Source organism: Triticum urartu, chromosome 1A (assembly GCF_056163025.1).
Source record: "Triticum urartu cultivar PI428250 chromosome 1A, HENAU_Tu73, whole genome shotgun sequence".
NCBI lineage: Eukaryota > Viridiplantae > Streptophyta > Magnoliopsida > Poales > Poaceae > Triticum > Triticum urartu.
In genome coordinates, this window is record NC_141873.1 from 477,771,747 (window position 1) to 477,841,837 (window position 70,091).

At 46.4% G+C, this 70,091-nt stretch overlaps 3 protein-coding genes, 1 long non-coding RNA gene and 11 other non-coding genes across 47 annotated transcripts; all 15 read left to right on the forward strand.

Annotated features, from left to right (window-relative positions):
• The first annotated feature begins 2,466 nt into the window (after positions 1–2,466).
• LOC147991779 (O-fucosyltransferase 19-like) lies at positions 2,467–7,335 on the forward strand. Of its 2 annotated transcripts, XM_087526132.1 has the most exons (8): positions 2,467–3,286; positions 4,819–4,891; positions 4,976–5,046; positions 5,118–5,206; positions 5,291–5,423; positions 5,515–5,744; positions 5,855–6,331; positions 6,413–7,335. In XM_087526132.1, exons 1-8 carry the CDS (start codon positions 2,738–2,740, stop codon positions 6,615–6,617), a joined length of 1,827 nt encoding a protein of 608 aa, XP_087382258.1. In that variant the 5' UTR covers positions 2,467–2,737; the 3' UTR covers positions 6,618–7,335. The 2 variants fall into 2 exon arrangements, with proteins under 2 accessions (XP_087382258.1, XP_087382254.1); XM_087526128.1 differs by having other exon boundaries at positions 4,819–5,046.
• Positions 7,336–10,033: 2,698 nt separating this feature from the next.
• Positions 10,034–11,565, forward strand: LOC147991780 (protein transport protein yos1-like). 2 transcript variants are annotated; one of them, XR_015613982.1, is made up of 2 exons: positions 10,034–10,278; positions 11,011–11,565. XR_015613982.1 is itself a non-coding variant. In XM_087539215.1 (2 exons), the coding sequence occupies exons 1-2, from the start codon at positions 10,745–10,747 to the stop codon at positions 11,247–11,249; spliced, it is 258 nt and encodes an 85-aa protein (XP_087395341.1). In that variant the 5' UTR covers positions 10,305–10,744; the 3' UTR covers positions 11,250–11,565. The 2 variants fall into 2 exon arrangements, 1 of the variants encoding a protein (XP_087395341.1); XM_087539215.1 differs by lacking the exon at positions 10,034–10,278 and adding an exon at positions 10,305–10,763.
• Positions 11,566–20,102: 8,537 nt separating this feature from the next.
• Positions 20,103–24,222, forward strand: LOC125532331 (uncharacterized). Of its 26 annotated transcripts, none has more exons than XR_015604719.1 (6): positions 20,106–20,327; positions 20,433–21,237; positions 21,549–21,645; positions 21,800–21,885; positions 22,337–23,089; positions 23,872–24,222. XR_015604719.1 is itself a non-coding variant. In XM_087526139.1 (6 exons), exons 1-4 carry the CDS (start codon positions 20,416–20,418, stop codon positions 22,421–22,423), a joined length of 537 nt encoding a protein of 178 aa, XP_087382265.1. In that variant the 3' UTR covers positions 22,424–22,884; positions 22,992–23,089; positions 23,872–24,222. The 26 variants fall into 26 exon arrangements, 3 of the variants coding, with proteins under 3 accessions (XP_087382265.1, XP_087382262.1, XP_087382266.1); XR_015604721.1 differs by having other exon boundaries at positions 20,433–20,687; positions 21,814–21,885; XR_015604707.1 differs by having other exon boundaries at positions 20,107–20,327; positions 21,814–21,885.
• An 11,246-nt stretch (positions 24,223–35,468) lies between these two features.
• LOC125532318 (uncharacterized) lies at positions 35,469–44,792 on the forward strand. Of its 6 annotated transcripts, none has more exons than XR_015604746.1 (4): positions 35,469–40,752; positions 40,837–41,032; positions 42,006–43,995; positions 44,266–44,792. It is a non-coding gene; the product is annotated as an uncharacterized LOC125532318 (long non-coding RNA). The 6 variants fall into 6 exon arrangements; XR_015604747.1 differs by having other exon boundaries at positions 35,470–40,752; positions 42,006–42,836; XR_015604745.1 differs by having other exon boundaries at positions 35,471–40,752; positions 42,006–42,131; positions 42,699–44,792.
• LOC125532325 (small nucleolar RNA snoR26) lies at positions 35,702–35,797 on the forward strand. The gene has a single exon (XR_007293994.1). It is a non-coding gene; the product is annotated as a small nucleolar RNA snoR26 (small nucleolar RNA).
• Positions 35,864–35,948, forward strand: LOC125532326 (small nucleolar RNA snoR27). Its single transcript, XR_007293995.1, has one exon. It is a non-coding gene; the product is annotated as a small nucleolar RNA snoR27 (small nucleolar RNA).
• Positions 36,385–36,483, forward strand: LOC125532328 (small nucleolar RNA Z103). Its single transcript, XR_007293997.1, has one exon. It is a non-coding gene; the product is annotated as a small nucleolar RNA Z103 (small nucleolar RNA).
• LOC125532329 (small nucleolar RNA Z161/Z228) lies at positions 36,600–36,689 on the forward strand. Its single transcript, XR_007293998.1, has one exon. It is a non-coding gene; the product is annotated as a small nucleolar RNA Z161/Z228 (small nucleolar RNA).
• Positions 36,899–36,985, forward strand: LOC125532324 (small nucleolar RNA U31b). The gene has a single exon (XR_007293993.1). It is a non-coding gene; the product is annotated as a small nucleolar RNA U31b (small nucleolar RNA).
• Positions 37,038–37,141, forward strand: LOC125532322 (small nucleolar RNA Z107/R87). The gene has a single exon (XR_007293991.1). It is a non-coding gene; the product is annotated as a small nucleolar RNA Z107/R87 (small nucleolar RNA).
• LOC125532327 (small nucleolar RNA R30/Z108) lies at positions 37,190–37,285 on the forward strand. Its single transcript, XR_007293996.1, has one exon. It is a non-coding gene; the product is annotated as a small nucleolar RNA R30/Z108 (small nucleolar RNA).
• Positions 37,477–37,572, forward strand: LOC125532321 (small nucleolar RNA snoR31/Z110/Z27). Its single transcript, XR_007293990.2, has one exon. It is a non-coding gene; the product is annotated as a small nucleolar RNA snoR31/Z110/Z27 (small nucleolar RNA).
• LOC125532323 (small nucleolar RNA snoR77Y) lies at positions 37,659–37,739 on the forward strand. Its single transcript, XR_007293992.1, has one exon. It is a non-coding gene; the product is annotated as a small nucleolar RNA snoR77Y (small nucleolar RNA).
• Positions 37,798–37,978, forward strand: LOC125532330 (small nucleolar RNA Z112). Its single transcript, XR_007293999.2, has one exon. It is a non-coding gene; the product is annotated as a small nucleolar RNA Z112 (small nucleolar RNA).
• Positions 38,192–38,312, forward strand: LOC125532320 (small nucleolar RNA SNORD14). Its single transcript, XR_007293989.2, has one exon. It is a non-coding gene; the product is annotated as a small nucleolar RNA SNORD14 (small nucleolar RNA).
• Positions 44,793–70,091: the final 25,299 nt, after the last annotated feature.

Genomic DNA, 70,091 nt, shown 5'->3' on the forward strand with positions numbered 1-70,091 from the left:
ATTGGACTAGGGAGGGAGGGCGCCCCTTTCCTTCCTTCTCCTTTTCCCTTCCCTTTCCTTCCCTCCTACTCCTACTACTTGGAAGGGCTCCTAGTTCTACTAGGAAAGGGGGGATCCTACTCCCGGTGGTAATAGGACTCCCCTAGGGCGCGCCATAGAGAGGGCCGGCCCCTCCCCTCCTCCACTCCTGTATATACGTGGCCGGGGGCACCCCATAGACACAACAATTGATCCCTTGGATCTCTTAGTCGTGTGCGGTGCCCCCCTCCATCATAATCCACATCGATCATATCGTAGCGGTGCTTAGGCGAAGCCCTGCGTCGGTAGAACATCATCATCGTCACCGCGCCGTCGTGCTGACGAAACTCTCCCTCAACACTCGGCTAGATCGGAGTTCGAGGAATGTCATCGAGTTGAACGTGTGCAGAACTCGGAGGTGTCGTGCGTTCGGTACTTGATCGATAGTATCGTGAAGACGTATGACTACATCAACCGCGTTGTGCCAACGCTTCCGCTTTCGGTCTACGAGGGTACGTGGACAACACTCTCTCCTCTCGTTGTTATGCATCACCATGATCTTGCATGTGCGTAGGAAATTTTTGAAATTACTACGTTCCCCAACACCTCCCTGCGCGCAAACAGCTGTACACATCGCGGTCGCCACTGATACACCTCAGCACCATGCTGCCACGTACCATCAGCCGACACAGCTTGAAGCCCTTGGAGGATCTGTCGTGCGTAGCACCTGCCGACCAGGCATGACCAAGCGTAGCACTTGTCAGTCAGGCATGACTTGGCATCTCCACCGAAGCTCCGTGCAAGACGAAGCCGCTCCACCTCCTGCCTCTGACTTCCAGCGCTGCTTCATAAAACGACGCTCCCAAGAGAGAAACGACACCGCAGTGTGCCGCCATCGTCCGGTCTGGAACACCAGATCCTAGGGTTTCCCCCGGAGCAATACGAGTGGGTCGACGGAAGTCACATGACGATGCCTTCATCAAGGTAACGACGTGGAACGCCGCCATCGCCCGCCGTCGGCTCGGTTTTCACCGGCAACTACGTCTCCTCGACTCGCAGCTGGTGCCAGATGACGGATCCCGAGATCCGAACACCCAGCCTCAAGCCGACCACCTCTGGCGGAAGAGATGACCACCACCGGCGGCTGCACCGGTCAGAACAGATCTGATCGGAGGTGTCGCCGACGAGACCACCAGGCCCTCCACGCCGCCGTCGCCGATCTGAAGACAGCATGCACGCCACCGAAGCCAAGCCGGCAGCCGCCAACCGCAGCCGCCGCCGCCGCCCGAAGGGCCATCCGCAGCACCAGCAGCCCTGGCCCGCCGCGCCAAACCGTCGCCGTCTGAGAACGGGCCGGCCTCCCAACGCCTGCCGCCATCCGCCGTGCCGCAGATCCCAGATCGGTCGCGCCATCACACGCCTTGGGGTCTGCCCCACCCTGAAGACGCGCGAGAAAGGAGATCCCCCGCCACCGCCGTCGCCCCTCGGGCTTAGCCCGGCGGCGTCTTCTGGCGGCGGCGGAGGGAGGGGAGGAGGGAGTTTGCGGCGGCGGCGGCGGCTAGGTTTTTGGCCGCCCGAGTCGCCCTAGGGGGAGGGCGACGCGAGGCACAGTTTTGCATGCAGGCGGGTTTTTGGACGCGGGAACCATCTTGTACTACGAGGCAGAGTGGGGGGACACCGGCGAGATGATTTACAGAATGATGCAAGGAGTCGCAGTACAGCAGTAGCAGTAGCATTACTCCAGCACGTGCCCGTGTACTTACCGTGTCATTCCTCCAACCAGAAGCCAGTCGATCGATCAAGGAATGCGGCCGCGGTTGATCAAACGGAGCATTCATACACGTGCGTCCAGTACGCAGCTGGATTCCCAATTGATTGCCGCATCAAATCGAAATACAGTTGCAAATGTTTCAGGCAGGCCCATGTTCAGCATTTATATTCTCCTGGCTCGTTCGGACAAAACTCACAAAACGATTTCCGTTTCGATCATCCTTGCCGTAACCTGAACGGCAATATATACGCCCGTTGATTGACACGTCACAAACCCCTGCCCTACCTCCCAAATATTTTTGCACACAAAACACGAACATAATCGGATACAGATATCATATGCATAACCGGATACAAACGTTCCAGGCCCGGTCGAGGAGTCGTCCGATCAGAATACCAAATAATTCACCGTGTCGGACACATCTTGTCAGTTACTACTCTGATACGTTTGATCAGAACCGTTCATCCGCTATGCCTCGGCCCTGATCGATCGGACGACACCACGGCACCACCACTTGGGCCGTCACATCATGGAATCCGATCGGAGCTGGGTGCGAGTTGCCACGCACGCACGCCGAGGCCGACCCGTATATGGAACGCTCCCCACCGCCACTACGTATCGGTCTACACCTTCCACACCTCGGCATACAAAAAGCGCGCCACCCCACCCCACCCCACCCCGCCCCGCCCCGCCCTTACCAACGACCCACGCTTCCCGCGGAGACGACGAGACCCATCGATCGATCGACCGATCCAGACGACGACGAGTCTTCTCACACACACACAGAGCGCGCGGCGGTTGCCACCATCAGGCAAGCAAGAAGGAGGCCACCGCCAGGCTCGATCGACTCCGTCTTCTTTCCCGGGCTTTTCTCCCGCGGGGGGCCGACCTATTCTTAGGCGCCCCGCCGAAGAAAACCGCGGCGCCCCGGGTTTCGCTCGCAGGGCTATGGCCGCGGCCGCGACGTCGTCCACCACACCCGCGGCAACCACTTCCACCGCCAACAACACAACCACCGCCTGCTGCTCATCGTCGTCCTCCTCGTCGTCGTCGTCCTCCGCCACCAGCCCCGGCCCGCACCGCAGGCGCCTCAACGACATCGAGCGCGGAGACGACTGCTGCTGCGGGGGCGGCGACCCCTTCCTCGCCCTCGAGGACGGCGAGGGCGCCCACGGCCACGGCGTCCCCTTGCTGGCCGCCGGCGCGGCCTGCGGCGGGAGGGCGTCGCTGTTGGCGCGGAGGAGGCGCGCCGCGGGGCACGCCTGGATGAGGGCCGCCGTGCTCTGCCTGCTCGGCCTCGTCGCGGTCGTCGGCTTCCTGGGCTCCCAGTCGCAAGGCGGCCGGGGAGGAGCCGGCGGCGGCGGCGGCGCCGCGGCCGGCGCCGACGGCGAGGAGGGCGGCAGGCTCGTGCAGAGGGTGGAGGTGGCCGACGCCGACGTGATGGGGTGGACGGAGGAGAACCTGACGGCACTCACCCGCCGCCCGCCCGATCCTCCGGTACGTACTACGTGCATCTCTCCGTTAATCTCTCGGTCAAGCCCTTGCTTAATCTATTACAACCGTCTTTTAGTTAACGGTTTTTCATGCATGCGCTTGCAAGAATAACCACCACGCGCGCGCACGCACTTCACTTGCTTAACCTCCATTAGCGCCAATTTCACTCTTTTCTTGCGAATAATTCCATTATTATTACTACGTACTCCTCCATTATGAACTTGGTTTTATATTTTGAACCATTATGAACTTGGTTTTATATTTTGGAAGTTGGGCGAGTAGAATTGAAGTCGATGATCTCCATGCTGGGGATGCATGAGGCCGACCGAATATTCCACACTAGAATGGGCAATAACTAACTCTAGACAGTTTACCTGAAAATGGATGAGTTAGGACGTCATGCAAGCGATAGTTGGGCGAGAAAGCCTTAAGCACGCAGCACCTTGTCTCATTATCCGACCAAGCTAAACACGTAAACAGACAGCACGGTCCAATTTGCTTCCTGGTCGATCGTAGAGTTCCCGGTGTAAACCCTCGAACTTGATAAGAAGAAAACGCAGGAGACGTGTTGCCGACTGGGTAGGGTACACGGGCGAAAAGACTGGTGATAACGACCAGTATTTTTTTTTAGATTGCACTTGTAGCTAGCGTGAGCCACCTGAACCGAAGAACTTGACGTGAGTTCCAGAGAGAGTCCAAGGCGACGCTTCTCTAAATCGTTTGATGATGCGTGGCAAGTGGGTTCCTTTTAAATGCGCGCATGTTTTCCTTGTTCTTGGCGGCATTTTTTTGTCCATAGTCTCGACATGTGAGATACATCGCTTTTGTTTCCTCTGGTGGCTGCTTGGCCGATGAGGGGCAGTGATGATTACCCACGATGCTGCCGAGGTTGCTTTCCCTTGTAATCTTCGAGTAAATCATTTTAATACTCCGTCTGTAAACTAATATAAGACGTTTTAGATCACTAGAGGGAGTGGTATATAGGAAAATTTCACTTCTCCGTGCAACAACTAAATTTTCCTGACGCAATGCCAAGATTTGGTACGAGACCCCTCCGTGGCCGCATTTCTAGATGCCTCACTGGTATAGATTTAGTTTGAAATTGACTAATTCAGGGAGTCAGTTTTCCATGCAATGACTTTTATTTTCAGAAAATAAATTCAAAGAAATTGCTGAGGTGCCCTCCATTCGACTCCGTTGTCTACAAGTAATGTCCTGGTTTTGAAATTTTCATCTTGACACAACTGAAAGTTCAATGATAGCGAACTACCAGGATCCTACCAACCCTCGTATAAAATTACTGAAGTATCCAGAAGTGTAAAAAAATATGCTGCACGGGTAGAAAGAAACCAAGGAGTAGGGCCAACGGGCTTCATGATGCATAGGTTTAGGGCAGGGCCGGCAGACACTTTCCAGGCAACAATCTTGTGCCTATGTGCGGCCAAGAAAGTCCTTTCAGGAAAGCCAAGCATTCACTCAGATCATGTGCTGTGCTCGCTTTGACCATGCTGAAGTTTCCTCTTAAACCTGGGCAGACACCGGAGATATGGATGAAGCCAGACAGCGGGGGTTACAGCCAGTGCATCGCACGCCCAAAGAATCAGCGCAGTAAGTTTCTTGTTTTACCATTCGTTCACTCCATTTTTCTTCCAGCTCCAGCTAACATTCTCGTGTTTGGCGCGCGCGTTGCAGGGACTGACAATGCGACTGTCGGCTATCTGATTGTCGACGCAAACGGCGGGCTAAACCAGATGAGGATGGGGGTATGTATATGCTTGCCCTAACCCTCGCTATTTGTCGGTGCCTTTCAGCTAACCTGGAACAATTCTTACAGATCAGTGATATGGTTGCAGTGGCAAAGATCATGAATGCGTCACTGGTAATCCCCACTCTGGATCATCAGTCGTTCTGGACTGATCCAAGGTCTGTTGTGTCGTCTTTGCTGCTCGTGTCCTGCAGGAAAACAGACACACCAAGTTAACTGACAGCTTGTCGTTTTGAATACAGTGACTTCAAAGATATATTCGACGTGGATCACTTCAAGGAAACATTGAAGGAGGACATTGTGGTTGTAGATTCCCTACCACCAGCTTATAGGAGGGTGAAGCCCTACGCGAGAGCGCCCACATCCTGGTCCAGGGTAAGAGTCAATATGTCCTTACTGATCATATATAGACTGCAGGAACATCAAAAGTTCATTGTGTGTTTAAGCGCTCGCTCTGTTTTTGCAGGCTTCCTTTTACAGAGATTTCTCAAAGATACTGAAGAAGTACAAAGTAGTGAGATTTACCCATACGGATTCACGGATTGTCAACAACGGCCTCGCTCCTTCTCTCCAAAGGCTTCGATGCCGTGCAAACTACAAAGCGCTTCAGTACAGGAAAGAGATTGAAGAACTTGGTACTACCCTAGTTGAGAGACTGAAAAGGGGATCAGACCATTACATCGCACTTCACTTAAGGTGATTATAATTAATACTCCTACATCAAAACACTTCTTTCCTGCCGGGTTTTTTTTTCTGCAGATCACTGATCCTTGATTTTTAATTTGCTTCTTCTATTAATTGCACAGATACGAGAAGGACATGCTGGCTTTCACTGGCTGCAACCACAACCTGACACTTCATGAGGCAGACGAGCTGACTGATATGCGACTCAAAGTGAGACACTGGAAGGAGAAGGAGATCAACAGCGGGGAGAAGCGGCTCCAGGGCGGGTGTCCCATGACGCCTCGCGAAGCTGCTGTGTTCCTCAAAGCCATGGGATATCCTTCCAGCACTAAAATTTACATTGTGGCTGGTGAAATTTACGGGGCACACAGCATGGATGCGCTGAAAGCAGAATACCCAAACATTTACACGCACTACAGTCTAGCCACAGTAGATGAACTAGAGCCGCTCGAGTTGTACCAGAACAGGCTAGCTGCTGTGGACTATATCGTGGCCCTGCAGAGCGATGTCTTTGTGTATACCTACGACGGAAATATGGCCAGGGCAGTTCAGGGTCACCGAAGATTCGAAGGTTTCAGAAAAACTATAAACCCCGACAGGTAAGTTCTTGGAAATTGCAGGTAGAATTTACTTATTTTGATCTTAAAAATTCTTGGTCATAACTTATTTCTTGTTTGTAGGCTGAAGTTTGTAGAGCTCATTGACAAACTCGACGACGGTTCCATGCCCTGGGATGAATTCCAAAGTGAAGTGAGGAAGCATCATGAGGATAGACTTGGAGGTCCGTATGACAGATTACCTGGTGAGAGTCCAAGGCAGGAGGAATACTTCTACTCAAACCCTATCCCTGGATGCCTGTGCAAAAAGGTGCAGAGAGTAAAGTGAAGCAGGCTTGTCTCAAAGGGAAATGGTTCGGTCTTCAGAGATGCTGCTGCCGGCTTGGCAGCAGGTGTAACACGGATGGAGATGACACTTCCTCCACATGACAGGGGTGGCCGAATAGAGAGGATCCTAGTTAACTGACAGAGACCAGCCATTTTGATTTTGATTATTTCCTAGGCTGACTACACATGTAGTTGAGGGCATGGGGCCAAGAATTGCATTGTTGAGAGGAAACTTTTTCTACTGGAAAGATGGAACGAGCACAGAGATGTCGAAGTACTTGAAGGATCATACCAGCAATTATACAGGAGCAGCTAAAGTGAAAACACGTTAGGTCGAGGTCATACACTCTCCTCATGCTCGTGATGCTTCCAATTCGTTGTAGCAGTGACATTAAACACTGGGTGGGTTAGTAAGAATAATGATGTATCATGCTATGTTTTTCGGCTGTAGAAATCTGCTACCAGTCTAGACTGACAATTGTCAAAATACTTCTTAGTGTAGTTCAGAGCAATAAATTTTTTGTAAATTTTATATAGGATGTCACCTGACTGTAGCTGCTAGTAAACTCCATCAAAATTTAAAAAAAGGTTCGCAAATGTGTGCTCCTTTATATAGATGATATGGGCAGATATTATCTCCTTGAGGGTCTTAGAAATTACAGAGAAAGGCATACAAAATGTAGGAGGCAGACTAGTTGAACCATAAGCTTTCGACGGGATCAGCCGATCTGAATACCTGGTTCTATCCCCAAATCCCCAAATCGATGTGGTAATCTGGATTGCGGAGGGGATCTGGTCGCGATCGTCAACGAGGCGAACATAACGCAAGGACGGGGAAGAGATGGATCTGGAGCTGTCGCCGTGCTCGCCAACATCCTCTGCCGGCGGCCGCCTTCCGCCGCGCGTTGACCGAGCTGGCTGCAGCCGCGCCGGCGTGACGCTCGCGCTCGGAGAGCATTTTATTTTGAGTGAAGTGCATTATAGGTCCTCCAACTATTTTAGAGATGTCATGTAGGTCCTCAAATCATGAAAATCGTCATCCAGGTCCTTAAAATGCAATATGAGTGTCATCCTGGTCCTCAAACTATTTCAAAGATGTCATGTAGGTCCTTGAACTATTTCTGAGGTGTCACATATATACCCACTTATTACACTTCAAGAATTTTGGAGGACGTAAATGACACTTTTCATAGTTTAAGGACCTACATGATACCTTCGAAATAGTTCGAGGACTTAGGATGCACTTCACTCTTTTATTTTTCTAGATAACTCTGTATTACCCCCTTAACTTGCCCTGTAATTCGAATTGCACCCCAATTTCAGTTTGGTCTAAAGCAACACACATGAGCCACGATTATAAGCTACAGAAGAAGCCGACAAGAAGCGAACTCGCACCGCCTCGATGGAAGCACCGGGCTTCATCACCAAGCCCCCATTAGACTGTCGCCAGAGAGTTCTCTCGCTCCAGCCCGTGGAGCGCTGACCATGACGGTGCACTTTGGACCAGTTAAGTTTGACAGTGAGGACCTGCGTAAAGGTTATGGTGCACTTTGGACCGATGTCGACGAAGCTTCGTGTCACAATTCAAGCCCGCCTGAAAAAAACACTAACACGATGTAGCAAGACTTGAGTGGACAACAACCCCCTCGAGAGGGTAATGACACACTATGCACTGCCTTGAGTCTGAAGGACACATGCTTTCAACGAAACGACAAGGTCAAGGGGGAAAGGACCGCCCATGTCAACTTCCAGCATTGCCACAACTCTACTTTGTGCATGGGGTGATGTGCATGGTGGCCGCATGTGGCAAATTCAAGTCTTGTTATATTATAAGGCGGCAGCACCGGTGCACTTCACATGGCTTTTGGTGTCCCCATGGGCATCCTGTGCTCCGCTTGTGTCGTCCGATGAGATATTGCTCCACTTTCAACATGTGGTTCAAGAGCAACTATCGCAACAACCACACATACATGGGATTGGCCAGCCCTAACACTAGCAAGCTTCAATCAAGCAAGAGACATGGCCACATGGCTCTATTGATGTCGATCATCTCCTACGAGTTTGTCGCTAGCACTATGGCCTCCATGGCCCGACCTATGCGCGGCTAGAAGGTAGGGCAGCAAGGGCTTCAAAGGCCAGAGCAATGTCCGCCAAAAAAAATTCTTGGGTACAAATGCCATGTTCAAAGAGCTAAAGTTGGGGGAGGAACCATGACAAGACGGTGAGCTATGGTGGAGGGAAAAGTTGTGTGTTGTAGTTTTTCTCTAAAACAAGTTGCACATTGTGCTATCAAAAGGGGAAGCTTCACATCTACAAATGAATAAGAACATGTCAACATAACACATGATGGAGAGAGAGAAACTTATGATCTCGTTGACATAGGGACACGTAAGTGAAAACCCTTAAACCGGTTAATTTGGATGAGACTATGCTTTAAATGGGTTTTCAATTTTTGAGATGTACTTTAGACCAGATTGAAGTCTGGAATCTAAGCATGACGACAAATTTAGGGGGCAATACATAAGGCTCAATTGGTTCTTGCATGTGGAGGCCTTTTCAAGCATTGGCGAGCCAAAAAGCTTGTGCATGATTCAGCCGCCAACGCCTCACCAATACTTTGGCTTCTAATTGAATGGGAACAACTCATCGCTATGGGGCGGACCAAATATTTTGAACTTATCCATACACACACACACCATAGCTCTGGACAACACCAATTTTTTGTCGGACAGGACTCCAGTCCAAACATACCAATATTCTCTCCTTTTCTTTTAAAAACGCTTCGCGATATGAGGTGGCTTGTTTTTGTTTTGTTTCTAAGATCTAAGGCGACTTGTGGTGTCTGTCAGAGCTATGTATGGTTTACTGCGAAGTAGAGCTCTAGGTTGCCTCTAGCATGGGGGCTACTTGGCCAGCCCACTATGTAGCTGCAGACACATGCGCTTTTTTCGGTGTGTTTTTATCGGTTTTTCCACTATTAGTAGTTTTTTTTGTTTTTTCTCTAGTTTCTGCCTTCAGTCTTTTTTCTAACACACGTCTGCATTTTTTGCAAACATTCTTAATTTTTTATATACATCAAAAACATTTTTCAAATATATGTTTCGATATGATGTCTAATTTTTTCATACACATTGTACATTTTTGGCATACATATAAAATATTTCCTTATGCACTTCTAACATTTTTTCGAAGGACGATTAATATTTTTTTCAATACATGTTTTTGAAGAAAAATCGAATATGTGTTAAAAAAATTAAAATACACTTTGAAACACTTTTTTAAATGATGCAAAATATTTTTTAATCTATTCGAAGATTTTAAAAAACAAACAGAAAAATATGAACGTCAGGTTGGGCCGACCCATTTAGAGCGTCCTTGAGGCGAGGGCATCGCTCGTCTCCCGCCACATCGCCCGGTCGGTCCATGTCAGCCCAACTCATACACGAAACCGGAGCCAGCCCTGCTTTTTTCTACCGTCCGTCTCTATCTCCCCTCCGGCAACCGGCCGGAGCCGTTCCCCGCTCCGTAAAAGAGGACGGAGACCAGAGCCGTTCTCGCAGTGGCGGAATCCAAAATCGTCAACTCGACGACCCAAACATTGCCGCCCGGGCGAACTGGGATCGCAGACCCGTCCTGACTCGGCTTAATTTCTTCTCTGGTCGGTAAGGAACCCTAGCTCGCTCGCCTGTTTTTGGTTCGTGAGAGGGTTTACCATCAAATCCATGGTTCGATTCGCCGATTCGGTTTGTATTTTTGTTAATAAAGAGAGCCCAATCGATCTGTGTCCACCCATAAGTTTCTCCGGGTTCTGTACCCCATGCATGTCTGCAGTTTGTTTTTCAGTTTTTGTGAGACCAACCGAATCACCATAGTTCTCCACCGTGTAATTTTCTTCTTGGTCCGTTTATATGTCACGGTGAAACATCATAATTCATAATTCGTGTTATACTTGTCAGGTTCTCGTGTTTGCATTTATACCATTATTAGGAAAAGACGCTTACTGGGAAATCATAACCGGAACGACTGAACCTTTTCTGAATGGGCCTGTTTGTGTCAAATTAATGTGCTGCAACCCCAAGATGGGTTCAGTTAATGGAGGGACAGTGACTGCAGCCAGTCGGATGTATCATGGGTTCAAGACAAGTTGGTACTGTTCTTACATAATCGTCCTAGCCCCAGTAAGAAATAATCTTAGATGATACTAGTATGATTCATCCAGTCAAAAAATTCATGTCAATTATCATTGCTCCCGTGGTACAGTATCTTTCAACCACACACAATTGCAATCTACGATAAAAATTTGGAAAGGAAAATTCAGAGGGTTAAAAAGGACCCTCTTATGGGCTCCTTTCCTTGTGACTGATGTCCGACTGTGATCCCTTCTTATTTTGCAGGCATGGGGCTGTGGTCATTTCTTGAGGGTGTCCTGCTTATTGCTAACGCTTTGGCAATATTAAATGAAGACCGTTTCCTTTCTCCCAGAGGATGGAGCTTCGCTGACGCTAGAGGCGTGCAGGGAGCAAACACCTTCAAAGGACAGATGATTGGCCTCATATACGCAGCTCAATACATGAGATTTCCATTGATCCTTCTTAATGGAATCACTATACTTGTGAAGTTTGTTTCATTCTGACAGTGGGAAGTGGTACGCTATGCAGCTCTTCTTCGGTTTGCTTCCTTGAAGATTGAGATATTTGCACTCAAACCAGGCTTTATGTATATCTTCTCGTGATTCACCCCTTCTTCCAATAGTCTTCTGTTGATGGTTGTATAGCTGTGCCTTGTATATGCACACTGCTGAGATGTGCAGTTGTGCTCAGCTAGTAATTTATTGGTTATCCGCAACACACTAGACGGTATGTGCCTAACTGTGATCTTTCATTGTTCTTTTGTATGTACATGATGTATTTGCATTTGTCCACTGTAATTTTTTCTTGTTATTCCTGATATTTTTTTGCATGATGGGATTTTTATTATCAAGCAATGGAGCACTCATGTTTCCATCTTCATAGAAGCATCAGAGAAGTTCTTATGTGTATGATTTAGAGTGCCTCTCATAAACTAGACACTGTATAGTATTATATGGTTGGGTGCCACCACTTCTATGATAGAGTATATTTCATTAGTTATTATTGGGTTTTTTTTATCATATGTGTTCAATGTCAAACGTGGGTGTCATTTATTGGACGTCGGAGTGATTGCTCTGAATAAAGGTTATGGCCAATTCCTATTGTGTAGAATTTTTGAAGATACACGAACTTAGAAGCCATTGATGATGACATTCAAGTTTATAGTCTGAGAAAAAAAGAACATTCAAATTCCACGAGTAAACAGTAAGCATGGCATAAAAGGTATGCATCTCATAGCGATACCTAAGCATACTAGCATGTACAAAACATAGAATCAAACCTTCTATGAGCAGCACATATACGGCTAGTATAAGTACGAGTAAACGAGGGATGAACAGATCATACCCTCCGGTTGGCCAGGCCAACGCGGCGGCTGCAACAGCAGCCTCGGCGTCGTCTGTGGCCTTCTTCTTAGAGGCGGCGGCGTCGGCCATGGTGTCGATGCAGAGGAAGTAGTGGAAGCAGAGGCAAACAGAGTTGGGGACGAATTGGGAGCAGTCGCGTCGAGACGCTCCCCAAAAATCTTATTGCCGTTCTCCCGGGCAGGATCTCGAACGACAGGGTTCCGGAGGCACCTGCTCTCCCGACCAGCCGTGCACGCGGTCGTCGGGATGGGATCGCCGGAGGCAGCACAGAGTGAGGAACAGTAGATAATGGCTAGGTCACGCGAGAGGGAGTGAGTGAACCGAACTGGTTTACTTCACTGGCCAGAGCCTTTTTATATAGTCCGTAAGGAAGAAAGTCGTGGGCCTTGACGAGGCCCACGACCGAGTTGGCCCACTCCCGGCAAGGGTCGCACTCCCGACAAGGGAGTCGACGAATACGCAGGTCACAGCAAGGGTCGCACCCCCGGCAAGGGAGTCGACGAATCCCGGCAACGCAAGTCAGCCCACCGTCCAACGTCTTGGACAGTGGCCCACATTTTAGCAACTCGTTAATTAATCCCTGATTAATTAATTCATTCCTGAGCGGCAAAAATAAGCTTCGGCTCGGCTCATTCCCGCAACCCACGGCGGGCGCGCGCGTCGTGACGAGGCGAGGCGTGGCGAGGCGGGCGGCGGAGGAGGAGGAACGCGCGTGTACCACTCCTCTTCCCAAGCTCCCAATGGCAAGTGGTAGAGCAGCCCTTATAAAGGGGTCTTAACTCTCCTCAACTAGCAAGGTGGGACTAAACTTCCCACCACCTGCCATCTCATACATGGGCCTCAAGATTAACCAGGGATTAGTGTCTTATATGGGCCTAAGCCCATCCATAATCCAACAACCCCCCACCAGATCTCGAGGCACATAAGTTTGTCAACTATTCCAAACAATGTTTGATATACCAGAATTTTCAGTGGAGACTGTTAAGTTGAACTTCCACCTAGAGCAACAGGATTAGACTTCTTCACAACTAAACAATGGACTATGCCTTGAATTGTTAGTTTGGCGTGCAGAAGTTTCGCCTATTGTCAGCTGATACATGGCTGTCGAAGGCTAAACCCCACGGGTGGAGCTTATTAGCTATACTCCGTACCTTCTCATGAGCTTAATAGAGATTACACAATCTCATAGACTGTGACCAGCAATCGGGCTCACATAGGTGTGTTCCTCCAAAGAATGCTCTGTAGGTTAGCATCTTGCTTACACAAGCTTTGGAACACATTAAGACAAAAGTCAGCCTGCCTTACAGAATTGAGAGTATTGTGCATCTCCAACGGAGTGGTTAATTAAGGATACTCTCCTCAGTTGACCGCTGGATTGTTTTTCCAGGTCCTAATTCACGGGATCTCCGATCACATAGATTGGGTTGCCCCCATGGCAACTTACGTGGGTCTCATACCCATCTCTCTCGATGCATTTTCTATCACAATCCGTGATAGCCCTTTCGTAAAAGGGTCTGCCAGATTCTTAGCCGTCTGGATATAATCCAACGCTATTACTCCGGAGTTTCTTGATTTTCTGACAGATTTCAATCTTCTTCTTATGTGCTTTGTGAAATTCATGTTGTCCTTTGAACTCTTAGCCTTGGCAATCACTGTTTGATTGTCAGAGTTCATAAGGACAGTCGACATTGGTTTATCAACCACCGGCAAATCCATCAAAAACTCTCGAAGCCATTCTGCTTCGACGCATGATGTGTCTAATGCTGTGAGTTCCGCTTCCATAGTCGATCTGGTTAAGATCGTCTGCTTGCAAGAATTCCAGGAAACAGCACCACCACCAAGTGTGAAGACATGTCCACTTGTGGCTTTCATCTCATCAGCATCAGATATCCAATTCGAATCACTATACCCCTCAAGTACCGTCGGGTACCCAGAATAGTGAATTCCATAGTTCGCAGTACCTTGCAAATAACGCATCACTCGCTCAACAGCATGCCAGTGCACATCTCCCGGATTGGAAACAAACCGGCTCAATTTGCACACAGCAAATGAGATGTCAGGACAAGTAGCACATGCTAGGTACATTAGTGAACCAACCATTTGAGAATATCTCAATTGATCTACAGCCGTGCCTTCAAACTTTCGAATCCGCACGCTAGGATCATATGGTGTTGCAGAAGGTTTGCAGTCCGAATATCCAAAACGGCTCAAAATCTTCTCAACATAGTGGGATTGCAAAAGTGTAATTCCACCCTCAGAATTTCTCAGTAGCTTGATGTTCAGGATAACATCAGCCACACCCAGGTCCTTCATCTCAAAGTTGTGAGATAGAAAAGACTTAACCTCCTCAATGACCTTGAGGTGGGTCCCAAATATCAGTATGTCATCGACATACGACACAGTATAACTCCTTCGCCCCCACCATAGCGATAGTATACACATTTGTCAGCTTCGTTCACAACAAAGCCAGCAGATGTCAGAGTAGTGTTGAACTTCTCATGCCATTGCTTATGCGCTTGTTTCAGGCCATACAAAGATTTCACTAGCTTACACACCTTTCCTTCCTGACCATTTACTACAAAGCCATCCAGCTGTTGCATGTAAATTTTCTCGTCTAGCTCTCCATTAAGGAAAGCCGTCTTAACGTCCATCTGATGAACGAGAAGACCATGCGAGGCAGCCAAAGCGAGTAACACTCGAATGGTTGTCAGTCTGGCCACAGGTGAATAAGTGTCAAAGAAATCCTCTTCTTCTTTCTGGGTATAACCCTTGGCCACAAGCCTAGCCTTGTACTTCTCAACAGTACCATCGGGCCTAAGCTGTAACGCCCTCGATGCGGCTATATCTCCTACGTGCCGAAGCACGACTTAGAGGCATAACCGCATTGAAAGCAATGTCGCAAGTGAGGTAATCTTCGCAAACAACCCATGTAATATAAATAAAGGGGAAATGATACATAGTTGGCTTACACTCGCCACGTCACACAAATACATGAATAACATTACACTCATCCAATACACTCAGGGTCCGACTTCGGTACCAAAATAAAGATCAACCCCCATATGTGACAAAGTCCCCGATCGCCCCAACTGGGCATCACTACTGATCATCTGGAAAAGACACGTAGTAACGGCGAGAGTCTTCATCGAACTCCCACTTGAGCTCGGTCATGTCATCTGGAACGGTATCATCGGTCCCTGCATCTGGTTTTTAAAGGAATCTGTGAGTCACGGGGACTCAGCAATCTCACACCCTTGCGATCAAGACTATTTAAGCTTATAGGTAAGGCAAGGTATGATGTGGAGTTGCAGCAAGCGACTAGCATATATGGTGGCTAACATATTCGCAAAAGAGAGCGAGAAGAGAAGGCAAAGCACGGACGAACAACTATGATCAAGAAGTGATCCTAGAACAACCTACGTCAAGCATTACTCCAACATCGTGTTCGCTTCCCGTACTCTGCCGAGAAGAAACCATCACGGTTACACACGCGGTTGGTGCATTTTAATTAAGTTAAGTTTCAGGTTATCTACAACCGGACATTAACAAATTCCCATCTGCCCATAACCGCGGGCACGACTTTCGAAAGTTCAAATCCCTGCAGGGGAGTTCCAACTTAGCCCATCACAAGCTCTCACGGTCAACGAAGGATATTCCTTCTCCCAAGACAATCCGATCAGACTAAGCATCCCAGTTACAAGACATCCTCGACAATGGTAAAACTAAACCAACAACACCACCCAGATGTGCCGACAAATCCCGATAGGAGCTACACATATCTCGTTCTCAGGGCACACCGGATGAGCAAGACGTCGGGTAGGCCAGCCCAGAGTTGCCCCTGGTAGCCCCGGACATCGCTCAGTTGAACCAACACTTAGAGAAGCACTGGCCCGGGGGGGTAAAATAAAGATGACCCTTGAGTCCGCGAAACCCAAGGGAAAAAGGCTAGGTGGTGAATGGTAAAACCGATGTTGGGCATTGCTGGAAGAGTTTTATTCAAGGCGAACTGTCAAGGGGTTCCCATTATAACCAAACCATGTAAGGAACACAAAATCCGGGAACATAACACCGATATGACGGAAACTAAGGCGGCAAGAGTGGAACAAAACACTAGGCATAAGGCCGAGCCTTCCACCCTTTACCAAGTATACTAGATCATCGAAGGCGCGCGTTGCTGCGCCCGTCCATTTTGACAGTATATGATACAATTATATGCAAGAGCAGTATTTGAATCATGTGATATATTATCACATTATATTCAAGGATATATGCACAGATGTGCAAGAGGGGTAGTTTATCTTGAAGGGCGGAAGCATGAAGTATATGCACGGATAGATCAATTTGGATAGGATACCTAAACAGATGGGACTTCAAAGGGGCTTGCACACTACGGATTTGGGGGCCTTCTGGAGAGAGAATAACAAAGGCGAAGCGGCCGGAAACCACAACAGGATGTGTAGGGTTTCATCGTTAAACCCTGCCTACCACAACGGCACATAGCTCCCTCTCTCTTACAACTGCCATTGGGCAATAAGAGGTGTGAGAAGCAAAAGAAAATGAGAAGAACTCATGGAAAAGAAGTAAAAACACTTGATGATCTTCTTGGGTTACTATATTTTAATCAGTAAGAATGTTGGTCCTGCACCAAATCATCTCGTTAGCAATGGAAAGTTTACTACGGTAAAATGTAGCCAAGCAAGCAAGTAGGAATAAACTAATATAAGAGCGTTTGGATCACTACTTTAGTGATCTAAATGCTCTTAAATTTCTTTACGGAGCAGGTACTTGATTGTTCCACCAATGACCCCTCCGTTAGTGATATCCAAGAATGATACAACCGAGAACATAACAGTTTTGTTTTGAACTGATAAACAGAATTGCTGCTCCAATTGAAAACAATAATCTTGATTGTCCAATCGAATGACAAAAATATACACAACGATATTATGTTACTACAGCTGGTATATCTTATATAGCTAAACCCAACAAATGAGTGCACTACAATATGTTTCTAACAGGTTGAGCCACTGGAGCACTAAAAATGTATATCATATAGAGCAATTAAATTTTAGAATGTTCACTAACTGAAGGCCAAGTGGGAAACGGAAGATCGTCTCCAAGTAGTAATGATAAAACCAAAGGATGTGCTTGAGTATATCAGACAAAATATTCAAGTTTACTTATCTTTCCAATCTAAGCATGTACCTTGTCAAGGCCTGGTTATTGAAAGCTGAACCTTTATCTCTGAATCCAATTGCTATTTCACCTACAAAAACATGAACTAAATCTGCAAAAATGGAACGTGAAAAACATCATATTAGCATACAGAGAAAGTTCTACTACAACCAGAACAGACTATGTAGAAACTTACAAAAAGGTAAAATACGTAATGATCTGAGAGGGGGGAGCAAAATTACAGAAGTCCAAATCTGAAATATAATAGAAGTCAAGGAGAAAATAAAGGCTTACAAAGAATGGTGCCAGATGAGAAAATCATATTGCGCAAAAAAAGTTGCAAGTATTTATCCATGCAGTATAAGAAAGCCACCTGCAGACATATGTATGTTTTGGTACGCTTTCCAGTCTTACCTGAATTTAGAAATACTTACAACTAATTAGATGGAACTAAATGGAAACAACTAAGAAAGTTGAATGTCTGCCAACACTCTCATGACCTAGGTGTTCCTGGCTGTTGAGTGCCATTAAATGAAATTACCTAGCAGAAGCAAAAGGCTGCTAATTCCATTCTGAATCAAGTGTACTTTGTGTATCTTGAGAAACATGAATTTATGCGACAAAATCATAAACCAGCAAGAAGTGTGTTAGGAGATTAGCATAACAATATTCTGTTCTTGATCCCTCTCTGCACTGCATCGTTTGCAAATGGATCAGAAAATTACATCATTGTAGTGGCCAAGAAATATCTAGTCTCACATCTCAAGGAAAAAGAAGCGACATTAGGGATACATGCAAATATGAAGGAGTAGAAGATATAGAATCAGTTGGTACACATGAAAAAACTATTGAACCAAAAAAGAAACACCGTGCCATCTCTTCAAGAAGGTAAATGATTGTATAATGTTATTTACATGCTATTTAGTATTTACAACCCATTTCACATCAAAGTGATCTCCTAAAATGTAAAGGATCCTTGAACAAAGTTTGATAGTATATGTAGTTTAGAATTGATATGGAATTTAAAATTAAGTAAATTTGATTTAGCAAGTGAAGAGTGATTTTTGCACTTGTAATATCAAGTCCAAATTTGACTGCCCCGTAAAATATACAGTTTCAGACTCAACTTTCTGTCTTGAGACACTTTCCTGAATTTACAGAGTACATCATTGCATCAGTGCAAGGATTCTTTTCAATTCATTCCTCTAGATGCCCACTCCCTGCATATTGTTATTCTGTAGGTACAAAAAATTCAACAATAACATCAGATATTGCACATAACAAATGAGAGATGAGGGCATATGTACAAAGAAATTAGTGATACCAAAAATTCAACAATAACACCAGATATTGCACATAAAAAATGAAAAAAATGGGAGATAAGAGCATGGGAGAGCGGATGTAGGATCATGACCAGAGAGTGAACTACGCGAACTTGCGAGGTTTTTGGGCACGCAGGGTACGATGGAGAACAGACCAACACGGACAAGGTGCAGGTGGCGGAGGTGTTGCCTTGCATCGGGTACACCAGGCCGCTGCTTGCGGAGCATTCGCTGACACCTAGGGTGCGGAACTCCACTCCATGGTCGCATGATCAGTTGCATGCACAACACAAAATGTGAATGAGGGAGTGTTACCGATAATAGGAAAGGGAGGACACCAGCGACACCACTCACCCGCGTCAATGCCAACGCCTGGAGTGGTACAGCATCAGGCAGCAGCCGACTCACTGCCTCCGCCGTCATCGTCTTTAGGTTTTCTCTAGTACTGAGAGAGATAGAGGAAGTAAGGGGTTTGGCGAACGACGGTCTGGGGAGGAGAGGGCCATTTGCTGCCTTTGGTTCGACAAATGGGCTAGACAACCCAATACTGGTCCAATTAACCAGAAGTCCAAAAGGGTTATGAGAATAGTTGCTCCTAAGACATGTGGCCCATCTCACGAAAAAATAGCAGTTTCAAAGCGAGATCAGACAGCCAGGAATGCTTAGAACATGAAATCGAATGGCCAGGAACAAATGCTGGGATAGATTTGGCTCATGAATGTAGAAGATGAATATACTGGGCAGGAATTGAACCAATGTTTTTCCGTTAGTGGTGTAAGGCTATATAAATTCAGTAGCTGAAACGAGATCAATAAATTGACAAAAAAAAATTTTGCATGAAACAAAATCAATAATTGACGAAAAACATTTCTGCATGTAAATCAAATGCTTATGATCACAGACAACTATTTATGTCAATATAATATCTACTGTACTTGTACTCTCCTTGAGCATGATTTCTGTAGAATAAGAATAATAAACAATATAAAGAAAGAAACAAATCAGTAAATAAACAATTACCCTAATCCATGCCGTTAATGAATCATCGTACATCTTTTATTCCAAACAACAACATGCAGCAGAAAAATTAGGCCATAATTATGGCTATAGAAATTGGGTACCTGAAACAAAACAAAAACAGACCAATTAAGCAAAATAATGATACAATGCATATCCATGCAATGACATGAGAACGATTGCATCAAAAGCTAAGAGCAATTTTTAGAAGAGAAAGGCAAAGTTGTTGCTCAAACGGCAGTAAGTAGCCAAGAAGTAATGTCTGAAATTTGGATAAATTATTTCTCTTAGACGAACAGAAGTCAAGGACACACAAATGCATATCCAATGGACGCAGCGATTCGGTGCTCGAGCTCAGCTGCTCCCGAAATCGCTAGCGTTGGCTCATGTATGGGGATTCGCAAAAACCGGTCTGTCGCGTCTGCACCGAGACAGCGAAAAAAGGGATACGCCGCTTATACGGGAGCGAACAGTGCAGCCGTGCGGGCCCAAAACGTATGGGTGAGCCCATGTCCGTGTACCAGGCCGTCTACCTTTTGAGCTGAGCCGTGGAACAATTACGTCGGAGCGAACCTGAGCCGTTCTGGAAGCCTGCCGCCGGCACGGACGGCTGCCCTTCCCCAAGGCTGCGGGAGGCTGCGGTTCCTCCGGCGGCCGGCGATGCAAGATGCTGGGCTTGAATCCTTCTGGATGCGGTCGACCAGTAAGTCAACCCTGCCCGCTTTGGAGATCTACCCTTGCATGTGCCCCCATGACAGAGCCGTCGGCTGACGCCGACTTCGCTGCCCGCCATGGCCGTGGGTTGCAGGTTTCCGGTGCGAGCGGAGTTCGCGGACAGCCTGGAACATCCAGATCCGGTGGCTCTTAAGGTGCTCCCGCGACGTGATGCCACCCCTGCTACGCCGGCGGATTCGAATGCTGGCTCCGGGTGCAGGCAGCACGTTGGTTGCGCTAGCCCTGGGAGGACGCAGGGTGAAAATCGCTGTCGACGGCCGGGCTCTCCGACGAGGTCTGCGCAGTCCACCCACAGGGTAAATCCAGAGGCGCCGGGATGGACCAAAAGGTACAACTTGAATCCTGTCCTGTCTAACTGTTACTATTTTTTTAGCAAATGGTGCGATTTTCTTGTGCTATGCTCGCTGAGATGTTAGTGGTGTGTGTGATTTGCCGAACAGAAAAGATGAAATTGCTAGTTCATGTGATGTATGGTTGAGATCAGTAGGAAAAGTTATCCGCTGCAGCACTCGTTTGGGTCTGTTTCCTACCGATGGTTAGTTACATATTTTGTTCTTGTTTGTAAATTCAGTTTACATCTTGGGAGTGTGCCACCGGACAGAACGCCGTGTCCATATAGATGAGTGCTTTAGAGCAGTCAATTCGCAAGTATGCCCTGCTCCCCGCTCGTCGCAGTCCTGGCATCCCGCTTGTCCCCACATGCGTCGTCTTTCTGTCTCCGCCGGTGCCACCACTACTCCTTGCTCGTTGCTGCCAGTCGAGCAAGATGTCCGGTGCTGCGGTGGACAAGCACAAGACGCCAACGGAGGAAGAGAATAAGAATCCGGCGTGGGAGGATGAGGAGGACAAGGATCAGGCGAGAAAGGAGGTGGTTATAGGTCTGATACTTAGCATGATTTATTTTCAGTATTCTCTGTAGTTTATAAGCAGCAAATGCCACCAGGGAATGCTCCATGTTGTAAGAAATTTGTGAACTCTGAACCTAGTCAAGTGCTTCTACTACAAGGTACTCCCTCCGTCTCATAATGTAAGACGCTTTTTAACACTAGTGTAGTGTCAAAAAACGTCTTACATTATGGGACGGAGGGAGTACTATATAGGTACCTGATATTTGGAAACTGTCAAATCCCTTTACCCGCTCACACAATATCCCTGAAACAGCAACTGTTCCACTGATTTTCTGAAACAGCAACTGTTACAATGAAGAAAAAGCCATCACTGGTTTGTCACAGCAGGTGGGTGCAGGAGATGATGATGATGCGCTGCTAATATTGGACTTGCCAGGGGTAAGCTCATTTTCATACTCAAGAAACATGCTTGTGGCCCTAACAAGTAACACTACCTGACATTTTCTTACTCTTATGCACATGGACAGTATGTATAATGCCACCTGAAGCATTTTGGTACTGCATGTCAGTATGTGTAATGATTTATTTTTAGTATTCTCTTTTCAGCAAAGGGTCATTTTTGTGGCAGCCCAGAGATAGGAAAACTGTGTCTAGTCAAGACCTGCTTAGCAACAAAGAGTAAGTGGCATCTCCAGAGAATTGAAGTTAATAGATACTAAAGTCCCCATGCTACCTGCTTGTTTTAGTGAAAGGACCAAACCAAATATCCTTCATTTTTAGTACTAGTACATGCCACTCTTAATTTTTATATAACCATTAATCTCAATTGGTGAAGATTATTACTCCATCTGTTCACTTTTGTAAGTCATTTTAGGCAGCTGAAATTAAACTGTTTTAAGTGCTGTCCTAAATGTCTAGGACGTCTTATAGAAGTGAACGGAGGGAGTAGTATCAATCTATACACTAGCTTTTTTTCATCAGTGCTCCCTAGCTGCATGTCCCAGTTCAGTACACGTGCATGTCCGCATGTTTGCTAGCTGCATGTATTGTTATTGGAACAAATGATCGGCATGAAAAAGCTTGATATAAGCTACAAAGTAAATTCCTGAAACTTTGTTCTAATATTCAGGACAGGTCTTCAGAGCAGCTGCCATTGACTTGGAAAAGTTCAGGACTAAAATTTGATGTTCAGGAGAATCAAATTCATCGTAAATAAGGGGCTGCCATTGACTTGTCCTTCATCGCAAAGTTCAGGAGAATCTGAATGTATGTTCAGAACTATGAAATCTGGTGTTCAAGCACATGTTCAGGATGTGAAATCTGAAACCTGAATCTGATGTTTAAGCTAGCAGTGATGTATGCTCACTGAAATTATGTTAGTTTTAAAACTGCTCGTTGCTGCATTTGATAAACTGAATCTAGCGCTGTATCAAATGGACCGAAGATTTGCTTGTTGCTGCAAGTCTGAATGTAGTTTTAACATGAGGTAATATCACTGGTGGTCATACAACTTGCGTTGGATGTGCAGTTTAGTGCTAGAACTATCAAAATACGTTTTTCTGGTCATACAACTTGCATTTTGGTGCACATACGGTCATTCCCTCCGTATCCGCCGCTGGCACGTATGCACGGGGCCACTGTCAGTGAGCGAAAACATACTGAAGCAACCCGCATGTGGTAAACTTGCACGGACGCCCCTCAACTTGTTTCTATGTGCGCAAAACAACCCCAAAATCGCTGGCCTTTCAGTTTGACTCCCACCGCTTCGTTTCCTGATCGTACAGAGGCAGAGGCTGAGGGGTCGGCGCGTCACGGCGGCTGTCGTCAGAGGAGATGAGTGAACCGCGCCGTCGACGTCCGGGCGAAGTAGCGCCATCGTATGGTACGCCTGCCCCCTCGCTGGTCTCCGCCATCTTGTTTTGTTCCTCTGCTCGCCGCTGTCTTCTTTGTGCCGTCGTCTTCCGTTGTGCCAAGTTAGGTTGGTGTCTACGCCCTTAGGGTTCTTGGCAGATGTTCGATCGCGCTAGGGTTCAACTCCCCTGTAGCCATTAGATTTCCAAGGTGAAACTCCCCTGTTTGCAAATCGACCTAGGGTTTAGGAAGGGGTTATGAAAGGACGCAGTTTTTTGTGTGTAAAAGTATGATAAATTCGTTGTTTTCGCTATGGTTTTATGATATGATCCTGTTTGGTTGGATTATGTAGCTGAAATTGTGTGATGTTTCCGAGATGCAAATAATGTTGTTTGTACTCTGAATTTCTGAAAAAAAATGTAGTAAACTGAATTTTTTTCACACTGAAGGCGTGTACTCTGAATCTGGCACTTAAATTGCTATTTCAAGTATGTGTGTTGTACTTGTAAGGAGAATTAGGTGAATATGTTAACTGAATATCAAGTATGTGTGTTGTACTTGTAAGGAGAATTAGGTGAATATGTTAACTGAATTTCAGGTATGTGTGCTGTACTTGTAAGGAGAATTAGGTGAATATGTTAACTGAATTTCAGGTATGTGTGATGTACTTGTAAGGAGAATTACGTGAATATGTTACCTGAATGTCAATTCCTTCTGTACTTTTGTTGTACTGATTTAGTTGCTAACAGAATTTTTTGTTCATTACTTTTGTTGTACCCCGTTTACTGAATATCCATTATTTTAACAATGCAGGTGATTTTGATGGAGCTGTCAACCAAGAATCACCTCTCTTCATGCAGGCTGAAGAGGAGGTAATTGTGAGCCAAAATGCACCACAAGATGCTCTGTTTCGTGAAGGCTGGCCCGAAGACCTGCATGATTTCCTTTTGTTGTAGTTTTCATGACCGTGTGATCAAGTTCATGAATGAACTTTTGTTAGGCATGAATGATCAAGTTCATCAATGATCAAGTTCATGAATGAACTGCTCCTTTTGATGGGGTTAAGCACTGCTCCTTTTGATCGCCTTTTTATGTTATCAAGACAAGTGAACTTGTAGTTTCGAGCAACATATATTCCTGTTAATTATGGATGATGTTCTGTCAGTTTCAGACTGTTTCAGATTTCTGTCGAGCAACATATTGATGGTCCATGTGTGTACAATCTTCATGACAGTTTCAGATTTTTGTCTTATCTTCATGGTTCAATTCTGTATAAAGTTGTGCCAAAATTCAGTTGAAAACTGTAGCAAAATTCAGTTGAAACCTATGCCAAAAATTCAGTACTGAACTGTGCCAAAATACTGTCCAAAAATTCAGTAAACGTTGTGGCAAAATTCAGTACTTGTGTGTACAATCTTCATGACAGTTTCAGATTTTTGTCTTATCTTCATGGTTCAATTCTGTATAAAGTTGTGCCAAAATTCAGTTGAAAACTGTAGCAAAATTCAGTTGAAACCTATGCCAAAATTTCAGTACTGAACTGTGCCAAAATACTGTCCAAAAATTCAGTAAACGTTGTGGCAAAATTCAGTACTTGTACAGACATCCAAAAAAAGAGTGTCCAAAATTCAGTTGAAACCTATGCCAAAATTTCAGTACTTGTACGGACTTGCCAATATATTACTAGAGTGTACAATCTTCATGACAGTTTCAGATTTTTGTCTTATCTTCATGGTTCAATTCTGTATAAAGTTGTGCCAAAATTCAGTTGAAAAGAGTGTCCAAAATTCAGTTGAAACCTATGCCAAAATTTCAGTACTTGTACGGACTTGCCAAAATTCAGTTGAAAACTGTAGCAAAATTCAGTTGAAACCTATGCCAAAAATTCAGTACTGAACTGTGCCAAAATACTGTCCAAAAATTCAGTAAACGTTGTGGCAAAATTCAGTACTTGTGTGTACAATCTTCATGACAGTTTCAGATTTTTGTCTTATCTTCATGGTTCAATTCTGTATAAAGTTGTGCCAAAATTCAGTTGAAAACTGTAGCAAAATTCAGTTGAAACCTATGCCAAAATTTCAGTACTGAACTGTGCCAAAATACTGTCCAAAAATTCAGTAAACGTTGTGGCAAAATTCAGTACTTGTACAGACATCCAAAAAAAGAGTGTCCAAAATTCAGTTGAAACCTATGCCAAAATTTCAGTACTTGTACGGACTTGCCAATATATTACTAGAGTGTACAATCTTCATGACAGTTTCAGATTTTTGTCTTATCTTCATGGTTCAATTCTGTATAAAGTTGTGCCAAAATTCAGTTGAAAACTGTAGCAAAATTCAGTTGAAACCTATGCCAAAATTTCAGTACTGAACTGTGCCAAAATACTGTCCAAAAATTCAGTAAACGTTGTGGCAAAATTCAGTACTTGTACAGACATCCAAAAAAAGAGTGTCCAAAATTCAGTTGAAACCTATGCCAAAATTTCAGTACTTGTACGGACTTGCCAATATATTACTAGAGTGGCCTGGGGGGCATTCGAACCCAGGACTTGCCAATATTACTAGACACCGTACAGCCAGTTGGGTAATGAGCCGATTCTAGCTATATATCTACACCCGCCTCTTTTCTATAGCAATCTCTGTTATCTCTCTCCTCAGCTCCGATGCCCGTACGCGTGACAGACAGACGAACCACGCGGCGGCTAGACCAGCGACCAAGTCCATCGAGCCCACGACGTCCGAGCTCTCGCAGAATCGCCGTGCAGGAGCAGGCGACATTCGACGCCGCGCAGGCCGCCCAAAACGCCAACGACGCCGACTATGTGCCGCACGACCAAGTCGTCTTCGGCCTGTTCCCGCCTTTGTAGGGGATGTTTTGCGCACATAGTAACAAGTTGAGGGGCGTCCGTGCAAGTTTACCACGCACGGGTTGCTCCAGTATGCTTCCGCTCACTGACAGTGGCGCCATGCATATGTGGCTTGCCACACCAGCGGCGGATACGGAGGGAATGACCGTATGTGCACCAAAATGCAAGTTGTATGACCAGAAAAACGTATTTTGATAGTTCTAGCACTAAACTGCACATCCAACCGCTCATCTTTTGAATAGTCCCCACGACGACGTCCCTGCATAGCAGCGTGCATCCCGGCACCACGCCTCGACGGCTCGTCATCGGTTGCCTTGGCCATGACGACTCCTTCGTCCACGACAGCTGACCTGGCTCTCGGACCGCCTTTGACATGGAAACGCATCCGCCTTGTTTCAGATCGATTCGCCGTCCCTTCATCCTCTTGTCTTCCTCTCCCCTTCGACCTACACAGAGCACCCAAACAGGGAGCTGAGGAGCTAGCGGCGTGGAGGCAAGGATAGTTGCAAGGATCGAGGAGGAGATGGTTGTGCCGCCGGCAAGGTGCCCTCTCTCTCTCTCTCGACGGCGGCGGACCTAGGTTACACTCGCTCACATTGGGAAGGGTGGGGGCGATGGGCTCTCGTACAGTGGAAAAACTGGATCATACTATACATGGGCTTCATCCAGCTGTCGGGCCCGATTAACCAGAATGCTTGGATTTTTCTACGGGGATAGCTTCCCTCGGCCAGTTACCAATCAGACGGTCAAGGAAGACCAGATCATGTGATCCAACAAAGGAAAAGGCACATAGCTTGAGAGGCCTCAAAAGGCGCTCAGTTATAATGTATCTAAATAGGTGCATTAAGATAACGGGAATGTTAATGCCCACACGTATGGGCGTTGACCATCTCGACCACACGCATCCATCACCGTCCAGTACTATATGCACGAATCTTGACACAATCTGGCTGATTTTCTGTGCCATGTAGAACAAGGCGTGTGTATGGTGTGTGACATAGTTCTCCCACACATCCGTTTTACCACACGGAGGGGCCGGTGTGTGGGCGTTTAGCAGTTCACCCCCACACAAGTTTTCAGTCACGCACAAGGACTGGTGTGTGGGCATTTGCCATCTCGCCCACACGCCCGTCTCCTCTCCCACACATAAGCTGCTAGTTGCCATGTGTTTTTGCAGCGCACATGGCAACTGCCTCTAGTGTGCTTTATAAGCAGGTGGCAACTCTCTTTTTTTACCCGAGTTGCCATGTGTTTTTGCAGGGTACACGGCAACTGCCTAGTGTGCACGTAAGCAGATGGCAACTGTCTTTTACCGAGTTGCCATGTGTTTTTGCATGGTACATGGCAACTGCCCCAACGTGCACGTACATGGCAACTGCCCTAACGTGCACGTAAGCAGATGGCAACTCTTCCTTTTTACATGGCAACTGCCCTAGCATGCTTGTGAGCACATGGCAACTCTCTTAACTGCCTAGTGTTAGTATGTGGCAACTCCTAAAGTTATGAAATCATGGCAACTACATTAGATCAGACCATACATGGCAACTGTAGTTGAGCAACCATGGCAACTGCAGTTGTCCGACATGGCAACCGTAGTTCAGCGACATGGCAACTGCAGATAAATGAACATGGACGAGGGTCTGGACCATGGCAACTGCGGGCGCGCGGTGGGCGTCACGCGTCGCGTGCGGGACCAGAAGGGTACGAGGCCTGACATACGGGCGTGTGGGCGTTATCAACTTCGCCCACACGCACGCGTGTGAGAGGGTTCAGGAGGGAAAAAAAGATGTGTGTGTGCATTAGTTGTTTTGCCCACACGTAGGTGTGTGGGCTGGTTGCTGTCCATGCCACACGAGGCGTGTGGCACAACTACCCGATGCATCACGTGTGGCAGTTATCGGGACCCTAAGATAAACATGATAATATAGTGATATCCCAAGAAATAAACATGTTCCAACAAGGAACGATCTCCAAGCTTCACCTGCAACTAGCAACGCTATAAGAGGGGTTGAGCAAAGCGGTAACATAGCCAAACAACGGTTTGCTAGGACATGGTGGGTTAGAGATTTGACATGAAAATTTGGGAGGCATGATAAGCAAGTGATAGGTATCGTAGCATAGGCATAGCAAAAGAGCGAGCATCTAGCAAGCAAAGATAGAAATGATTTTGAGGGTATGGTCATCTTGCCTGCAGAGTACTCAGAGTTGCCTTGATCCTCGCAAACGAACTCAATGGGCTCCTCGTTCACGAACTCGTCTCCCGGCTCTACCCAAGCAAGAACAACAAGAAAAAGGAACGCAATCAACCACGTGCAATGCTCAATCAACATGATGCAAACATGGTATGATATGCGGGATGCGATATGTGATGCATATGCAAGATTTGCAAAGGAATGATTGAAACTGGCCTCAACTTGGAAATCCAAGAGTGCCACTGAAATGGTGAGGTGATTTCGGTTGAAATCGATATAAAGATCACCGGAATCGAATGCACGGTTTAGAAATGGCAAGCAAAACAAATATGGCACCGGTCTGCGATAATCAGCAAGTAGCCATCTAAATGCATCAAGATAAATATGCTACATCACTCAAATATAAAAACAAAATACATCGCAGGGATCCACTCATGAAGCTTGACAAAAGATGAACACTAAACTACGGCTAATTCATCCATTAACAGGTTCAAACAAGCATGGCAAAAGTACAAATGATAACAGGTTTCAGACTTAGTTAAATTAACACAAGTCTGGAATTTATCAGCAGGAAGTAATCTTTAGAGCATGAAGCTATATGCTACAGGAACTTAACATGGCAAAGCAAGGCATGGCATGAAGCTACTCTAAGCACTTAACAAAAGTCCCTTAGTGACCTTGAGCCAAAAGGGATCCGACAATACAATTGCAAGCATGTGAACATAGCAAAAACATAAACAGATTCAGACTTGGTGAAAAACTGGAGCATACAAAACAGATTTGACAAGTAGGCATGTTTACGAGCTCGATGCACTCACTACAGAGCATGGCATGACAAACTAAGCATACATACATCAAGAAGGCATGGCATAGGAGCTAGACATGGCAAGAACAACAACATAGCATGCACGGATCAATAGCAACATCCTCGGCAAAATCGCTAAACATGTCAACAATCTGGCAGGATCATTTTATATCAAAAGTAGAGCTCGATTGACTCAAGTTAGGATGCTCCATAAATGCAAACAAAGACATGGATGGATAGAGCACCACAATATTAACAAAACATCCTTACTGATCATCCTCAAAAGAGGCACGGATCACTAGGAAACAACATGAACATATGGGATAAAAGCAAAAACAGGACAAGGACTTAGTGAAATTCTAAGTCCCTGAAATCAGTATCATTGAGTAAGCTACTTTGCATGCTTGTCCTAGTCACCACAAAGATCACAAAAATACATGGCAAGCACCTCTGTAAAGATAACATGGCATTCTACAAAACACATGTAGAGCTCAGGATCATAGCATGCACACATTAATCATGGCAAAAATGATAAAAGGCCATTTCCTGAAACAGATCTGAAATATTCCTCACATAGCCCTCTTCCAACAGCATTTCGGGCATCAAGATGAGATCAAATGAAAATGATGCAATGTGATGAAATGATGTAGTCGTCGAGACGAACATTTTGATATGCTACACGCACGAATCGGAGCTACGATGATAGAGTTATGGCATGACAAAGATAGCAAAAATGCTAGGATTTAGGGACGAAAAGTCAACCGATCTCCCAGATCCAGATGTGGATCCAGCCGTTACTGTAGTAGCGCGGCGCTCGAGGTTCGCCGGAGACGAGGGAGAGGACGAGGCAGCTGGCGAGGAAGTCGGACGTCGCTGGAGCTGGGTCGGCGGCGCCGGTGCGGTGGAGGCGCGAGCTGGGCGGCGAGCCGGAGTGGCGGCCCCCGGCGACGAGGCGGTGACAGGGCGCCGGGCGGCGGAGCCGGCGACGTGCTCGGGCGGCGCGGGCGTGGAGGAGAGGCGAGGCTGACCGGATGGGCTCCGAGGGCCCTCCTCGGGCCTGGCGGGAGGAGGCGGCCGGCCATGTGGCGGCCTCTCAGTGGTTGCGGTCGGCGGCAGAAAAACGTCCGGCCGGATCCGACAATGTCCGGCGGCGCGCGAGTGAATTTAGGGTTAGGGGGACAAAAGAGATCCAGGATTTTCGGAGGGGAGGCTATTTATAGAGGTAGAGGGGGCTAGGAAGCTCCAAATGGAGTGCGGTTTTCGGCCAAGCGATCATGATCGAACGCTCTAGACGATGGATGGGTTTTTGATGGGTTTTGGCCAAATTGGAAGGGTGTTGGGCTGCAACACACACGAGGCCTTTTCGGTCCCTCGGTTAACCGTTGGAGTATCAAACGAAGTCCAAATGGCACGAAACTTGACAGGCGGTCTACCGGTAGTAAACCAAGGCCGCATGGCAAGTCTCGGTCCAATCCGGAAATGTTTAACCCCCACACATGAAAATATGTAGAAAGGACCACCGGAGGACATAGGAGCGCCGGAATGCAAAACGGACAACGGGGAAAATGCTCGAATGCATGAGACGAACACGTATGCAAATGCAATGCACATGATGATATGATATGAGATGCATGACAAAGACAAAACACACACGAGACAAAAACCCGGCAACGAGGAAATAAAATAACTTGGCGCCGGAAACGACAAGAGTTGAAGTACATATAAGGTAAATTACATCCGTGGTGTTACATAAGCTTCCTTTTGAACACCCACTTACATCCTAATGGTCGACAACCATAAGGACGATCAGTGATCTCCCATGTCCTGTTAGCCAAGATGGAATTCATCTCACTACGGACCGCATCCTTCCAGTAGTCAGTATCCGGAGATGCATAAGCTTCTGAAATGGTACTGGGAGTATCATCATCCACGAGGTACACGAGGAAATCATCACCAAAGGACTTTGCAGTCCTCTGTCTCTTGCTCCTAACAGGAGCTTCCTCGTCATCCTCCGCGGAACTCTTATCACTTTTATGTTCATAATATTCCATCAGAATAGCAGGTTCATGAGTCTCATCAGATTTCAGTCTAGAATTGCTTTGCATATCTTTCATGGAGAAAATATCCTCAAAGAATGTAGCATCCCTAGACGCTATAATTGTACCGACCTTCTGGTCAGGTACCTCAGATTTCACCATTAGAAATCTATAGCCAACGCTATGCTTGGCATAGCCAAGAAAAACACAGTCCATGATCTTTGGTCCCAACTTGCGCTTTTTGATTATCGGCACATTGACTTTCGCCAAACAGCCCCAAGTGCGCAAGTAAGAGAGTGTAGTTCTTTTCTTTTCCCATTGCTCATAGGGAGTAGTCTCATTATCCTTTGTGGGAACTTTATTCAGGACATGATAAGATGTCAATACAGCCTCCCCCACCATGCCTTAGATAAACCCGATGTATCTAACATGACGTTAACCAAATCAGTTAGAGTACGGTTTTCCATTCGGCAACCCCATTTGACTGGGGTGAGCAGGGAGGCGTCCTCTCATGAATAATACCATGTTCCGCACAGAATAAATCAAACTCATTAGAAAAGTACTCTCCACCACGATCAGACCGGACTCGTTTTATTTTCTTCTCAAGTTGGTTCTCAACTTCAGCCTTATAGACTTTAAAGTAGTGTAGAGCCTCATTCTTAGTATTTAACAAATACACATAGCAGAATCTAGTGGAATCATCAATCAGAGTCATGAAGTATTTCTTTCCACCTTTAGTCAACTCACCATTCATCTCATAGAGATCTGAATGTATGAGCTCTAGAGGTGCCGGGTGTCTCTCCTTCGCAGTCTTGTGAGGCTTACGAGGTTGCTTAGCATGCACACACGCATGGCACGTAGAGCCTTTGGCTAAAGTGAAACTCGGGATTAAATCCATCTTAGCTAGCCGCGTCATACAACCGAAATTTATGTGACAAAGACATGAATGCCAAACCTCAGATTCGTTCACATTAGAATGAATTTGGTTCACGACTTTTTTACAGAAATCCTCCATGGAAAGGCAGAACAAACCACCACAATCATATCCTTTTCCAACAAATAGTCCATACCGAGATACGACTACTTTGTTAGACTCAAATACTAACTTAAACCCTTCTTTACATAGAAGGGAGCCACTAACGAGATTCTTCTTTATGGCGGGGACATGCTGCACGTTCTTCAGTTGCACGATCTTTCTCGAAGTAAACTTCAGATCTACCGTGCCAACACCATGAACAGAAGCATGCGAGCCATTCCCCATCAGGACGGAACAATCTCGTGCGACCTGGTAGGAAGAAAACAAAGACACATCAGCACACACATGAATATTGGCCCCAATGTCAATCCACCAATCGGTAGACTGACAGACTGAAAGTATGGTAAACAGATTACCATACCCAGATGTCGCATCATTGTTGCTCAGAGTAACATTTGCAGACTTGGAGTCCTGTGCTGGCTTCTTATACTTGTTTGCCCAATGTTCATCTGAACCACAAGTAAAGCAGCCATCTCTCTTTTTGTCTTTCTTCTTACCCTTCTTCTTAAAGGTAGTATTCTGTTGGACAGAGTTCTTTCCCTTGAACTTGTGGAAATTCTTTTGCACCACATTGGCGCTAGAAGAACCCTCTGCCCCTTTCACGTGCGAGTCCTTTGCTCTCGAGTTCTGCTCAACACTGAGATGACCAATGACATCCTCAACAGAGAATTCACGTCTCAAGTGTTTGAGAGAAGTAGCAAAGTTCCTCCAACTAGGAGGGGAGTTTTACAATAATGCAACCCGCGACAAACATGTCCGGTAACTCACACTTCAGGAGCTCCAGCTCCTTAGCAATGCACTGTATCTCATGAGCCTGGTCCAATACAGAACGGTTATCAACCATCCTGTAATCATGGAACTGCTCCATGGCATACAGCTCACTGCCAGCATCAGTTGCGCCGAATTTGACTTCGAGCGCATCCCACAAGTTTTTGGCAACACCCATATGAATATAGGCGTCAACCAACTTGTCTCCAATCACACTCAGAACTGCTTCCAGAAAGATTGTGGTTGCCTCTCTAAACGCCTTCTCCTGTTCAGGAGCAATCGTTTCTATGAGGGACACACCACCAACTCAGAACACGTTCATCGTTGTGAGCCACAAGGTGGTCCTAGTCTGCCAACGCTTAAAATGCGTCCTGGTAAACTTTTTCGGTTTCAGAGTAGCAGCAAAGCCTTGAATCGAAAAGTGCCTAAAATAAGGTTTTTGGATTGTTGGAAATATTAACACTTTTTTTATTAGACTTATCCACGAGTAAACAGTATGCATCTCATAGCGATACCTAAGCATACTAGCACGTACATAACATAGACTCGAACCTTCTATGAGCAGCACATATAGCGGCAAAAATAAGCTTCGGCTCGTTCCCGCAACCCGCGGCGTGCGCGCGCGTCGAGGCGTGGCGAGGCGGGCGGCGGAGGAGGAGGAGCGCACGTGTACCACTCCTCTTTCCAAGCCCCCAATGGCAAGTGGTAGAGCAGTCCTTATAAAGGGGTCTCAACTCTCCTCAACTAGTAAGGTGGGACTAAACTTCCCATCACCTGCCATCTCATACATGAGCCTCAAGATTAACCAGGGATTAGTGTCTTATATGGGCCTAAACCCATCCATGGTGCAACAAAATATACATAATTTTTTCCAAAATCCTCCATGCAAAAAATGAAAATCTTATATTTTCAGTATGAATCTATTGTTCCTGAGAAGAGGGAAATTTGTAATTATTTTATAAACTTCCAACCTTAAATCTGATCAGTTTGCCCAAAAGAACAACAAGCCATTCGGTTCCAGCGTAAGCCTGCTAGACTCCCAGGCCCATCACGTGCCACCCGACCGTCATTGCCGGACCATCAGAGAAGTTCTTATGTGATACTCCATCCATTCCATAATATAAGCTGTTTGTTTTTTTGGGGGTAATATAAAACGTTATTACATCATATGAGTATCCTGGATGTACTGACATCTTATATCATGGGACTGAGGAATATCATTTAGAGTGCCTCTTAAAACCCCGCCACTGTTGTATTATGGTTGGGCGCGACCAGCTCCATGATGGAGTATTATTTCACTAGCTAATTCATAGATGTATAACTTCACAATTATTGTTATTTTATCATGTGTGCAGTGTCAAACATGTGTCATTTATTGGACGTTGAGGGTTGATGGCCACTCTTTATCTTGTAAAATGTCTGAAGATACACGAGCTTAGAAGGCATTGATGGAATATCTATACCACTATATAGTATATGAATAACTTTGAGTATTGATTGTTGGATGAAGTTGATCCAACGGTTGAGAGGTGGCAAATCCGAGTGCTCTTGGCCATTGGATATTCTTCCCACCACATTGGATTTTGCCACGTATACTAATCTAGAATATTCCACACCTGTGCTTATATGCACAATCATGAAAACAAAAGGCAATTCTCCTTTGTTCTAACTCTTCCATACTTCAATTCTTCAAGGTTTTTCTATGATAAAAGCATCACCATTCATGTTCATTCTATCATTTACGTTGTACAATATGCACATAACACACACACTTCTCATTTGTTCTAGACTCTTCTATACTTTAGCTCTCACAAGTTTTGCTCTTCCAAAAGAATTGACGTTTTTTGACTTGAACTTGTTCTGTTTTGGTTCAAAGCCAATGTGGCATCTTTCCCAAACCCAATTTTCTTTGCAAATGGAGTAATCAATTGTTCTTATATATTTCATTCATTGGAGCTAATTTTGTGTAGCATATACTGCACAATCATCAAATATTATGTAGTTATAATTTGATTTTGAATGAGATGGGAGATGCGATTTAAATCTACATATTAAATTCATTTGTGTGTGTGACCCGAAATGTATATGTTTGCCTGCTATAATGTGGTACATTTACGTGGTCGCACTTCACTCTCGTGTGGCACGTGTAACTTGCTAGTACTTTTAGAAGAGGAAATTTAGTTATATTTATTTTTTAAAATATATCACCCCTTGAAATTTGAACATCCTCTTTTTTCCTTGAACTATAAACTGTCCGTCATCATATCTTTAGATGGAAGCACAAGTTGGATAAATTCTTGGATGCGCTTGGGACAGAGTATACAACTACAATATGATTTTTTTTTAAAACTTAGAGAAACAAAAAAATGGTGATAAACTATGATATGCAGTTGCTTCTAGTCGCCGATTTATTGTAGTACCATAAATATACATAAATTTTCCAAAATCCTCCTAGAAAAAATATGAAATTTATATATTTTTAGCACAAATATATGTTTCTTTTTTAGGGGTACACATATATGTTTCTGAAATTTTATAATTATTTTTAACTTTTTTTTGAGAGAATGTAATTATTTTAACTTCCAGCCCTAAATCTGGCCGGTTAGCCCAAGAGAATAACAGCCCATTACAGTTCCAGCATAAGCCCGCTAAGACTCCCAGGCCCATCACGTACCGCCTGTAGTCCGGCTACCCCGACGTTTAGGGTTAGGACGCCTCCTTTATAACCTCAGAGAGAGCCACCCAGCCGCCGTCATCGCCGAGCCACCGATCCGTTCGCATCAGGTGACGACCGGATCCGCCGTCGCCGTCGGCGGCATCCGAACCCGGCGAGTTACGCATACGCTGCTTCTTCTCCACGCTATCCGCCCCTTTATTTTCCTACTTCTGGTTCCTTGCCGCGAGATTTAGATTGCATCTGCCGTATTTGTTTTGTTCTCGGGAGCATCCGTGATGTTACATCCACTTAACTCATCCTTGCACTTTGAGTCTCGGCAGTGAAGAAAAACATTGGGGAATTTGTAGTCTGAGATGCTCTCATGTTCTTGCTTTTGTTTAGATCTGTCTGCCTCTTTTCCCCCGTGGATTTGCGTTGCTTCAAGTCGTGGATCCCTGATGTTATTGTTTACTGCGTTATCTTTCTCGAACTTCTAAGTAATGAGGAAAGCATTACCTACTGAGATCCAAGGCACGTTTGACGTTTTGTTTTCTATGATCAACTTTTTTCCTCTCTGGGCAATACTAGCTGTTTACTTCATTGTTTCTTTTGATATTTTTTGTTTCGTTTCTGATATTTCTTTGAATTTTCTGTGCTTCGTCATCTGGTCATTGGGAGGATCAGTCTGATCGGTTTCCAGTGGACTCGTTCCCTTGAAGCAACATTAACCTGTTGTATCCTGAGCTACCTACTTTGTGTCCTAGGATGTGTCTCTCCAAAGGGCGCCGTGGCTCTTACATACATATCCTAATTATAATTAATATGTCACTCTACTCTGCTTATTTGATTGAATCGACTTACTGATGATTTGGTGATTTGATATCTTTCTCTACTGTAGTTCTATTTGGTTTTATATGTTTTTCTTCTTTTTAGTTTCTGTTTAGAGATAGTGTTCAGAATTATTCGGATGGAAGTGAGGATCCTTTCCCCAGCTGATCGACAATGATTGTACTGTGCGCAAATGTTATCCTTTATCAGAGGATTCCAAGCCAGAAATCTGATCCATCCACTTCAAAAATATCTCTTATGTTTTCTTAACGGCCCTTTATCTTTATTAGTATTTTCATTGGCATATTTCGAATGGAAATTTCAGTGTCAATTCAAATTTGATTAATACTGTGGTGTGCACATGATGAGAAACCATATGCAACTCACGACGGTCGTCTGAGACACTCTGTGTGTAATGGTGCATTCATATGTTATCTGATGCCTCTTCTGTTTCTTCAGTTTGTTGGTGATTTAGGTTCTCCCGTGGCTTCAGTTTCTTTGTTTGAGGAGTTGATTGCATTTCTTTTTCATTCATACAACTTGTAATGTGGCACCCGGTAGCAGTTGGAAGCAAGCAAAAGAGATTTGTAGCTGCGCAGCCGTTAGCCTAGAAGAGATGTGGCCCAGTCTTAGGTCGGCTTTGTTGTAGTTATGAGGATGATGATTTCAAATTTGTCGCCCCAGTCTTAGGGTCCGCTTAGGTTGGTCTGTGCTGATTGACATACTACTTAATCTGACCTGGCAAATCTAAGTTTGAACAGTTGTTTGATTTTCTTTACTTAAATTCCTAGTGATGGCAGTGACGATTTGCAAATATTCAAGCTCAACAGACCAAATCACAGGTTTTCTCTCAAGAGTTGATTTGTATGCCGATTATCCCGCTGAACTGAGCCATCTGATTTCCTTTATTTTTAATGTGCGGTTCATTGTTTGTTTCCTTTTGGAGTGGTTGTGATGAGGAAAACAAGCTCCCTCTTCTGAAAGCATTGACGACATTGCTGGCACAATCGAACCAATTAAAAATTGCCACCACTGAGCAACTACATCTCCAATCTTTTTGGTTGTTATTTTTGCTTTTCAATTTAGATGATCTGTTTGTATTGCGAGGGTTTATTGATGCATAATAACACTTGATCTTGAGGGGTTGACATGAGTTGGCTGTTATGTCATCTTCGCAACTGAATCCATTAGAGATCAGTTTTTTATTATTTATTTTCTTCTTGATGTTGTCAGTGTCATGTGATGAAAACTTATTCTATCTTAGGACACCTTCTGACACAGTGCTGATTTCCTGTGGATGAGAAGGCTTTTATGTTCTGATGATACGCTATATTTCTTGGGCACTATCTTAGTTTTGTGTTGTTGGCTAGTGTGCAGCCTTTTCTTTCACACTAGTGACCTGTAATTTAATTCAAGCCTATGATGATTAGCTTTATGTTGGAATTACCGTCTGATTCTGAATGACGATATTTTTGCGGCTTTCTGAGGCATAAAGCGAGAGCTCAATATTTTTTATTATTTAATTGTATTGTTATTTTTTTCAGCTTATATTATCCCAGTGAAGATTCTTAGACCAGGAAGTGCCGTATGACACAGTAAACAACAGCTGTTACTCACCACTGCATGTGTCCTCCTTTGGCTATAACCTTTGTGGTTTGGTCAGGGCTGGAATATCCATTTGCAACTGGTTTGGTTCATCTGTGTACCTGATTTTAAATGGGTCTCTGAGGGATTCTGTTGTAATTGTTTAATCTGTTCTGTGTGATAGGAAACCTGAGTCTATTTTGGTTGGTATACACTCTCCAGAGCTGGTTATTGTGGTTGATATATTTTTGTAGTGGCTGGTTGGTATACACTCTCCAGATCTGGTTATTGTGGTTGATATATTTTTGTAGTGTCTGACAAGTTCTAGTCAATATGATTTGGTCAGTTTTGGGGATAAGTTACGGTGATGATGATAAATTTAAGGCTTGTTTCTCAAAACATTCGCAGATGCCGCCTAAGAACTTTCGCCCAGCCAGGCTTGAGAGCTAATGCTGCTAATTCCTTCCTTGGATGTCTGAGCCTTATTAATATCCTTGCTTTGTTGTCTTCCGTTTGATTGTCTTATCTTGTTTTATGTGTGGAGCGCTGTTTCAAAGTTTGGCTGCTGTTCTTGCATCCATGTTTACAACGCTCCTGAGATGTATTCAGGTGGTGCTTAGAGCACAAATCCGTCCAGATGGATCTTGGGTTACGCTCGCCCCCAAATTCAAGTTTAATCTCTGTTTCTGTTTTTGTTGCATTATGTTGTCTGTAATTATAGTGGAATCTTAGAATATTTCTTCTGGTTTCGATGTGTATTATTATGTTGTTTCCTTTGTTTTCACTGAGATTTTGTTTTTTGATTCTTGAAAGAATCTTATGGAACATAAAATATCTATCTAATCTTTAATTTACTTTAGATGTGACTGTCCAGCACTGATATCTCCCATAGAATCAAAGTATTAGCCTGTCAGAGTGTTGGTTTTTATGTTTGATGGAAACTTGCATTTCCATTTGCTAGTTAAACTCAGCTTAGACGCCAACCGCATTTCAGGTAGAAAACTCTGGAGCACTGTTCTGTTCAGTTTTTGTGGACTGTATCAGACAACAGTACAACCTGTCTACTCCTTTTCTGTGAGTGGCGTTGCTCTGTTTTGAAGCATTGGTTTCTATAAATCAGTCCATAAAATGTATTTCATGTTGTTGAAATAGAGGTGATGTAATGATATTTTTGCAGTTGCTGGTTTGGTTATCTACGCTGATAAATTTCACTACTTGAAGTTCTTATTTCACAATCATAACAGCTTGCAATTTGTTTGTCTGCAATAAGTTATGTTCTGCCATGAAATAAGAAGTAGTCAGGACCGGAAATAGAACTAAAATGGATCATTTATGCTTGTCTTGTGAGCACAATACTCTGATCTGGGTTGTACTGAGAGCATATCATTGATGCTGTCCATTTGTGAGCATATCTGTCAATTGGAAATCAGTTTAATGTAGTGCAGGTGGCAAAGGAGTTCAATTGAACTATCAAACTGAACTGGCTAAACGTATGAGAGATCAATGAAGGAATTGTAGTGCAGGAGGAGATTAAATAAATTAACTGAAGCAAACTGGTACATAAAACTAAATTAAAAATCAAAGGAGATCAACTAAACTTACTGGATTGAACTATGGCCCAAAATAAACACTTGACATAATGGAAATGTTCTAGATGCTTGCTTCTTTAGGATCACTCAAGTACATCACCAAAACCCCGTAAGAACATCATCTATGATTGGTTCATGTGAATTAAGTAAAAAAGTAAGGTTTTTCACATTACCATATCCTTGGTTTCTAAAGAAACTAAGAGAAATATTACCATGAACAGTTGATTTCTTAAGTATTACACGACTTCCCATTGTCCCTAGAAACACAGTTAAACTGTCGCACAAAGGGCGCCCTTTTACCGTGTGAGGTGAAAAAAAAACTGAAGGAGAGAAAAAAAAAGAGAGAAATGAATCGTCCTCCTTTCCCAATCACCATTCACAACCGCCTTGGTTCCTCCCCCTCCCTCATGGCCACGGTGGCGCGAGCGCTCTGATGCTGGTTCAAGCTGCTTGAGGCGGCTCTTACCCTTGTGCCGACGCAATGGACAAGGTGCCCTCTCCATCACTTCTGCGTGTGTGTTTAATTTGGAGTTGGTCCTCTGTTCAGAAAGATCCCTCTATTCTCTGTTGCAGGAGAATATATACCTCTGTTAGTGGAGCAGCCCCCCTAGCCCTTCTTCAGCCATGGAGGAGCGAATCCCCTTTCTTATCCCCTTATGTGATGTGTGCCTCTGCTTGTAGAGGCGTGGAGAATTTTTCAGTGTATGTTGGCCATTGAGGCATGGCAATTTCTAAAGTGTTATCCTACTGGCATGCCACATCTTTTAGTACTCGGAGAGTTTTATCTACCGTGAGGATTTTTGCATTATTTATATAATCTACACTTCCTATAGTTAATTCCTGACAATCAGGTTGCTGTTAAACTTTTCTTCATATAAGAGAAAAGGTTGTTTCTACATTTGCATCCAATCCAACATTGAATTAAAAAAATGTGCATCTTATTTGGTTATTGGCCTTTCTAAATTAAAAAATGTGCATATTTATGTATTTAAGAAAAGGATATGCGCATGGTACCGAACATGAGAAAAACACTGTTGACCATATCTCGAATCAAGTTATTTGGTGTATTTCAGGCCAAGCATGTTTTTTTTTGAGAAAACGCTGTATTGAAAAGAGAGATAGCTAATTAGAGAACAAAACACTATGGCGGCAAATGAGATTATCGAGCTGTTCTACGAACTGATTGTTACATGGCTTCCGATCATTGCCAAGCAGAAGTATGTATCTTGCAACATTTCCTTGCCTTCAGAATTGACTGTACAGAAAACTAGGACCTAAACTTGTGCTACTGGCCAACCATTTCTTCAGGGAATGCCGAGCGGACCTGAAAGAAGGTATCTGCAGTTTGATATTTGCAAAGTCATTCGTTGTCACTCCTGCATGTATTTTTTGCTCACTTCTGAATCGACGATGTTCAGCTAATTGAGGAAGTTGTCAGTCATCTCTGGACTACACCATCAAGTTCCAAAGCGAAGATTTGTGCAAACAGTACAAGTGTGTCTAAGATTATGAGCAGTATCAATACTTCAACTTGACATGATTTAAGATGCTAGTCCTATTCTAGATAAATTTTCCAGTGGAAGCTCACAAGAATCTATTCTTTGTCAATGGAAGGTAGACAATTTCCTCAGACCTGTCTGGAGACACCTGAATTTACAATTAAACTATTCTATGTTGCTTATTATTTCATCTTCTATCTACACGTTGCAAATTTATGTTGAGGAGCTTGACACAGAATTGGTATATCCCATAATAATTAATTTGTATTGCTCAAAGAAAGGCTTGGGTTTTTTTTCACTAGCACGGATGAGCATCAGCTAATGGTTCATGTGAATCAGGCTAATGTACCAAGAACAACTACACCTTTTACATGTTGAAGACGGGGTGTAACTTGTTCGACTATATTTTCTGCGTTCCCTGCATCTGCTGCTTTGTACCTTGACAGGGAATCAAGAATTGTCCCCACCTACAAATTTATCAAACATGATAAGCAGTTAAGAACCCAATAGCAAGAACTACATCATACTCTGTTCATCCATTCAGAGCAGTCAGAAGCTTTGTCAATGTATATCTTTGTAATCTCAAAGATCGGATGAACACTGCTGCGTTGAATCTCTGCAAGAGCAGCAACAACATTTGCAACCACCATAGCATTATTTTCAAAAATTAAGTCTTTGAGGGCCTCTAGAAATCCTCTGCCTCCAGTAGCTCAGCATTTATATCATGTACTAAACTCTCCAGTTTAGTTTTCGCGGATATAAGATAATATGGTATGTAATCAAGAGATTCATTTTAAATTTGGATTGTTCACATGTTTACTGAAAGCATATATGCTCTATTATGTGGAGTTGATTTTTCTCTTTTTAGCACCATCTATCTTGGAATTAGATTTGATACTATAAGAATATAATGATGACTATTTCTTGATGGGTACTTGCTGCATGATTTTTCCAGTGCATGTCCAAGTCTACATGTGAAAGGATCTTGCTTGATTCCGTTCTACTGGTTCATTGGATGAATAAACTCACACCTTGCATGGCCAAACTGTCAGCTGATGTTTCTAATAATTATGTTTTTGTCATTGCAGGAGATTATGGAGTGTAATTCTTCAGATGCAGAAATGTCACATTTTGCTGAGGGTTCCGAGAGTACAATACAAGCCAAAATCAAGACTTTGGATTCTCAAACATACAATTTGCATGTGAATAAATATGTAAGTTTGCTATGCATGATCCTATCACAAACTATGGTTACAAGTTTCTCTCTGGGAACTCATGATGTGTTGTTTGCATTATTTGTGTGATTTTCTGTTGTACTCTGTAAAAACTTGGCTGTTTCCATGCAATATTTATTCATAATCAGTCTGATTCCTGCGACGTCCTCCTGTTTTTTCAGTGAAATTACTGTTGTATTCTGATTTTGACAAGAAATTTACAGATAACTGTATAGCAAATTTCCACTATTCCCATAAGTAATTTTGAGAACACACCAGTACATCCATATTTCACAAGCAATGTGTTAGTTGGATGCCATTTAGTATTATGCCTTTATGCGGAACATTAAGAGTTACATGAGTTGGCACCTGATGTGCTGGATATTCCTGTCATAACTTCAACATGATTTGCCTTTTAGTTTTTTTCTGACAATCTCTTGATAGAGCTTTGTTTCATTTTTTTCTAAGTTAAAGACAGATATATATAGTGTTGTTGTGCTCATCGTCTAGGAAACTGTTATGTTGAAAACATTTTATACTGATTTGATGTGGCAAATTTACTTGTAGATAAATACATGTTGTCTGGTCCAAATACTGATTTATTTGATGTGAACGAAGATGGTTTGGGTGGCAATCCAAACTTTTTTGGATACTCTGAAAACACCAGGAATGATGTATTGCCAGCACTTGAGAGGAAAACAGGAGGTTCTGGTTCTATTTCTGCTCTTAAGGAACTACTGGCCGTTTGACTCTCTGCTCATTAAACTGGTAGTGTATAAGATGTGCGAAACATTTTGCAGTGCACTCCCATAATATAAGAGCGTTTTTGACACTACACTAGTGTAAAAAATGCTCTTATATTATGGGACGGAGGGAGTAGTTTTTTAAGCTGGGCCAAGTCCTCTAGATGGTTCGGGAGGCAATGAGACTTATGCTCAAGTCAGTTAGCAGTTTCATTCTTCGAGTTGTTTGACCTGATATCTGTAGTGTTGACATCATACATAAACCGAGAGAATGAAATGTCTCAGATCATATGAAGGTGATTGATCTTAGCAGAAAAAAATAGTGAAGTACTACACTAGTGTCAAAAAACGTCTTACATTATGGGATGGAGGGAGTACAATATATTTATCCTGCAATTTTAAGGATCTCAATGACCATAATAAAGGGACGTGGTAAAGCTTATTCTGAAAGATTACTGCGCATTTGCCCCCAACAAGTAACTGATTGCGCTGGGCATTTTTAGTTCTTTTACCCCTTTCCCAGTTCATTGGCATGGTATTATGTTACCGTGCTGTCATTATCTGTATTAATGTTAATACTTCAGAAGTGTTCAATTTATTTATCATTTTACATATTTAAAGGTGACTGAGGGCTGTGATGATGTGGACCTACCAGTTCCTAGGAAATTAAGATCGATGTGCTAATCACTGCATTTGATGTCTCATACAACTAAGAAAAGGGATAGTTTGTCCCTTTCTCTTTCCATCTTTACGTATTGATTTGCAGATTGCATAGGAGCATCTGTGACTAATAGTTTTTAACAAAAAATCTAACTTAGCTTGTCCCTGAATATACTATTGATGTTGGTGTTTCTACTCTTGGGACATCCACGGTTCAGATGTTCTCTTAAGCCATTGGCATGTATCTTCTGTCTAAAAAATGCTCTTTTACTTTGTTCTAATACAGGACTTAAAGTTGCAAGTGAACTATGGGTTCTTGTAGTCATCGAATTTTTTCACGAAGGACTAAGTGCTTGCTGATACTTTGCTAGCACTATCCCAAATACCACCAGCTCCAGCTGACATGGCGACGGAGCTAGATATCTCAAACATAAATATTGCCTCATCTTCTTGTTTAGAAGGTTGATCATAATTTCCTGATATTGTCTATTGCATACTAATAACTGAGAATTCCTCTTCAAATTAACCAGGCCAGTTTGCTATGTAGCCAGCTCTTACTGAATCGATCTATGTCAGCTCATGCTCTCAAATTGGTCAAGAGGTCATTGTGTGTTGAGTCTTATCTACAGATTAATTGTTTTGTTCAACCCAACAGTCTTATCCACATATATCTAACCACATTGGGAGTTCTGAAATCTTTATAGTTGAATTAATCCTCATACATATGGCAGGTGCAGGAGGTACAATGTAAGCAAGCAGGGCGGTCGCGATCATGCTGCCCGTCGGCCTTACCACTGGAGATTCAGGCGAGAACCGGCGCCCCCACCATGCCTGTTGCCTGTTGGTGACGCTCACGCAGGAATCCAGAGGCAGCACCTTGGTCTTCTCCCTGTGAACACCACCTCTCCGACGATGCAGCCGCCATCCGAGGGTGGCGGGACCGATGCCACCGTCCATGCCATGTTCTGGCTGATCCCCCAAGGCTCCTCACCTACGTCCAAAGGGCAGCACACAACCAATGGTACTGCTGCCATGACGACACCCACCTCTGTGTTGATTGAGCTTTTCGACCTGCCCGGAATGGACAAGGTCATTCGGGCATCTGATTTTGATGTGCCATTTGCTCTGTTTGATAAGAAGTCAAGTGTAGCAACATGAACAATTGTGTTACAGAAACTGTGCTACCAATTGTTTGTAATAGATGTTCCCTTTTGTCCTGATTTATGGATACGAGGTAGTAAGAAGTACTATTGTGTCAGCCGTCACTGACTGAGTAATTTATACTATGATACTTATACCATCACATCTGAACTACTGATCAATCCCTACTAAAATGTACTCCCTCCATTCTACAATGTAGTGCTTTCTCTATCTCCGTGCTTCAACTTTGACCATAAATTTAACTACGAAGACCGATTGTGGCGGGAGCAAAAATTATATCAGTGAATTTGTATTCGAAAGGAGTTTTCAATTATATAATTTTTTCTCCCGCCGCAGTTGGTCTTGTTGGTTAAATTTATGGTCAAAGTTGGACCTCGAAAAGCGCGGGTGCACTATATTTTGAAATGAAGGGAGTACGAAAGGGGCACCCGTAACCCTGGCATCGCAGAGCTCCCTTTCAGGTGGCGCGCCCCAGCTGCTAGTGCTCGTACAAGGGACATGTAATGTGAAAGGGGCAGTAAGGGAATAAGTTGTTCTTAGGGACATGAAACAATCCATGTAATCTTTTGCTAGAAATTGGGAAACTCATGCCAGAGAAAATAAGCATGCAAGCAATAGTACTTGGACGACTGAGATGTATTTGATCTCTCATGAGAAATAACAAATTGGGTGTTGTATCACTTATATATTGGAATCATGGCGAGTGCTTGCCTTCAACCAGATCCAGTTCAAAACAATCTGGTAATGGAAGATGGATCAGTTTCAAAACATTTTGATAATGGAAGATGGATCATTTTCAAAGCAATTTGATGTGGAAGATCAACAAATTTCAAGATAAGAGACAGGGTAATGTCGAGGAGAGCAGCTCGTCCCTCCGGCGACCGATTCGTTCCTGGAGTGTGCCGGCAGAGTAATGTCTGCGGGGATGAGCGCCACATCTCTGTGGACTGCACCAACCCGACCAGATGCACGAGATGCCGCGGGGAGAATCACACCTCCCACGGGTGCACGCGCCCCCGGAGCCCGCCGTCCCAATCGCCGCCGCGCCGCCCTCCCCCCACTCTCCGCGCAGGCCCCGTGTTGCCCCCTCCCCCCCGGCCGCCGCGAGCGCGGACCCGAGCAGATCGGCTACGCTGCTGCCACCGCCACCCCCTGGCCCGCCACCGCCCGGGGCCACATGGCTGGGGCGACCGTGGAATTTGGTGGCCGGGGCGTCGCCGGGGGCCAGCGCAACGGGGCCGTCGTTCTCCGTGCCCTTTGAGCCGCGACCTGTGGATTGTGGCGTGACCTTGGGCATCCAGGCGGAGGCCTGTTTCCTCGAGGCGTCGGAGGACCTCTGGTCGATGGAGGTGGAGCTTTCGCGGGCGGTGCTGGTCACGATTACTGGCACCCGGCCGCCGGTGGATCTTGCAGACGCGGCACGGGCTCTGCACGTGGAATTTGGCATCGGTCCGAAGGACATGTCCATTCGCGCTTTCTAGCCGGAAGATTTCCTGGTTATGTGCCGCGAGGCCTCCCTGCGGGAGCGCATGGTTCGTGCTGAACGAGCATCCTCGCCTCAGTTCGAGCTGTCCCTCAGGCCATGGCTGCAGCAGGCCCAGGCAACGGCGGTGTCCCTACCCCTCCTCGTGCCCATCTCTCTTCGTGGGGTGCCGGCGAACGCATGGTGCCGGAGGACGGCCAACGTCATTCTCCGTGGAGCCGGCCTCGTCGCCGGAGTGGATGACCTGACCGCGCGCCGCCACGACATGTCAGACTTTAGAGTCTGGCTGCGCACGGACCGGCTTGACCGCATCCCCAGCAGGCGCGTTCTCTTCGTCGAGGAGCCCAGTCGCACGCTTTGGGCGGGCGCCGGGGCGCGCCGCTCGTCAGGCCATGGAAGATCACACACGCTAAGCTACCCAATCTCCATCACTGTGCTGGCTGACCCTATCGTGGATCATGAGGACGCTCCCTCCCCTCCCCCGCTTCCACCCCCACCGCCGCCATCGCCGCCCTCCGACCTTGCAGACCCTGAGAGTGCTCTTCGTCCAGGTGGGGCAGGCAGGGTTCCCCCGAATGCGGGCCGGGCTCCGGCGAGTTCGTCATGCTCCTCGGCGGCGTCGGCCACGGCGCCCCCGGTGAGGCAGGCTGGAATTCAAAATCAGGTGCGCCCCACGTCACCTCGGCCGCTGCGTCAGGATTGGGGGTGGACCAATGGAAAGTGGACATGGCGGGACCTGCTCGGTCCTCGCCGCGCTAGAAAATGGAAACGCACCACTCCCTGCGAGACACGTGGCGCGTGACCAACAGGTGGACAGCCCGGCATCGCAGCTCAGCTGCGCCAGATGTGGGATCGACTCTGGAGTGGTCGCGTCGTCTTGCGCTTCTGCCCCCCTGCCGCGGTCGCTTTGCCTGGCACGCCTCGGGCTTCGAGGGCGGACCGGTCGCCACCTTCTGTCTTCATGGTTGGACAGTCAGATAAGGGTGGGGACTCTGATGCTGCCGGGGCGCAGGCGACTGGGGCCGCACTTACCAGGAATCTCGAGGAGCCAGTTCTCATTGGGTCTATGGAGATTTTTCCGTTGGAGGCTAGCGTAGACCAGCGGGACCCAACTCAGGCGTGGAAAAGGAACGGTGTGGCGGTTGGCTTGGACAGGTACAGCTGGTCTCCTTGCCCATTGTCGGACCACTCACCCTGGGGCGGGCCGGATCCACCTCGGGCCTCGCGCCAGGAGGGAGATGCGGATTGGTTCAGGGTTAGTCTATCTGTGGATTCACACGGCCCCGCGGGTGTCCTATCACCTGCCACTTCTGCCGAGCCTGGATCACGGGTGGATGTGGACCCCAACACCCCTCCCCATGCAGACCGTTCCATGCAGGCAGCCGATCAGCTCCCAGACCCCGCCACCCCACCCCATGCTGGTTCGGGCATGCATGCTGGAATTCATGACCCTGATGATACTACACCTGCCAGGCACTCTCGCAGGCTTGTGGATGATTTCAGCAGAGAAGTGAGGCGCCCCCTCTCGCTTCTCCTTCACACCCATGCGGATCCATCAGCGCACGGGACAACTAGGGCGCACTGACCATGGGCAAAGCACGTGCCGGTCGGCTCGCCAAGACGGAGCGCGCGCATTGCCAAGCGCAAGACAACGTCGACAGCAACCAAGCAGCAGCAAGTGCTTATTCGCAAGCTTTGCTTGGCCAATGAAGGGGAAGTGATCGGAGACGAGGCCTTGCAGATGTACGCCAAGCTGTTCGCACAGCCACTTTTGTTGGCACATGTTACGGCAATCCTTGCACTATTCGGCTGGGAACCTTCGGTTCTCCCCATGGTGGAACTGCCAGCGGAGCTGGCAGAGGCAGCGTGATCCCCCGCTGGTGGATCACACACGCGTAGGCTTCTCCAATGACGATGCAACCTTTCAAGGTTCTTGTGTGGAATGTGCGTGGCTTGAACGCTCCGGCGCGCCATAATGCAGTCTTCCAGGTGTGTCTAGCGGCCAATCCAGGCATTGTTTGCCCACAGGAGACGAAACTCGAAAATGTATCTGCGACCATTGTCACCCAATGTTTGGGCAATAGATTTGACCAGTTTTTCTACCTTCCAGCTTCGGGCACGCGAGGCGGCATCCTCTTGGCTTGGGACCCCCTCATCGTGCAACTTTCTAACCCCCATTACACCGAAAACACTGTCACGAATCTTATTAAGACTTTAGGCTCCTCTGCCCAGTGGTGGCTCACCGGGGTCTACGGACCACACCAACATGAGCACAAGGATGAGTTTCTACAGGAGCTAGCAGAGATTCGATACCTGCACGCCGGACCATGGGCCGCTTTGGGCGACTTCAACCTAATTGTGAACCCAGAAGACAAGAGCAACAGCTCGATTAACCGACGCATGATGGCCAGATTCCGAGCGAGACTGAATGACTTGGAACTAAAAGAAGTCTACCTCAACGGCCGGAGATATACATGGTCGAACGAAAGAGGCAGCGCAACACTAGAGAAGATTGACCACATTTTCACCACGGTGGACTGGGAAGCCCTGTACCCGACATGCTTCCTATCGGCACTGGGGTCTGCAGTTTCAGACCATTGCCCCCTACTACTCGGTTTGCATGCGGACTTCAGAACAGGCAGGAGATTCAGGTTTGAATCCTTCTGGGCGAAGGCGAACGGCTTCCACCACGTGGTCGCGGCGGCATGGGGATCAATCTCGTCTTCTAGAAATCCTTTTGTGGTCCTTGATCAGAATCTGAGGGCCATGGTGAAAGCGCTGCAGAGCTGGGCCGACAAGTGGATCGACAATGTCAAATTTCAGATAGGCCTTGCTCTTGAACTCATCAAGCAGCTTGACGTGGCAGCGGAGTCAAGAGCGTTATCAGGGGAGGAGAGGTCCCTGCGGAGATTGCTCAAAAGGAAACTTCTCGGTCTTTGCTCGCTGGAAAGAACGATTGCACGACAATGCTCCTGTCGTGGAATTATCACGGCAGATGTCCTAGCGAAAGGACTTAGTCGTAGGGCCATCGCAACTAGGAAGCTTAATGGGGTTAATCGAGACAAAGGACATGCGAGATTTATACTGGTTCGGCCCCTTACGGTGAAGGTAAAGCCTAGTCCAGTTGTTGTTGTATTGCTAGGTTTCGATGACCAAGGAGCGAATTTGCTAGCTTGGCTATCGACCTGCCGTTTCTTGTCCTAAGCCGCCACCGGGTCGTCCCCTTATATACACGGGTTGACGCCTGGCGGCCTACAGAGTCCCGGTCGGCTCATAAAACGTATCTGGCTCGGTGACTTCTTTTATATGCCTTTCTTTACAAGTCTTTCTTTACATATGGCGGTTTACAATATTGGGCCTTAAGCCGCCTTTGGGCTTAGGCCTTCTACAAGTCTTAATAAACTACACCTTGAATGTTTACTAGGCTTCTTCTCGTAACCCGCCATTGGGGTTGACCTGGCCCCTCCTGGGCGGGTCATACCTGGTAGCTATATCCCCAACATTAGGCCCCGGGTTGACTTGAACTTTGTTCTTTGTCAATCTTCAACACTTAGACGAAATCCATCTCCCTCTCTCTGTAAAAACTCTGTAACCCGCCATGATGTCATCTTCTGAAAACACAAAAGCCTGCTATGATGTCATCTTCAACGGATCTTTATCTTTTAATGTCTTCCGAGAATCGAGGCGTCCGTTTAGCTGGATAATCATTATTTTGGTCTTCCTTAGTTTTCGCGCCTGCCTGTTCACTTATCCCCTTATAAATAGGCTCGGCCGGTCCTTCCCCTTTCTTATTCTTCCTTCCATCTTCTCGCCACCTCTCTGCCTCTTGAGCTCCGCCGTCGCCATAGCGCTCACCGTCGCCCTCAACGTCGGCCGCTGCATCACCCTGAGCTCATCCCGAGAACCGCGGTGACCCTTCGCAGAAGCTCTGCATTCGTAAGTTCCTACCTTTCCGCGCCCTTAGATCTGTTTAGGGTTACGAGTTCATCGGCGTTCTTCGCCGTTCATCACAGATCTCCTTGTAGTTTCTTCTCCGTACCCTCTTTTGATCCAGAAGAAAAGTAGAACTTATGCGGTAGTAGTTTTACGCCCATTTTAGATGCTAGTAGATCCTTTTCCTTTGCACAGATACCTTCTTAGAGCTGATGAACTTCTCCGCGCTTGTTCTATAGGTCTGAATTTATTTTTATTTTCTGACCCATTTTGATTCAGAATAATAGCAATAGCTTGGGAAATCTGTTTGTCTCAACACTTAGCCAATTCTGTTTCTAGCTTCCTTCGAATGTCTTTAGTCATGGAGGCTTATCACGCCGACTCACTCACCCTTTGTATGTCATTAGCCCTTACTTAAGCCACCATTACTCATTTGTACCGTTATCATTTGACTTTTAATTTCACCATCGAATTGAACAGGCACATCGCTTTCCTTTCATTTTGTCCTTTGCTCATCATGCCGTCAAAAGCAACAACTGTATGCAACTGGGTCCCTTCAATAGTTAGTGAAGATACTTTGAAGGAATTTGTCACCATAGGATTTTTGCTAGAGAAAAATGTTATGTCTTATCGTGCACCTAACCCGGATGAAGAACGGCCTCAGCCCAAAGATGGTGAAGTTATCATTTTCACCGATCACATGAACCGGGGCTTCTCACCACCCGGCTCAAAGTTCTTCCGAGACGTTCTGTATTTCTTCAAGCTTCGCCCACAAGACATTGGACCCAACTCTATATCTAATATCTGAAATTTTCAAGTTCTTTGTGAGGTATATCTTCAAGAAGAACCGACCGTGGAACTTTTCAGAGAATACTTTTATCTGAACCGCCAGAACGAATGCACCAACAGCCTTAGTTTGGAGCTTGGTGGAATCTCAATTCAGCGCCGACAGGGTGCCGTCTTTCCCTTAATAGTCTTACCGAGCCATCCCAAAGATTGGAATTAGACCTGGTTCTATTGCCAAGACACGTCACCAGCCAATGAAAAACCACTGCCGGGTTATCGCGTGGAGCGTCTGGATTCCAAGTTTGTGCTCCCTGATAAGCTTACTGCTGCTGAACGCAAGAAGCTTATTCCATCTATTAAAAGGATTAATGCCTTATTGGGGAATGGCTTAACCAGAGTTGACTTGATCCGTTGCTGCATCTCGTGGCGGGTCATTCCTCTAAGCCGCCGATCCAAGTTAATGTATGAATATGGCAGATGCCCAGATGATTCTCTGCGCCATAACTCTGTTCGATTGACTGAAGAAGATATTGTTGCCATGTCGAACATCCTTGTAAATGGCAAATATGAGGACTGTAGTAAAGTTGGGTTAAACCCCTTCTGCAAACTTAACCCGGCACCAGAGGTGAAAAACCCTGACCTCTCTCTTTTTGTGTTTTGCTCAGTAGTTTTAAATACTTGCATAACCTTTTATCCTGTTTATTTGTTTACAGGCCAAATCTGACTTCTGGAAGGCCAAGTATGACCATGAAGCTGCCAAGAAGGCTAGAGCCGCTGCCATAGCCGCCAGGAAGATGACCCGGAGGTCCAAGAAGAAAAGGAGCAATGCTTCAGACCTGTTAAAGCTTGACGATGTTTCTGAGTCGGAGGCAGCCCTTGACTCCCTTGGCCAGTTTTTTAATAACCTTATTGACACTGACTATTGCCAGGACGACATGGGGGCCAGCCAGCCCGTAGAAGAAGAGGTAACTATTTCCTCTGACTCAGCCCCTTTGCCAAGAAAGAAACTTCGACTGGTAACCCGGAAAGTAAGGTTTTCACACCCTTATTTGGACCTTCATTTTCTTTTGAAAAAACAGCAACATGAGAGCCACCGTCAGGCTCAGACTAATGACGACGATGAACCGCCTTCCGTTTTACAACAAACTCCTCGAAAACGCCAGAATGAGGTTTCTTTCCTCTTTGTTTTTTGCTTTCATTAATGGATCTATACCCTTGCACTACTAACTTTATTTTGCCTTTGCAGGAGGTTTCTCGCTCTTCTGGCGACTCATCTCAGACTCAATTTCCGGCTTTCATGACTGCCCCTGGGTAAGGAAGAATCATCTTTCCTCTGTATCTTTAAAAACTGCATCCTTATACTAACTGTCTCATAAAACCTTTCTTAGCGGCCAAGCTAAATCCAAGAAGGCCAAGGTGATTAAACCGTCAAAAGACCCGAAGGTTCCTGCACCTGAGTCGGCCATGCCAACTCCTCCCTCTCAAACTGAAGCACCTGAAGACCCGACTGTTCATACTCAATTGGACCCTCCTGAGTTGTCAGCCGATGAGACCACCCTTAGTCCAACAATTCCTGAACCATCTAGCTCAGCTAACCCGCTAACAACTTCCGATACTGACGTGTTGATTACTGGTAGCCGGTTTGTTGAACTGGGGACCCCCACCGTATTAGCCCGGCATACTGCTAAGCAAGAAGCTTTGGAGAGACAGAAAGTGTGTTTCGATATCTCCCATTATGCTCACCTCAATGTCAATGATGTGCTGTCCGGCTATCTCAATCATGTGCACTCCAGCCGTGACTCGAAAATCGAGATGGTTAAACAATTGCAGCTAAAATATGAGGTATGTTCTCCAGTTCACTTATACTCTGCCAGCCCCCAAGTCTTCAGATGATGAACCTGAATGATCTGTAGACTTTATGATATAGGTTAATACTTTGTCTCTAAGCTTTTCGAAAGTCCAATAGAGTAGCGTAAACTTCACCTGTAGTCCCCAAGGGCCGGCTCAATTTATCATAAATGAACCGGTACTTAACTTCATAACTGTCTTTTACTAGTCCCAATAAGTATTGCAATCCGGCTTAATCTTGAGAAACTTTCTGAATGCATTAGCCCCAAGTGCCAAGTGCTGTTACTTTGTAAAACACTTGGGACTTGAAACATATAAGAGTCATAAAAATTGCTTTGGTAGACATTAGCCCCCAAGTGTCAAGTGGTATTGTGGTGCAAAGTACTTGAGACTTGAACCCTTATAACTTTTAGTTTAAGCCTTGACACACTTGTGTATGTTTTGTAGAACGCCCTATCTGAATTGGGCTCCCAATTAACTGATGCAAAGACCCGTCTGGCGGATCAAGAGGCAGAAATCAAGACCGCTGACTCTAAACTCCAATTGAGTCTTTCTGAGACAGAAAAATTGAAAACCAGATTGACTACAAAGAAGAAATCCTAGGCCGAAGAAAAGACGCTGCTGATACAACGTGCTGAAACAACTGAGGCGGCTCTTGAGGAGGTTACCACGGAGCTCACCGGCTTAAAGAACCGGGTGTCTCAAATGGTCTCCGCCATCTTTGGTAAGTCATCCGTATTAATCACTTATACCTTCTTTTGACCCGAAACATAAGCCGCCTGCTAAGCCTTTGTTAAAAACACTCGTAGGTCCACGAAGCAAAAATCTGAGCCAAGACAGTGTGACCAAACTGAAGGCGGTTTATACCTTGGTGGAGCAATTGTATACTGGTGCTCAACGAGCACTTGCTACTATCTCCCCTGCCAACCAAGGTTCCAACCGGCTGAGTGACATTTTGAAGAAGCTATCGATCTTACCCGCCAGGTTTCAAGAAGTCAAACGATCCTGTGCCAGAGCCAGGGCCTTGACTGCCTTGAGCCGCTCCAAAGCTTGGGTGCCGGATCTAGACCCGGTGGATGTGGCTAAGGGGTACCCTACCGTGAAGGAAGACATGACTCCATTTGAGCAAGATGACTTTGTTGCTTGTGTGAGGGGAGTTCGTCCTTAAGCCACCATTCTTGGAGAAGAGACCAACATCGATAAGTATCAGCTGGGTTTTGATATGGAGAATAAGAAGATGGCGAATCCCTCTTATAAAGTGACAGATCTTATCCCGCCGGTTCGTCAACATACGTTTACCCCGAAAATTGACCCGACCGGCCTAGTTGACGATGAAGCTGAGTTCATTGCTCTGAACGGCTTTGACTGGTCCAATCCCAGCTTTCAACTAGCGGAAGGAGGTGAGCCGGCCAGGGGGGAGTCATAACCATCTGAAGAACCCAGCTTTTAAGACCTGCTTAAGAGAGAAAAAACAGTCTAATCTTTTGGGCTCTTAATGCCTTGTAATAGGTTAGTTTGAAAACTGCATATTTTGCCTATGCCATTGTGCATAAGATGCTGCATGTGACTCTTGGCCCATGATGTCAATACATGTTATGCGTTACCTTCGTGGTCACATCTGTAATGTTTTAACTCTTTTCTTGTGAAAAATGAAAAAGTTGGCCTGGCGGTTTAGCACCGGATGGGTCAAAAATACCCGGTATATGACTAATGAAATTATCATAGTAGAAAAAGCCAGAACTAGATGTAAAATAAACAAGGCTGAAACACAGAGAAACCTGTTCATGAATGACACTGTCATACTTGTGTTCTTTGAATCTGGACTGTCGGTTTACATGACCCAGATGATGAGGTTGATGACCCAATCTTTTTGAGAAGTCAATGCTTCCATATACCTGATGACTATCATGCCTTGGCAGCTTATTGTCAAATAGTCAAGCCGGCTTTAAATGAAAACCATACTGATAGTTTAGATTTGAGACAATAAAAACCAGTAAGACAAAATAGCAGATTTCAAAGAACATAAATTTGGGGGTTCCTGATTCGAATAAGATCAGTAAACCGGACCAAAGGGGTTAAGCTAAGATTCGAATACGATCATATAGCCCCCGGTGGCTTTGGCGTTGTGTCGATCAAGAGGGTACCGACAGCTATGTTCTCTTTGGTTCGAATATGACCTATGTTTGAACAGGAAGCCCCCAAATGACCTTGAGAGGTTTTTAACGACCCCGATTCGAATACGATCCAAGTCGGACCCAAAAGGGGTTAAGCTATGATTCAGATACGATTAAGAAGCCCCCTAGCGAGTTTGGCTTTGACCCGATCAAGAGGGTTATGACAGCTATGTTCTCTTTGGTTCGAATACGACCTATGTTTGAACAGGAAGCCCCCAAGTGACCATGAGGTGTACAGCTAGATTCGAATACGATCATAAGCCTGACCAAAAAAGGTTAAGCTTGATTTAGATACGATCAGCACCTTAATAGTCATTTAAATAAAAATAGTAAAGATATATCATCTTTGAAGAGGAAAAGGACAGAGGTCCTGCTTTATTACTTATCATAATATATACAATGTCAAAGTATATACATGATGAGAGCTGGTAGCTCAGGTGTAGTATGGCCGAAGCTGAGCAATGTTCCACGGACGGCGGGTCTCCTTCTCCGACTTACATGACTCTTTGTGCTCTCGAACGTCAATGAGGTAATATGACTCGTTGTTTAAATTCTTGCTGACCACAAAGGGTCCTTCCCAAGGCGGGGATAGTTTGTGTGCATCAGACAGATCCTGGATGAGCCGGAGCACTAGATCACCTTCTTGAAAGGTCCTGGACTTAACCCGACGGCTGTGATAATGGCACATGTCCTGTTGATAAATTGCTGATCGAGCCGCCGCCAAGTCTCTATCCTCATCTAACAAGTCAAGTGCATCCTGTCGGGCTTGTTCATTATCAGCTTCAACGTAAGCCGCCACGCGAGGTGAGTCATGATGGATGTCACTAGGCAGCACTGCTTCCGCTTCATAAACCATGAAGAAAGGTGTATAACCTGTAGACCTGTTAGGAGTGGTGTTGATACTCCACAGCACCGAGGGTAATTCCTCTACCCAACAACCCGGCGTCCGTTGTAAGGGAACCATAAGCCGGGGCTTGAGACCTTTTAAGATTTCCTGATTTGCTCTCTTAGCTTGACCATTGGATTGAGGGTGAGCTACTGAAGAAACATTAAGTCGGATATGCTCACGTTGACAAAACTCCTCCATAGCACCTTGGGACAAATTAGTGCCATTGTCAGTGATAATGTTGTGTGGAAAACCAAAGCGAAAAATCACCTTTTTCATGAACTGAACCGCCGTGGCTGCATCACACTTGCTCACTGGCTCTGCCTCAACCCATTTTGTGAATTTGTCAACTGCCACTAAAAGATGTGTCTTTTTATCTTTGGACCTTTTGAAAGGTCCAACCATGTCAAGTCCCCAAACCGCAAACGGCCAAGTGATTGGAATCATCTGCAACTCTTGAGCCGGCACATGCGCTCGTCGTGCAAATTTTTGACATCCATCACACCTACTGACTAGATCCTCCGCATCAGCGTGAGCCGTTAGCCAGCAAAAACCATGACGAAAAGATTTGGCCACAAGAGACTTTGACCCGACGTGATGACCACAATCCCCTTCATGGATCTCACGAAGTATTTCTTGACCTTCTTCAGGAGAAACACAACGCTGAAACGCTCCAGTGACGCTGCGATGATACAACACTCTGTCAGAAATCGTCATTGACTTGGACCCCCGGGTTATCTGTCGGGCCAGGGTCTCATCCTCCGGCAACTTGCCCTGGGTCATGTAAGCCAGGAACGGTACTGTCCAATCTGGAATGACATGAAGAGCCGCCACCAACTGTGCCTCCAGGTCGGGAATGGCCAAATCTTCCTCTGTAGGTAACTGAACAGACGGGTTATGTAAAACGTCTAAAAAGGTGTTAGGTGGCACCGACTTATGCTGAGATCCCAACTGGCTTAAGGCATCGGCTGCTTCGTTCTTTCTGCGGTCAATGTGTTCCACTTGATAACCCTTAAAGTACCCTGTAACAGCATCGACCTCGCGGCGATAAGCCGCCATGAGGGGATCCTTGGAATCCCACTTGCCTGACACCTGCTAAGCCACCAAATCTGAGTCACCTAGACACCATACCCAGCTCAAACTCATTTCCTTAGCCATTCGAAGACCATGAAGTAAGGCCTCATATTCAGTTGCGTTGTTAGTGCACGAAAATATCAATCGTAGCACATAACAAAATTTGTCACCTCGAGGAGAGGTTAAAACAACTCCAGCCCCGAGCCTTCCAATTGTCTGGACCCGTCAAAGTGAATTGTCCAATATGTGTTGTCTGGCTTCTCCTCCGGTGTCTGCAACTCTGTCTAGTCATTAATGAAGTCAACCAGTGCTTGAGACTTGATCGCAGTACGTGGCACATATTTTAAACCATGAGATCCAAGTTCTATGGCCCACTTGGCGACTCGTCCTGTGGCTTCTCTATTTTGAATAATGTCTCCTAGAGGAGCAGAGCTAACAACAGTAATTGGGTGACCCTGAAAATAATCCTTGAGCTTCCGGCTTGCCATGAACACCCCATAAACAAGCTTCTGCCAATGTGGATATCTCTGTTTAGACTCAATGAGCACCTCACTGATGTAGTAAACCGGTCGTTGAACCAGATGTTCTTTGCCAGCCTCCTTGCGCTCTACAACAATGGCCGCACTGATAGCACATGAGTTAGCAGCCACGTACAACAACAATGGCTCTTTCTCAACCGGAGCAGCAAGAATCGGCAGCTCAGCGAGCTATTTCTTCAGATCCTCAAAAGCAAAATTAGCGGCGTCACTCCAAACAAAGTCATCCGCCTTTTTCATCATTTGATACAAAGGCATCGCCTTCTCCCCTAACCGGCTTATGAACCGGCTTAAGGCCGCGACGCGACCCGCCAACCGCTGAACGTCATTGATGCACACCGGTTTGGCCAGAGATGTAACTGCCTTAATTTTCTCCGGGTTAGCCTCAATACCTCTGTTAGACACCAAAAAACCCAAGAGCTTGCCAGCTGGGACTCCAAAAACACACTTGGCCGGGTTAAGCATCATCTTGTAGACCCGGAGGTTATCAAAGGTTTCCTTTAGATCAGTCACTAAGGTTTCCTTTTCTCTGGATTTTACCACTATATCGTCCACATAAGCATGAACATTACGCCCAATCTGATTGTGAAGGCAATTCTGCACACACCGCTGATAAGTCGCCTGGGCACTCTTAAGCCCAAAAGGCATAGACACATAGCAGAAGGCTCCGAATGGAGTGATGAAAGCTGTCTTCTCCTAGTCCTTAACTGCCATCTTGATCTGATGATAACCCGAATAGGCATCCAAAAAACTCAAACGCTCACAACCCGCCGTAGCATCAATGATCTGATCAATACGAGGGAGAGAAAAAGGGTCAGCCGGACAAGCCTTGTTCAAATCGGTGTAATCCACACACATACACCAGGTGCCATTCTTCTTGAGTACAAGCACCAGGTTAGCCAACCACTCCGGGTGAAAAACTTCAACAATGAACCCGACCGCCAAGAGCCGTGACACCTCTTATCCAATGGCCTTGCGCCTTTCCTCATTAAACCGCCGAAGAAACTGCCTGACCGGCTTAAACTTCAGATCAATATTAAGAGTGTGCTCAGCGAGTTCTCTCAGGACACCCGGCATGCCAGAAGGCTTCCATGCAAAGATGTCTCGGTTCTCACGGATGAACTTGATGAGCGCGCTTTCCTATTTTGGATCCAAGTTGGCACTGATGATGAACTGTTTGGATGAGTTGCCAGGCACAAAATCAACCATCTTGGTGTCATCAGCTGACTTGAATTTCAACACCGGTTCATGCTCCGTAGTTGGCTTCTTCAAAGACGTCATGTCTGCTGGGTCAACATTATCTTTATAAAACTTTAACTCCTCTGTCGCACAAATAGACTCAGCATAAGCAGCATCACCCTCTTCACATTCCAGGGCTATTTTCCGGCTTCCATGTACTGTGATGGTGCCTTTATGACCCGGCATCTTGAGCTGCGGATACACATAACACGGCCGAGCCATGAACTTGGCATAAGCCGGCCATCCAAACAGAGCATGATACGAGCTTTTGATCTTAACCACCTCATAAGTTAATTTCTCAGCCCTGGAATCATATTCATCCCCAAAGGCTACTTCCAATTCAATCTTATGCCGACTTACCAGGCATGACACCATGAAAAACAGTGTTGGATTGTTTAAGATTCTTATCAGTCAACCCCATCCGACGAAACGTCTCATAATAGAGGATGTTGATGCTACTGCCTCCATCCATGAGCACCTTACTGAACTTATATCCACCAACCTGGGGTGCCACCACCAAGGCCAAATGACCCGGATTATCAACCCGGGGAGGGTGATCTTCCCTACTCCACACAATAGGCTGTTCTGACCATCTCAAATAACGTGGAATCGCCGGCTCAACATCATTTACAATCCTCTTATGAAGTTTCTGGTCCCTCTTGCATAAACTAGTGGTAAATACGTGGTACTGCCCACTACTCAACCATTTCCGGTTACTCTGATACCCGGACTGTTGCTGCTGATTACCTTGGCCGGGTTGCTGATTATAGCCACCCTGGTTACCCGGATGGCCCTGGCCGTGAAAACCGCCTCCGCCTGAGCCGGCGCCCGGGCCATGAAAGCCGCCTCCGCCTAAACCACCGCCAGGTCCGTGGCTACCATCGAACATGTTGGAATTTTTAAATGCCTTCATGATCGTACAATTCTTCCACAGATGGGTAGCTGGCTTCTCCCGGGTGCCATGTCTTGGATAAGGTTCATTCAGTAGTTGCTCGAGGGTGGGACCTGACCCGCCTGACCGAGGAGGTGGCCTACCCTTGCGCCGTTGGTTGTTGCCCTGTGTATTGGTGTTAGCTACAAACTCGCCAGCCTTACGTTTATTACCTCCTTGATTCGCCGGGTTATGCTGGTGACCCTTGCTGTTGCCGTTCTTCTTTCCCTTCCCTGTCTTTTCTTCATCAGACACGTGATCCTTGGTATTGTCAGAATCAACATATTTGACCAGGTCCGCCATCAACTGGCCCATGTCATTACAATCACGCTTGAGCCGCCCCAGTTTCTGTTTCAGAGGTTCAAAATGGCAATTTTTCTCCAACATTAAGACCGCCGAGCCGGCATCCATCTTATCAGATGAATGTATTATCTCTTTGACCCGACGCACCCAATGGGTCGTGGACTCACCTTCCTCTTGCTTACCATTAGTTAGGTCCATGATTGACATAGGTTGTGTACATGTGTCCTTGAAGTTCTGAATGAACCAGGCTTTTAACTCCGCCCATGAGCCGATGGAGTTGGGTGGCAACCCTTTCAACCAAGTGCGAGCTGTTCCATCCAACATCATAGTGAAATACTTAGCCATTGCTGCATCGCTGACCTCCAACAGCTCCATCGCCATCTCATAACTTTCAATCCATGCCCCAGGCTGCAAGTCGGCTGTGTAATTAGGCACCTTACGAGGCCCTTTAAAGTCTTTTGGCAAGCGCTCATTACATAGAGCTGGCACCAGGCAAGGGACACCTCCTGTTCTTGTGGCCACTCCTGCCTCAACAGAGGTTGCTGGATAAACCGGAAAAGCCTGATGAGCCGCCTGCTCAACTGCCAATTGAACTACCCACTCGGCCTCTTGACGGATCCTCTCCCGATCCACCAAGTTTAGGGCTCCATCCTGCGCCGGCTCATGCCTGCGCGGTTGGTTACGGTGTTGAGCATTGCTTGACATAGCGGCTGAGTCCATATGCCTATTATAGCTCGGGCTCCGGCTTGGTAAAGGGGTTGAATGGATCCTGTCTCGACTATAAGAGTACGCGTCCTGTTGTGCCAGAGCCGTCTGAAGAAGTTCTCTCACCCTACGTGTCTCAATTGCTGTCGGAGAGTCACCTTCCATCGGGAGAGCCGCCAAACGAGCCGACGTAGCGATGAGATTCTCCAAAGGGTTAGAAAAGTGACCCGGTGGTATGGGTGTGTAATGAGGCGGAGCAGTATTCATACGGGGTGGCTCCATGGCCCGCGGTTGAACCGGCGCCCCAGCCCCGGGTGTCGTGATCCGGTTTGCCTCCGGCGGGTTATTTGGACCAGCCCCGGGTGTGTGGAAGAGGTTCCTAGGATCGTAAGTCAGAGGCAGACGTGACTGAGTTTTATAGTGCCTTCTCTTGATGACCTCGTTTGATGCGTTCAGATTCACCGAAAGCCAGAAAGTCTCCGCTTGAAGCTGCCGAGCACGAGCATCCAGAGCCACCCGTTCTGCAGCCATCCTGACCTCTTCTGCTGCTAAGTTTTCTTTGGCCTGTGCCACCTCTTCGCGTAGTCGTGCCACCTCCACATCATGCTGAGCTTTATCCGTCGGCTCAACCACAGCAGTCAACAGGGCCGTCATCCTACCCATGAGGTCCATTAGTACCTGAGCCGGTGTGCGTGCGGGGTCTCCTGACCCGACCGCTGCCGATCCGGTGGTTATTGCTACCGCTGCTGTGGAATTCTGACTGGGTTGAGTGCCATCCATGAAGACTCCGACTCGATTCGGCGGCTCAGAGAGGTCCAGAATACTGCTGCCATCGGAACAGCCCCCAAGCACGCCATCTTGTAGCTGATACAAAGAATCTGTCTCGCCCGAGGACGACTCACCGTCAGAACAGATGGCCGTCTCACCGCCATCCACTGATCCTTCAGAGAATTCACCTCCATGGATGCAACCCAAGAAGGCATGCCTCACGGCAGGTTGAGCCCGGGCGGATCTCGCGCGCTGAGCCGTCTCGATGAGGTTGGTGCAGACGTCTGGCTCAGGGCCCGACTCACCGATCCGGCCGATGAAGACATGGATTCCGCCAAAGGGGACCCGGTACCCGTACTCAATTGAGCCGGCCTCGGGGCCCCAGCCTTCGTCATCGATGTAGAGCTTGCCGCGACGACTTTTGGTCATCCGGCCCACAATGTATCCCTTGAGCCTTTCGAAGCTGCCCTTCAAGAACTCAAATCCACCGTGCGCTGGCCCCACGGTGGGCGCCAACTGTCGTGGAATTGTCACGACAGATGTCCTAGCTAAAGGACTTAGTCGTAGGGCCATCACAACTAGGAAGCTTAAAGGGGTTAATCGGGACAAAGGACACGAGAGATTTATACTGCTTCGGCCCCTTACGGTGAGGATAAAGCCTAGTCCAGTTGTTGTTGTATTGCTAGGTTTCGATGACCAAGGAGCGAATCCGCTAGCTTGGCTATCGATATGCTATTTCTTGTCCTAAGCCGCCGCCAGGTCGTCCCCTTATATACACAGGTTGACGCCTAGCGGCCTACAGAGTCCCGGCCGGCTCATAAAACATATTCGGCTCGGTGACTTCTTTTATATGCCTTTCTTTACAAGTCTTTCTTTACATATGGCGGTTTACAATATTGGGCCTTAAGCTGCCTCTGGGCTTAGGCCTTCTACAAGTCTTAATAAACTATCACCTTGAATATTTACTGGGCTTCTTCTCGTAACCCGCCATTGGGGTTGACCCGGCCCCTCCTAGGTGGGTCATACCTGGTAGCTATATCCCCAACAGCTCCCACATGTTCTTAAAGAAGGAGATGCTCGCACAGAGTTTTTTCATCAGCACACAAACAACAGGCAGAGGAAGAACGTGATCATGACTATCAACACAGAGGGTGGACTTTGCACCGGGCATGATGAATTTGCGGCTGCCGCCGATGCTTACTATGAGAACATCCTGGGAAAGGCCCTGCAACGCGATTTTGGTTTGGACCTCGACGCACTTGACCTAGCCAGCTTCGATCTCCAGCACCTCGAGGCTCCTTTTTCCGATCAGGAGGTGGGCAACATAATAAAATCCATGCCCAAGGACAAGGCTCCCGGCCCGGATGGCTTCACTGGACGATTCTACGCCACATGCTGGGATATCATCAAAGGGGACTTCATGCGTGCATTGGATTGTTTCTACAAAGGAGATGTACGGAGAATGCAGGCCATCAACAAAGCCCTCATCACCTTGCTGCCTAAAAAAGATGGGGCGATCGAGCTGTATGATTTCAGGCCCGTCAGTTTAATCCACGGTGCAGTTAAGATCTTCGACAAGATTCTTTCAGTAAGGGCCACCTCTGATCTCCCAAGGCTAGTGGGGATGCACCAGAGTGCATTCATATGTGGGTGATCGCTCCACGACAACTACATGCTCGTCCAATGTATGCTCAGGAAGTTGTACGCGTTGAAGCAGCCGACTGCACTAATTAAACTCAACATATCTAAAGCATTTGACATGATCCAATGGCTTTTATCATGGAGGTTTTGAGGAAGCTGGGCTTTGGACAACAGTGGATGTCCTGGATCGCCGACCTTTTTTCTACTGCACCACTAGAGTTCTAATAAACAGCATCCTAGGAGCGCCAATTGCCAACTGCAGGGGCCTGAGACAAGGTGGATCCCTCTCCCCCAAGCTCTTTATCATGATGATGGAGCCACTACACCGCTTGTTCTCCTTGGCGGGCAGAAGGGGAATGCTCACGCCCCTCACCAGGCAGGGCTCAAGCCAGCGGGTGTCTTTCTTTGCGGATGATGTTGTTCTCTTTGTCAAATCGGAGACCGCTGACCTGCACATATGCAAATCAATATTTGAGCTGTTCGGCGGAGCCTCTGGCCTGCGGATTAACATGACAAAGATTGCCGCCATGCCAATGCTCGGATGAGCTAACGGAGCGGATCTTTGAGATTTTGGGTTGCCAGATTGGATCGTTTCCTTGCCGCTACCTCGGCCTGCCATTGAGTCTACGACGACTCACTGCAGCTCAGCTTCATGATCTGGTCAACCAAGTGGCCGTCAAATTACCAACATGGAGAGGAGCATCTCTTCCGATCAGCAGCCGGCTCATCCTTGTTAAGTCCGTGCTATGCGCAATCCCGATTCATGCCATGCTTTCCCTGAGCCTTCCCCCAAGGACGATCAAGGCCATCATCAAGATCTGTAGGGTTTTTCTCTGGTGCGGGAAAGAGGAGGCTAAGGGTGGACAATGTAAGGTGGCTTGGAGGAATGTTTGCACGCCCAAATGGGCTGGAGGCCTAGGCATACCGGATCTTCACTGGCTCAACCTCGCGCTCCAGGCACGCTGGGCATGGCTACAACGTACGGACAGTTCACGCCCATGGAAAGGCTTTGAGATTAGAATTTCGAAAGAAGCGCATTCAATCTTCAGAACAACCACAATCACACATGTGGGAGATGGCAAGGATGCGTTGTTTTGGGAGGACCGATGGCTTCAAGGTTTTAGGGTTCAAGAGTTGGCTCCAAGAGTATATGCGCGGATCCCGTGGTGCGTTCGGGAAGTCAGACCAGTCCATCATGCTATACAAGGTGGTTCCTGGGCACTTGAGGTAGGACCGGACATGGATTAGGAGACATTGCAGGAAGTCCTCCTCCTTTGGGACAGGACGACGCCAACCATGCTTACCATGGATACGCGAGATCAGGTTCGATGGGCCTGGGAGGATGACGGCAACTACTCGGCGTGATCGGCGTACGCCTCCAAATTTTGGGGCCTCGAGGTGGCGGCTTATGCAGACATGGCCTGGAAATCTAAGGCCCCTTTACAGTGCAGGTTCTTCAACTGGCTTGCCTCACGGAATAGATGATGGACCTCGGATCGCTTGGCGCGGCGCGACCTCCCTTATCAGTCGGCATGTCCTTTCTGCGACCAAGACATGGAGACGATCAATCACATTCTTGTGTCTTGTGTCTTTGCTAGGTCAGTGTGGCATATGGCTCTCGTGGCCCTACGCAAGCCGCAGTGGATGCCGACGCCCGATGCGGAGTTGATACCTTGGTGCAATTCTTGCAAGGCGACAGATATAAGGGCCAAGGACAGCCGCACCATACTCTCTCTAGGACCGTGGGCACTATGGAAACATAGAAATTCCATCGTCTTCAACGGAGCAACCCCTTCCGCTAGGGTCGTAATTGCCAACATGGAGAAAGAAGGTAGAGCGTGGAATACCGCTGGCCTCCTCAAAGGTGATTTTGCCATCTTCCTCGGAGGCCTAGCTAGGTGGGCTAGAGAGAGTAGTTAGTTCTCGTAATTAGATACCTCCAGGGTGTGGACTCTTACATGTAACATGTTGTAAGAAGGCTATGTGGATGGGGCTCTTTCTTCCCCACTCTATTCTTTAATATATGATTCACACACTCGTGCGTATTCTAAAAAACATTGACCAGTTGTATCCTGGGCTACTTATACTGTTGTGCCCAGGATGTTTCTCTCCAAAGGCCAGCGTGGCTCTTACATACATGGTGGGTTATTATAATTATTTTGGCACTCCACCCTTAATCTTTACTGATAGAGCCTTCAGTGGTGTTTGATTTTTCGTAGTATACTAAACCGACCATCTTAACTAATGCTAGTCATTCTTGTGCCTTGATATAAAGTTTTTGGGATATGTTTTTTAGTCATTTGATTATCAACCAAGGATATGAAGTTTACCATGAGAAATTAAGAAGAATGCTGATAATTAAAGAATTTTGGCTTCTGGTCGAACAGTTCTAAATTCAACTCAGAGGAGATTTATCAAACATCTTTTGATGTGAAGAGCACAACGTAGAATGTATGTGCACTGTATTGTAATGGCTTAACATGGTGGTTTTATATTTTCTGCTTAGTTCCTCCGGACATTTGAAAGCATGCACACCCTATCCTATGAACAAGAGTCAGAAAACGCCTCCTCTCATTGAGCACACACCACCAGAAGGGCTGAAATAAATCCAGACTCGTGGTTTAGTTCCACCACAACGAACCTAACCATTTGAGCTAAGCTTAGTTCGCTCCTCCAGACATAAACCTGCTAGTTGCTGATATCTCCCTCCCATCCGATGTAAATGGTCCACATACACTTTATAATTCATAAATGAAGTGCATACATTTTTCTGAGATTCATAAATGAATCGATCTACATAAGTTTTACTGAGATTCAAGTTTGATACGAATACTAGTATTTTATCTTATGTGTCACCAAATTAATTCATGTTCAAAAGTAGTTTTCATCGTATGTGCCTTTTTTTTACTTTTCGCATATATAAGAGGTCAAACTTCATAAAGTTTGAACATACTTTTATATGAAAAATATTAACATTTATAATATTAAATTTATGCTATATGAAAATTAAATTCATGGTGCATCTAATGTTGATAGTTTTCCAATAAAGTGATCAATTTTATGAAGTTTGACTTCAGAGACAAAGGACCGACACCAGAGGCTGGCTTTCTGTCGATTCCAGGAGGATACTCAACCACATGGCTTCGCTCACACCTTAGTGCCAGTGGGGCTTAGATTCAACGGCGGTGATTCGTCCGTCGATGGCTTGAGGTGTGTGTCTGCTTCGAAGCCAGAGCAAACAGTGTCCGAGCAACCCCTACGTTGGGTCCTTGTCCCCATGGTGTTAGGTTTCAAGTTTGGAGCCAAACGTGACCATGGTGAGAAGGCCAAGGCGCGCTGCGTTGCAGAACATGAGTCGCACCGTGCAACATCAGACAAGGCCGAGAAGGATATTTGTGCTTGTAACCTGGCAAGCGATAAGCTCAGGCGGCACTGTTGGGGAACACAGTAATTTCAAAAAATTCCTACACACACGCAAGATCCATCTAGGTGATGCATAACAATGAGGGGGAAAGAGTGTTGTCCACGTACCCTCGTAGACCGTAAGCGGAGGCGTTATGACAACACGGTTGATGTAGTTGAACGTCTTGACGATCCGACCGATCCTAGCACCGAAGGTACGGCACCTCCGCAATCTGCACACGTTCAGCTCGGTGACGTCCCACGAACTCAAGATCCAGCTAAGTGTCGAGGGAGAGTTTCGTCAGCACGACGGCGTGATGACGGTGATGATGAAGCTACTGGAACAGGGCTTCACCTAAGCACTGCAACGATATGACCGAGGTGGATTATGGTGGAGGGGGGCACCGCACACGGCTAAGACAATTGTCAACTTGTGTGTCTATGGGGTGCCCCCCTCCCCGTATATGAAGGAGTGGAGGAGGGGGAGGGGCCGGCCCTCTATGGCGTGGCCAAGGGAGTCCTACTCCCACCGGGAGTAGGATTCCCCCTTCCCTAGTTGGATTAGGAGAGGAAGGAAGGGGGAGAGAGGGGGAATGAAAGGAGGGGGGCCCCACCCAATTCGGATTGGGCTTGAGGGAACCCTTCCTAGGCTCCCTTCTTCCCTCTCCCACTATGGCCCAATAAGGCCCACATACTTCTGGGGGGGTTCCAGTAACCTCCCGGTCCTCCGGTATATGCCCGAACTCACCCAGAACCATTCCGATGTCCAAACATAGTCATCCAATATATCGATCTTTATGTCTCAACCATTTCGAGACTCCTCGTCATGTCCGTGATCATATCCTGGACTCTGAACGTTAAGCGTGTGGACCCTACGGGTTCGAGAACTATGTAGACATGATCGAGACTCATCTCCGGTCAATAACCAATAACGGAACCTGGATGCTCCTATTGGTTACTACATATTCTATGCAGATCTTTATCGGTCAAATCGCATAACAACATACGTTGTTCCCTTTGTCATCGGTATGTTACTTGCCCGAGATTCGATCGTCGGTATCATCATACCTAGTTCAATCTAGTTACCCGCAAGTCTCTTTACTCATTACGTAATGCTACATCCCGTAACTAACTCATTAGTTACATTGCTTGCAAGGCTTATAGTGATGTGCATTACTGAGAGGGCCCAGAGATACCTCTCTGATACACGGAGTGACAAATCCTAATCTTGATCTATGCCAACTCAACAAACACCATCGTAGACACCTGTAGAGCATCTTTATAGTCACCCAGTTATGTTGTGATGTTTGATAGCACACTAAGTGTTCCTCCAGTATTCGGGAGTTGCATAATCTCGTAGTCATAGGAACATGTATAATTTATGGAGAAAGCAATAGCAGTAAACTAAACGATCATCGTGCTAAGCTAACGGATGGGTCAAGTCAATCACATCATTCTCTAATGATGTGATCCCGTTTATCAAATGACAACTCTTTGTCCATGGCTAGGAAACTTAACCATCTTTGATCAACGAGCTAGTCAAGTAGAGGCATACTAGTGACACTCTATTTCTCTATGTATTCACACATGTACTAAGTTTCCGGTTAATACAATTCTAGATTGAATAATAAACATTTATCATTGTTGGGGATATTACTACTGGGCGTAAACCGGCCAGGACAAGCCGGGTTAACTTCATCAGTAGATGAGTGTGATAAAAGCCCATGAGGGCAGATGAGGGCTAAAGGCCCATAATCGGTTTAAGGCCTATAGCTATAAACCAGCGTCGGTATGTAACTTGTGTTATAGGTTAGGAATAGTGGAGACCGAACCGGACGCATCTATGAGCCGGTATCGGGACTCTGTGAACCGACGGGCGTCCCCATGTATATAAGGGGACAACCCGGCGGTGGTTGAAGGGGAGACAACAACTCGAGACATAGGCGAAGCTTATTTGCTCCCTAGTCATCGAAACACCCATCAATTCCATCACAACTAGACGTAGGCTTTTACCTTCATTGAAGGGGCCGAACTAGTATAAACTCTCTTGCGTCCTTGTGTCCGCTTTAACCCCTTCAAGCTAACCCGTAGCGATGACTCCACGACTAAGTCCTTTCTCTAGGACAACTGCCGTGACAAAACCACGACAGTTGGCGCCCACTGTGGGGCTATCGCACGATGGTTTCCGGTTCTTGGAGGGCCGCTTTGAAGGACTCGAGGGCTACACTGTAGGCCGGATGACTAAGAGTCGCCGCGGCAAACTCTACATCGACGACGCAGGCTGGGGCCCCGAGGCCGGCTCAATTGAGTACGGGTACCGGGTCCCCTTTGGTAGCATTCACGTTTTCATTGGCAAGATCGGTGAACCGGGCCCTGAGCCGGACATCTGCACCGACCTCGTCGAGACGGCTCAGCGTACGCGATCCGCCCGGATTAAACCGGCCATGAAGCGTGCCTTCGTGGGAATGATCCATGGAGGGAGTTATGAGGATGGATCGGAGCTTTGCGGGGCGACTGCCGTTCGTTCCGGTGACGAATCTTTGACCGGAGAAACCGAATCTCTTTATCAGCTACAAGATGGCCGGATTGAGAGCTGTTCCGATGGCAACAGTATTCCGGACCCCTCTGATCTGCCTAACCAGGTTGGAATATTCATGACCAGAACACAAGCAGCGCTTCACTCTTCGACAGCCGCGGCAACGATCTCCGGTTCAGCAGCGGCAACGGTTGCCGGGGTGGGAGGCCCTGTGCACCCACCGGCTCAGGTTCTATCAGAACTATTTGATGCGTTGGCTGTGCTTATGGCAGAAGTTAATCCACCAGATCAGGACGCTCACAACACGGAGATTGCAAAGGTAAAGGAACAAATCACCCAGGCCAAAACGGATCTGGCGGCTGAGGACACCAGGATGGCCGCAGAGCGGGCCGCTTTAGACGCACAGGCCTACAGGCTTATGTTGGATCAGAGCGCGTCGCATGAAGTCATGAGGAGGAAGCACCGGTCCCGCTTACCTCCGGTTTTCGAGGCCAGAGACCTTTTCAACACTCCAGGACCAAGAGCCAGTTATCCGCTAGAGGGGAACCGGGCAGAAGCCCCTGGGATCGGTGCACCGATTCAGCCCCGTCAGATGGACCCGCCTCGTCAAAACACCATTATACCTCGGGATGCTTTAACACCTCCGGGTCACTACTCCAATCCAATGGACAATCTTGTTGCCGCTGCTGCACGACTGGAGGCCATTCCAGTTGAAGGTGACTCGCCGCAAGCAGTAGAGACGCGACGGGTCAAGGAACTTCTGAGGACAGCTTTGGCCCAACAGGAGGCGTACTCGTACAGCCGCGACCGAATCCACTCGACCCCCTGTCCAAGCCGGAGCTATAGCAGACATATGGATGAACCAGCAGTGTCGAGTAATGAACGACATGGAGCACCCCGTGGTAACAACCCGACGGGTGGTGCTGATGATGCTCAGGAAGTGGTGAACCGGGCCCGAGCGCGTAGGGATGCCGAGTTAGCCGCACAACATCAGGCTCGGCAGCTCACGCCGGTTCGTCCAACCATTTCGATTGAACCTGGTGTTACTTCTAGTTCTTTGAGGGTGCCTTGCCTCGTCCCCGCTTTACGCAACGTGCGTTTGCCCAAGGATTTCAAAGGCCCGCGCAAGGTACCAAATTATACGGCGGATC

Excerpts from the sequence above, each read along its gene's own strand:
- LOC147991779 (XM_087526128.1), top strand. The coding sequence starts at position 2,738 with ATGGCCGCGGCCGCGACGTCGTCCACCACACCCGCGGCAACCACTTCC. Across the intron at positions 5,207-5,290 it reads TCGTTCTGGACTGATCCAAG|TGACTTCAAAGATATATTCG; the intron begins GTCTGTTGTGTC and ends TTTTGAATACAG. Across the intron at positions 5,424-5,514 it reads CGCCCACATCCTGGTCCAGG|GCTTCCTTTTACAGAGATTT; the intron begins GTAAGAGTCAAT and ends CTGTTTTTGCAG.
- LOC125532331 (XM_087526136.1), top strand. The coding sequence starts at position 20,416 with ATGGCCGTGGGTTGCAGGTTTCCGGTGCGAGCGGAGTTCGCGGACAGC. Across the intron at positions 21,646-21,799 it reads TAATATTGGACTTGCCAGGG|TATTCTCTTTTCAGCAAAGG; the intron begins GTAAGCTCATTT and ends ATTTATTTTTAG. Across the intron at positions 21,886-22,341 it reads GACCTGCTTAGCAACAAAGA|GTCTTCAGAGCAGCTGCCAT; the intron begins GTAAGTGGCATC and ends TATTCAGGACAG.